At 58.8% G+C, this 67,505-nt stretch overlaps 6 protein-coding genes across 9 annotated transcripts; 4 read left to right on the top strand and 2 right to left on the bottom strand.

Annotated features, from left to right (window-relative positions):
* Window positions 1–9,476: 9,476 nt before the first annotated feature.
* SYNGR2 (synaptogyrin 2) lies at window positions 9,477–12,233 on the top strand (the record flags this gene model as incomplete). The annotated part of the gene is made up of 3 exons (XM_032799173.2): window positions 9,477–9,750; window positions 10,380–10,519; window positions 10,740–12,233. Coding segments are annotated over 3 exons (612 nt in total), but the record flags the coding sequence as incomplete, so codon positions are not given.
* Window positions 12,234–12,691: 458 nt separating this feature from the next.
* TK1 (thymidine kinase 1) lies at window positions 12,692–17,159 on the bottom strand. Of its 4 annotated transcripts, XM_032799162.2 has the most exons (7): window positions 17,078–17,157; window positions 16,969–17,000; window positions 16,253–16,366; window positions 15,741–15,834; window positions 15,231–15,320; window positions 15,030–15,149; window positions 12,692–14,900 (listed from the first exon to the last, which is right to left on the bottom strand). In XM_032799162.2, exons 1-7 carry the CDS (start codon window positions 17,141–17,143, stop codon window positions 14,715–14,717), a joined length of 702 nt encoding a protein of 233 aa, XP_032655053.1. In that variant the 5' UTR covers window positions 17,144–17,157; the 3' UTR covers window positions 12,692–14,714. The 4 variants fall into 4 exon arrangements, with proteins under 4 accessions (XP_032655053.1, XP_032655054.1, XP_032655056.1 ...); XM_032799163.2 differs by lacking the exon at window positions 16,969–17,000 and having other exon boundaries at window positions 17,078–17,159; XM_032799165.2 differs by lacking the exon at window positions 16,969–17,000 and having other exon boundaries at window positions 14,639–14,900; window positions 16,253–16,361; window positions 17,078–17,131.
* Window positions 17,160–19,108: 1,949 nt separating this feature from the next.
* Window positions 19,109–24,882, top strand: AFMID (arylformamidase). Its single transcript, XM_075072088.1, has 10 exons — window positions 19,109–19,115; window positions 19,993–20,133; window positions 20,235–20,283; window positions 20,549–20,634; window positions 20,712–20,784; window positions 21,158–21,255; window positions 21,922–22,000; window positions 22,517–22,652; window positions 23,940–24,044; window positions 24,413–24,882. The coding sequence occupies exons 1-10, from the start codon at window positions 19,109–19,111 to the stop codon at window positions 24,440–24,442; spliced, it is 804 nt and encodes a 267-aa protein (XP_074928189.1). The 3' UTR covers window positions 24,443–24,882.
* Window positions 24,883–27,418: 2,536 nt separating this feature from the next.
* On the top strand, window positions 27,419–35,185 carry TMEM235 (transmembrane protein 235). Its single transcript, XM_032799175.2, is given in 5 exon segments — window positions 27,419–27,515; window positions 27,518–27,604; window positions 30,039–30,119; window positions 30,452–30,589; window positions 34,539–35,185. Coding segments are annotated over 5 exon segments (636 nt in total). The 3' UTR covers window positions 34,772–35,185.
* Window positions 35,186–35,873: 688 nt separating this feature from the next.
* On the bottom strand, window positions 35,874–42,065 carry LOC116835891 (uncharacterized). Its single transcript, XM_075071929.1, is given in 8 exon segments — window positions 35,874–37,394; window positions 37,871–38,063; window positions 38,274–38,411; window positions 38,824–39,005; window positions 39,975–40,044; window positions 40,046–40,068; window positions 41,093–41,185; window positions 41,885–42,065. Coding segments are annotated over 8 exon segments (1,074 nt in total). The 5' UTR covers window positions 41,952–42,065; the 3' UTR covers window positions 35,874–37,086.
* Window positions 42,066–52,982: 10,917 nt separating this feature from the next.
* Window positions 52,983–57,990, top strand: LOC142047712 (uncharacterized). Its single transcript, XM_075072087.1, has 4 exons — window positions 52,983–53,072; window positions 54,009–54,398; window positions 54,453–57,433; window positions 57,951–57,990. Exons 1-4 carry the CDS (start codon window positions 52,983–52,985, stop codon window positions 57,988–57,990), a joined length of 3,501 nt encoding a protein of 1,166 aa, XP_074928188.1.
* Window positions 57,991–67,505: the final 9,515 nt, after the last annotated feature.

The following is a 67,505-nucleotide window of genomic DNA, read 5'->3' as shown; positions in this document are numbered from 1 at the left end:
ATCACTAACGTGATAAGGGGAAGTTTCTAAAAACAAGGCCTCTGACCAATAGGGGTGACTGCAGATGGTTAAAAATATGACAAAAAGAATCCATCTTAAAATGAGCCAACACGGCCCTTCCCCAGTGTTAACGCCTGAGTGAGCCCAGGTGCAATGGAAAAACTGCTGGGCACCAAGGAGGGGAGGCAAGGCCTCAGGGAGAAAGGGGAGTGTAAATCTCATCTGGACTGAGACTGTGACCTGTCTCCAGTGGGTTCTGGCTGACTCAGTAATTGGCAGTGACATCAGTGGTGGGTGACCTGGCCACGCTGGAGCCGACCAGCCTGAGTCTGAGTGCCCCAGGCTTAGCCCCTTTGTGGGTGTCTTGATCAAATGCTCAGGAATGTTTTGTTCTGTAGGGGATGTAGGAAATTGCTTACTGAGCTAGGCTTTTCAGGCATGTTCAGAGCAATTGTATAAATACCAAGTATCAGAGGGATGACAGTGTTAGTCTGGATCTGTAAAAGCAGCAAAGAGTCTTGTGCCACCTTATAGACTAACAGACATATTGGAGCATGAGCTTTCGTGGGTGAATACCCACTTCGTCGGATGCATGACCCACAAAAGCTCATGCTCCTATATGTCTGTTAGTCCATAAGGTGCCACAGGACTCTTTGCTATAAATACCAAGAGGCCTTTGGATTTAACAAAGGAATTTATGGTTCAGTTTGTGTTTCATGGTTTCGCATATTGATAATTCCAGCACCCAGCCAGTGGTGGATTAGCCACTGGGCCAATGGGACTATGCCCAGGGGCCCTGACCAATTGGGTGGCCCCCCAAAAATGGGCCCCCCGTGCCCCACTCCACCCAGCGTTCTTGCCAGAGAGTGGGGTCAAGGCATGTGGGCTCGTCCCACTCCCCGGAAGGAGTGCCGGGTGGGCAGAGCAGGGTAAGCCTCTGCACCCTGACTCCACTGCCCTGCAGCAGTGCCAGGCATGGGGGCAGGGCAAGCCCTGTGCCCCAACCCTATTTCCCCAGCAGGAGCACAGGGGGAGCAAGGGGACTGCAGGCGGAAGGGGTTGGGGAGGGGCCCTAACTTTCTCTGTCCCAGGCCCCCACAAAGCCCTAATCCACCCCTGCAACCAGCACACTTAGAACTGTCATCTCCACGACGTGCCAGGCCACCTCCCCTGCCCTACGCAGAGATGATTCAACCAGCACACAAGAATTGTGCAAGAAGCAGCTCAGCATAGTTCTGCATTGCACAAGGAAGTTCTCCCTGGACACTTTTACAGGCTGGAGCCCAGGGCTGGGCAGCACAGGCCTTGGGAAATGCCACATGCTCCACCCTCCGCAGGACCCACTGGATTGGCCTTAAAGCTGCTCTCAGTGGAGCAGGGCTGGTCCTCTGCATGCTTCTGCCTCCTCAGCCCCCTCTCTCCCCCACCACTTGCTTCCCACACCCAACACTGGAGACTTGAGAGTCTTCGGGCACTAAGGAGTTAACTGGAGCGGAATCAGCCCCTTCCTTCCAGTCCTGGAGGAGCAGCAGTCTCACTTCACTCAGCCCTTCACATTCAAACCACTCCCTGCAGGAAGTCCAAGCAGGCAGTGGCTTGGCTCCATTTCCCCTATCAGAGACAGACACTCCCTCTTAGGAAAGCGCTGGGAGCCCAGGTAACCACTGGCCCTGGTGCCTGCCTGGAACAGACCTGGTGGGGCACCAGGGAGCTGGACACCCAGGCAGATGGGTCCTGCAGTGGCTTGCTCGCAGAGCAGAAGACATGATGGTCCCAGTAGACACAGGCTGGACCTACCTGCGCTCCCTGCTCCATGAGCCACCACTGCCAGTGCAGGAGGCTGGGCAGAAAACTCACCGTGGCTCTCCCTGCCCTGTACACCCTGCGCAGAGGGCGATTTCTGGAGCACCCGGCTCCCGTGGGTAGCTCCCGTAGGGCCCTCCCTGCCTTTGGCTTCGCAGCCAGACCAGACCCCTCCCCGAAGAGCAGCGCCTGCAGGGTCAGGGAAACTCAGGAACCTCCTGGATTTGTCGCTCTGGTCTGGTGGTCCCAGTCAGCGCTGGCTGGAGACTCTGGCCCCTGGAGCTCTCCGTGCAGGTGCCTCCTTCCCACCAGCTGGTCTGACTGACCAGAGTCCCTGGGTGTGTCCCGTTGGCTCCCTTCCCTGCCCATATTTCCCTTCTCACAAGGTTGGTGCTTGCCTGCTGCCTGGGAGGCAGGCACACTCTGGGCTGGGGGCAGCTGAGCCTGCCAGGGTCTGTGTGCACCGGGAGGAGGGCAGCCCCTACTCCACTCTCAGGGCTCTACCCAGCTCTCTTTGCTGTTCCAAAGTCCATGCACACCTCCCGCCCCATCCCATAGCTTCTTCCTAAGTGAGCCCTGTCTGCCGGGCTGCTCGTTGCACCCAGCCCCGCGCGCTTGGGGTGGAGCTGGGGCACGCTGGCAGTGGGTGCTACCGCCCCGGGCTGGAGGCATTTCAAGGAGCCTGGCCTCAGACCAGCTCTTTCTGCAGAGCCCATGTCAGTTGCAAATCCCCCTTCTCAGCTTCACTCACCTGCCCGCTGCAGCATCCCTGGGTGGGGAGCCCGCTGCTCTGCAAGGGGCAAAGCACAGTGAGAACCGTCAGGCTGGACAGGAGCCAGCCCACATTCCTCCCCTTACCTGGAACGCAGAGGATGCTGGGAGTCGTAGTCTTTTGCCTGTGGTGTCCACCTGGAGGACATAGTATGATTTTAGTCTTAGCTCCGCATGCAGCAAAGGACTTGGCAGTTCCCTGGTGTGTTCCAGGCCTGCCTCGTCCAGCCTTAGCAGGGGCCAGAGAGCAGCGGTCCCAGGGATTTCTCAGATTTGGGCAGGCAAGCTGCAGTGTAGCCATCAAAATGGGGGTCAGGATGAAGGCTCAAAATGGAGGCTGGCCATGGGCCCTGGCTGTCTGGGGGCAGGACTCTCCCCTTGGAGCCTCTGGTGCCCCTTGTGTGGTTCCCCTCGAGGGACACTCACTGAAAGTCGGCTCAGCTGGGAGAGCCCCGTCCTAGGATCCCTCTCCCCAAAGACACAGCATGGGCCCTGGGAGCAAGCGCTGCTTCCCCCGGCAGGCTACCACACTCTGGAGCATTCCCACCCCGCCCCTGCGCTGCATCCATGATCAGCTGCGCCTGGCCACTGCAGGCGGGGAGATGTGTGGCCAGCACATCTCTCCTCTGCCTTCCCTCCATTCTGGCAGGGCAGTGCCTGTCCATGGTGTGCCACAGGTATGGGCGAGCTCAGCACCTCTTCCCCCCAGTGGCCACGGGCAAGGGTGAGCTCAGAGCCTATTCTCCCATTCTCCTGCCTGAGCTCAGAGCCCAGCCCCAGTGCACTGTGCATGCTTCCTGCTCAGAGCACAGCATTTCCCAGGCATCATGAGAACCCGTTTCCTGCACGTCACTCATGTTAGCACACTGGGAGCATTCCCAGAAGGTCTCATCTGTTGGGGACTCCGGAGCCAGCTGTTTTCCAGGACCACATGCACGAGTTGGTGGGGACAGGCTGTGTCCTGCATGTCACACGCAGGAGCTCAGGGATAGAGTCCTCCTGCCCGCTCCAGCTGATGCCATTTGTCCCTCCCCCTTAGCAGACTGCACAAGCCCCTACGGCAGCCTGGGCTTTGCCCTCAGCACCACAAGGCCTTGGCTGCAGTTTGTTTTAATGCATCACCCTGGTATCTTGCCTTGCAGGCAGCAAAGGAAACTGTGGGGGCCACAGTTCCTGTCACATGGCCCTGAGACACTATCAGTAACTCATCAGCCCAGCTGGGGGCTGTTATCAAAGCACAAGTAAGTGCAGGACCCATGCCAGGGGCCAAGGCTGGGGCTTGTGGTTCAGGCACCTCCCTTGTCTCTGGAGGAGCCCCAGAGCCAGAGCTGGCTGAGAGGGATCAGTGCCAGGGCGTGAGCAGGGCGAGCAGTGAGTCACTTTCTCTTTCGGAAGGAGAGCAGAGGGCGACCGTCCTAGCGGTCACAGTGATGTGTCTGGACGGGCTGAGACTTGAGCTCGCAGCTCCTACTCAGCCACGGCCGAAAACTGAGGAGAGAAGCCCAAGAGGCAGGTGCGGCAATAGCCCGGCTAGTTCTGGCTGATTCAGGGGTGGGAAGGGCCCTGACGGGGCCAGGACAGACCGGGCTGTATACAGGAGAAGCGCCTTCTGAGATCAAGGCCTGACTGCAACAGCATCATATGGGCTGGGAAGCGGGGTTTAGCCTCCTGCTGGTCAAATGGGGCTAAAGCTGCGCATCTCATCGTCCTGTCCAACCCTGGGCAAGGGGAGCCCTAGGATATGAGAGCCCCCCACCTCCGACCATGGCTGGACAAGGGCCTCACCAGGCTGGGACACAGAGGGCATGGGGCTGTGGCAGTGACAGAGCAGGGATGGCTGTGGATAGAAATGCCTTGTGGGGAGATCTCCCATCAGCACCCGTGAAACCCCAGTGGATTTTGCTACAGGAACTGAATTCCACCTACTTCCAGCGGCAACTGAGAGCATCCCAGGCGGGAGACCTGCCCTGCTGGGGTCCTGGACGTGAGGCCAGCACAAGCCCCAGCAGTGGTTCTGGGAGGGAGCACAGAACCTGGCAGGGACCTTCTAGCTCTGGAAGTCTGTGGATGAGGTTGAGGATAGGGTGGCCTTCTCCAGCGCCCAGCCCATGCCTCTGGGGCTGTGCAGGTGGCAGTTCTAGCATGTACCCCACGGGGCTCCACCCCCATCTCCCTTGCGATCAGAGAGTGCTTGCGGCTGTGTGTGTCTCAGACTGTGGGGTGAGCAGGGGAGCTACTCCTGCAGTGTAACCCCAAAATCGCACCCAGCTCTTGGAGGGGTCACAAACCCAAGACAGACCCCATCTCTGCTGAGCCTTCCCATCTGCCCTGCTGCTCCTGAGTCCTAGCCAGCTCCAGCTCCAGCTCCAGGAAGGAAACCAAAGTACGGCCGAGCCTGTGGCCATTAGCATCCTAGAGGTCAGGGGCTGGAAGTCAGGGTTGTAGGGAGCAAGTCTCCTCTGGGATGGCTGCAGAAATCCCTTCCTGGACAAGGCAGAAATCTGGATTTGTCAAGTTGCTGCCCCAGGTCCCAGACCTTATCTCGTGCATGGTGTGTGACACCACAGTGGCTGCTGGGTAGATTGATTGCAAGGACATATGGCCCGTGGAAGGGGGCTGCGAGCACAGAGGTGAAATTTTGCCTTGGTTGTCCACGGAGCCCTCGGCAGCTGCCAGGTGTGCCCAGGGAGCGGGGCCCGATTCGAAAGAGCTACCACCGAAATGCCGCCGAAGACAGCGGCAGTGATTGAGCTGCCGCTGAAGATAGTGGCAGCAATTCAGCGTCAGCTCAATTGGTTGCCGCTGTTTCTGGCGGCACTTCGGTGGAGGGTGCGGTGCCCCTCTTCTGGACGCTGAGGGGCCCGATTCCCAGGAATTGGTGGACTCACCCTAAGACCAGCCCTGCCATGGAGGTGGTGCTGGGCCCAGCGTGGCTGGCGGGGCTGTATTCTGTTCTACAGCGCCGGGAGCTCTTTGGTGAGAGGCTAGGGGGCAGGGGGATTGGGAGCCCCATAGGAACAAGCTGTGCTGTTCTTTAAGGAGGCGAAGCAGGTGGGTTTGGCACAGTCCCCCTGCACTCCCTAGCCCCTCTGCACTGGCTGCTCTTCCTCTCGCATCCTCAGCACCCAGACAGATTTGGCATCTGGATCCAGCCCTATTTCACCTTCCTGCTGTTCCTGGCCCTGCTACTGACTGTGGGCACCAGGCTGCTGCCAGTCGCTGTCCTCAGGGAAACGGCAGCATCGCCTGGGGGCTGGGATGCAGGTGGGTTGATGCCACAGGATCTCACTGCCTCTCTGCTTCCCCCAGAGCTGCTGTCTGGACTGGAAGATGCTGCCAGGTCTGGCTTGAGGTGTAACACTGGGTGTCAGCTCCTTGCTTCAGCTCGGTGTGGTATCCTCAGCACAGGGGTCCCAGTGGGGTCAGGGACGGCCCTGAGAGAGTCTCCTTTCAGGATGCTGGGATGTGGGGGTCCCTCACCTCGTTGCTTCTAGATTCCTCTGCCACTGACATCCAAATTCCCCAATGCCAGCGGCCGCACTGCATCCTGGGAGAAGATGGCTCCCAGCTAAAGACGAGGGTAGAGTCACTCGCATGGCACAGAGCAGAGGCCTCAGGCTGCCCAGGTGCCTTGACCTAAGCTGCAGCCGGCCTGCTGCAGCCAAGCTGGCTTCTCAGGGATGCTTGCTGACAGGGCCATTCTTAGGATTTATGGTGCCCTAGGCGAGATTATTAAACTGGTGCCCCTGTGCCTGTCTTGCTCTTAGCAACACAAACATAAGCTTACAGTACTGGAAAACTTGCCACAGGCCCAGTTTGGGGCTACAGGGTCGGGTTGAGGTCAGGGCCTGGGTTGGAGGTGACATGGAACAAGTTAAGTCTAGAGGGTCAAGGGCAGGAATAGCATCCGCAGCAGGGTCTTGCTGTAGGATCAGGTCGCAGTCAAGGTCGATGAGCCACACCAGTTTGGAGCCCAGGAGCCTGCTGAAGTAGGGTTCATGGAACAGAAGCAGGGCGTTGGGAGCAGAGCCGGGAGCAAGGCCACGTGTCGGGAGTGTGCAGCAGGGTCTGTTAGCAGCAGCAAGCGGCAATCTAGTTGCACAGACAGCCTCCAGGTGTTTCCTCCAGGTCTCAAATTGCAGGTCTGGGCCAGTCAAGGCACACGCTAGGCTCCGTCAGCCATGGCCTCTGTGGGCAGGACATCTAGTGGTGCTCAGCCCCATGACAGTGACAGCCCACGCTCACTGCTCGCTGGGGCTGGGGTGGATGCTGTAGTCGCTCAGGGACCAGCAGACCAGGCTCTAGCCCTGTCTGGGCTGGTGGGTGGGGACCCCTCTGGGGACATATAGGCTCCTGTTGTCCCTCAGCTCTGGAAGCTGGTGTGCTTTCAGTCATCCAGAAAGGACATCCCTGCCCCAACCCTGATCCCCATCCTGCCTTCTGAACCCCTCATTCCCAGTGCAGAGCACCCTCCTACACCCCAAACGCCTCATCCCCAGCCCCACCCCAGAGGCTGCACCCCTAGATGGAGCATTCATGGCCTGCTATACAATTTCTATTCTCAGATGTGGCCCTCATACCAAAAAGTTTGCCCACCCCTGACCTAGCCCCCAGAAATTTAACTTGTTATTTTTTGAACCCAGTTACACTTTTGGCCTTCACATCATCCTCTGACAACAATTTCTCCAGGTTGACTGCTTTGTATGGAGTACTTCATAAAACCTGCTGCCTATTAATTGGGTGATGCCTGGGTCTTGTGTTATGTGAAGCGATAAATAACAGGTCCTGACTCACTTTCTCCTTCCCACTCATGATTGTTCAGACTCTATTGTATCCCCCTTGGTCATCTTTTCAAGACTGGGACTGTACAGTTTAGTTACTCTTGCCTCACATGGAAGCTGTTCCACACCCCTCATCACACCTTTTCCAATTCCAGTGTATCTGTTTTGAGATGGCGTGATCAGAACTATATGCAGTATTCAAGAGGTGAGCATACCAGGGATTTATATAGTGGGATTATGATGTTTTCAGGTATATTCGCTATCCCTTTTCTACTGAGTCCCAACATTGTTACCCTTTTTTCACTGCCGCTGCACATTGAGTGGACGTTTGCAAGAGAATACCCACAATGACTCCAAGATCTTTCTTGAGTGGTAACAGCTAATATTGACCCCATCATTTTGTATGCATAGTTGGAATTACGTTTTCCAATGCTCATTACTTTACATTTATTAACATTGAATTTCGTCTGCCAAGTTGTTATCCAGTCACCCACTTACGTGAGATCCCTTGGCAACTCTTCAGTCTGCTTTGGACTTAACTAGCTTGTGTAATTTTGTATCATCGCCAGACTTTGACACCTCACTGTTTACCCATTTTCTAGATTATTTATGAATAAATTAACAGCGGTTCCAATGCGGATCCTTGGGAAATTCCGCTATTCACCTCTCTCCTCTGTGAAAATTGCCCATTTATTCCTATCCTTTGTTTCCTAGCTTTTACCCAGTTACTGAGCCCTGAGAGGCCCTTCCCTCTTATCCCATGGCAGCTCACTTTGTTTAAGCGCCTTCACTGAGGGACCTTGCCAAAGGCTCCTGAAGTCCAAGGACCCCATATCCACTGGATCATCCTTGTTCCCATTTGCTGACCCCCTCAAAGAATTCAGACAGACTGGGGAGGCCGATTTCCCTTTACAAGAGCCGTGTTGACTCTTCCCCATCTTGGCCTGGTCACCTATGTGCCGGGTGAGGCTGTGTGCGCAGGGCTACGGGGAAGGCGCAGGGCTGGGCTGGCCACGGAAACATCAACTCCCTCCCTCCTGCTCTGGAAAAAGAAAACCAGTGACGCTCCTGACAGAGCATCCTGCCCCCAGCGCGGCTCCTGCTCCGGACTGGGGCTGGGGCTGACCCCACGCCCGGGCCGGGCCCGGCCCGTCCGGTCCGCGCTGCCTGCACCGGCCGCACCAAGCGCCGCGGGCTCCTGAGGAGCGTGTGAGCGGCACGAGGGCGGCCGCAGAGCAAGGGAAAGGCGCCAGGCCGCTCCCTGCCGGGCCGTGCGGGGCACCTCCTTTCCCTCGGGGAGGGGCCGGCGGACGGAGGCTCAAGCCGGGCGGCAGCATGGAGAGCGGCGGCCCTACGGAGGGCCAGGCCCGGCGCACCTAGACTGCTGCGCTTCTGCACGGCCGTAGGTCCTGGGCGGCTGCTGAAGCGCGGTGAGCGGGGCCGGGGTCGGCGCAGGGGAGGGAGCCGGGCCCACCCCGCCCGCGTGCCCCGGGCCCCTGTCGGGCGAGGCCGGGCGCGGGGCCCTGCGGCCGCAACCCCATGGCCTTGGAGGCTTCACTGGTGCTGCGCCGTCCGGCGGGGCCGGGGCCGGGGGCCGGGCCGGCTCGGGGCGAAGACCTGGGCGCCGGACCTGCTGGCGCCCAGGCCCTCGGGGCCTCCCGGAGCGCGGCCAAGGCTGCGCAGGAGGCGCGCGGTGCCCGGCTGGCCCGGGCCTGGCTCCGCAGGCGCCGGTCATGAGGCATCAGCGGAGCGGGCTGGCTGCCCGGGGGGATGCACGTGAACGCGCGAGGCGGGTTTGCTGGGTGCTCTGCCCCCCGCCCTGTGCCCGGGTCCCCCGAGACGCCCGGGGGGAGCGCGCCCCCGTGGTGAGGCGGATCCTGCGCACGATTTGTTCCGGCTGCAGTGGGGCGCAGGGCCCAGGTATCCCCCTGCTACCGTCTCTCCCACGTAAACCGTGAGGTGAGGCCTGGAACCGCCCGGCCGCATTCCAGCAGGCTGCTCGTGTCTGCTGCCTGTGCATCCCCTGCCCAAGAGGAGGGTGGGTGGATATGGGCCCCTCTCTGCATTGAATGAACTCCCTCCTGCTTTGGACGGGTCCCGGGTCTGCCCTGTGGTTCCTGAACACTGCTCCAGCTGACGCCAGTGCTGCCTCCCCAGGTGTTCTCCCTCATCGTGTTCTCCTGCATCATCGGTGAGGGGTACACCAACCCCCATGACACCGATCAGCTCCACTGCGTCTTCCACCGGAATGAGGATGCCTGCCGCTACGGCATCGGCATCGGCGTCCTCGGCTTCCTGGCCTGTGTCGCCTTCTTCACGATCGATATCTACTTCCCCCAGATCAGCAATGCCACTGACCGTAAATACTTGACCATGGCAGACTTGGGCTTTTCAGGTAACAGCGGCCATGGGGGCGGGTCTGGCTCTGGTTGGCTAATTCTGACCCCCCCGAAGGGACTGTTACGATCCCCTAGTCTGACCTCAGGTATAACACAGGCCAGAGAACTGCCCCAGACTAATGCCTAGAGCAAAGCAGAGCAGTTACAAACACATCCAGCAATGATCAGACAATGGCTGCCCTTGTCCAGCTCCTTGGATGATCATTTCTTTTCAGTGGCCTGTGCTGTGCCTGACCAGAAGGGGATGCTCTGATCTCCTGGCACTGTGCCCACCATGCACTGCTGAATGTTGGCACTGCTCCTGGCTGGGAGAAAGTGCCTCACAGACATGCACCCAGCTGTGTGATTCTTTTCTGCCAGCTTGCCAAAGCATAGGGATTATGGGACTTTACACGAAGCCCCCCAGGGGCATCATGCAGTAGTGCTGGGAGACAGTGGAGTCAGTCAGTGACCCTGGCACTAAGAGAGGAGGCCCTTAGCCAACAAGTCTGCTGAACAGGCTTTGTTTGGGCCAGCCCTCCCTGCCAGCAGTTGGGTGACATGAAGTCATCAGTGTGGGGCAGGGGATGGGATTACACCCCAGTAAGGCAGCAGGACCCACTGATTGCTCTCTCTCCTCCCACAGCACTCTGGACTTTCCTGTGGTTCATTGGCTTTTGCTTCTTGACCAACCAGTGGGCTATGACGCTGCCGAGCGACGTGCATGTGGGGGCTGACTCAGCCCGAGCTGCCATTGCCTTCAGTTTCTTCTCCATCTTTTCCTGGGTGAGTGGGGTGTCCCCAGCCAGCAGATCTCTTCAGGGCTTACCTCTCTTGGGGTGGGGGCTTTGAATCGGGCCTGAGCCACATCAGCCTGGAATGGGCAGCATCACTGTGGCCTGCTGCTGCCACTGCATCCCAGTGTCTGGATCTGCCCAGGAGCAAAAGATGCTGTTGGCCTCTTGAGTGGACTGGCTTTGCTGACTGCTGCTCTGTCTCTTTCTAGGGGTTCCTGATCACCTTTGCTCTCCAGAGGTACAGAATGGGAGTTGAGGACTTTACTAACAGCTACACTGACCCCACCCCTGACCCTTCGACCCCCTACTCAATTTACCCCAACGTCACTCACGACAACTACCAGCAGCCGCCCTTCACTCAGACTGGGGAGACCTCGGAGGGCTACCAGCCCCCACCAGCATACTGAGCCCTGTGCCAGAGGCCAGCAGGGATAACTGCACAAGTGCAATTCTTCTATGGGGTAGGGGCTGTATCTTGACTAGAGGTGGGGGATTGGAGGCTGCTTAGTGTGTGAGGGGCACTGGGGATTTGAAGTTAGCATGCTAAGGGAGAGGGAGGCAGCTCCCTGGTTCCTGGCAGAGCCCAGGGACTGAATGCAGGGAGGAGGCTGTATGCCCCCAGAGCTGCTTGCTGGCTCTGTCTTCCTGAAAATCAAGTACTTGCTGACTGGGGGGTTCACCCTGGCCCCTCCCCAGCTGTGACAATGGAGTGTGGGCAGTTAGTCATTCCTTGCTGTTGTGAAGGAAAGAATCTATTTCCCCTCTCGTGGCTGAGACAGCATGGTGAGTTTTAAACACCCCCAAACCCTGCCCATGGCTACATCAGTGTAACTTCAGCTCTGCCCCTGGTGCCTTTACTAACCCTGCTGGCTCAGATTCCCTGAAGTGCCACCTCACTTTTGTATCAGGTATCTTAATCTCCAGCTGCCACCTTGCTCAGTAGGGTTCAGTTCCTGGGCCAGCAGTTGCTTGTGACTGCACCTGCAGTTCTGCTTCTGTGCTGGGTAATGGGGTTCCTGTGATGCCTTCCATTTCTGCTGCTGGGTGAGCCTGGTGCCAAAGTGCAGGACTAAACTTCTTGTAAACTGACTTGTATATGAAGCTTGAGAGTTCTCCTGCTAAGTTAGGGGCTGTGCCTTACCCCTCCCCCAGCAAGCTAAAGGGGATTCTGTTAGGAGTGCAGGAGGGTCTGATCTTTGGGTACCATCTGCAATGAGGAGATGGCCCAGATCAGGAGGTTGGTCAGCTCTTCAACTGCTGCTGAAACAGCTTCCTAGAATGACTTTGCTCTGGGGCCTGAGCAAAGAGGGGGAAGCTGAGCAGCCCTACTCTATTTCCCCAGCACAACACCTGGTCTGGCAGAAGGTACTCTGGTCAGAGCACAGCCTGGTGGTGTCTGCTCAAAACCACCTGGCAGCTAGCTTTCCAAGGAAGGGCCAGGCTTCAGCCTGCTTCTGCCACTGAAGCAGCAGTGCAGGGATTGGAGGGGATGGAGCTGTTTTCTTTGTGTACACACCAGCAAAGCAAGACTGGGGATGTAAACAGTCTCAGGTTGTTGCTTCCCCAGTGCACCTGTTCTGGGAAGTGGTATCTGATAGCCACACTGGGTAGGTGAGTTGCAGCCCCAGTTTCTAACCTGCAACTGAATGTTTTAAATGCCCATTTATCATTGTGGGAAGATGGAATAAAGTGTTTTTCACTGATGGCAGCTGACTTTCTGGGGCTGGGGAGTGCTAAGTGTGTGTGTGTGTGGGGGGGCTTTCCTGCTGCTGGGGAGAGGCCTCACCTCACCCTTTGCCCATCCAGGATGTTTCAGCCTAAGAAGGGGGTGGGTTTCCTCTCCCCAGGGAGAGATAGGAAATGCAGCTCTTCCCCCCCACCATGCTCTGCCTAGAGCAAGTCGCTATCCTGAAGAGCCAAGAAATGCATAATCATTGCACAGGCCTATTTTTAGCACAGCTCAAGTGCCCCCCCGCTCCTGCAGGGGTTAGGGAATTTGAGAGTGGCTACACAAGCAGGGAGTTCCCCTAAAGAAGCCACATGACAGAGCTTCTAACACAGCCCCTGTCAGCAGAGCGTGAGTACAGCTGCCCCCAGAAGCCTGAGAAGAGGCCTCAGCCAGAGCATTGTGAATGTGGCATTAAATACACATTACACTGAGTTTCATTAAATTATTTAATTTAAAACTCACTCCTACACTTACAGACCCACTGAACCATTACGCAGCTGCCCACACCAAGGGATGAGCCCCCCTCCAAGGCTAATGGTGCAGCCTTAAGAACATTAAACTCCCACTGTTTAGTAAGCAGCTCTAGAACCAAGCAGGAATTCTTCAGTCACAGCTTGTAGAGTCTCCCCCCAAGGCAGTAATGGAGGTATTTAAAATTAGTAGCAGTCCTATTACACCTGGCAGGCAAGCTTCATAAAGATGGTCAGACTTGCTGCTTCCAAGCCCTGTTTGGGTTAGGATAAATGCAGCTGCTGTAAGGGGTGGGGGAAATGGGCTGAAGAGAACTTCCTGGTGCCAGGCCAGTGGTTAACAGAGGCCTTGTGTCACAAAGCAGCAAGCCTGGGCTGCAGGAAAGGAGGTAAGAGCAGCTAGCACATTCTCCAGGAAAGGGAAGGGCTAGCCTGGCCTAGCAATCATCAAAATGCTACATCTGCCTTAGGGAAAGGGCTTTGGCCCACAAGCTGTTATGGCAGCAAGGAAGCAGCAGGGAATGATCCCAAGCTTTAGAGAGAAAGGGGAAGAGAAGATTTGCTAAGGACACAAGAGGAAATTTAAGTCAAAGTGGAGATCAGCTGCCTGTTACCTTCAAGAGACCCTCATTTAAACATCTGGTTTTACAGACAGCAGAGACACATCCCTCTGGGAGATTAAAAATAGTGCTCAGCAGAGGCAACTTTCAGATTTACTACAAAATAAGGGGTGGGGCACTCACCAGCAATGCTACTCAAAGCCCCTGCCTGCACTAATCTTTACTCCCTCTAGTAGAGGCACAGAGGGCATCCTTTCCATCAGGCCACAGGGCTTTTAGACCCACTGTCTGCAAACTCTTAGGCAAGTAAGCAGCTGTGCACAGTGGTATTAGCAGAACTAGGCTCCACTGAAGCAGATGTCACCCTTTAACATCAGCCCGAGCTCCACCTCACCTCAGGAGAGCATTGTTTTCAGTTAGTCTGTGTTAAGAGCTTGGATACCATGGCTGGAGGGGTGACTATCCTCCACCCTCATTAGGGGGGATGCAGGGAGGAGCAGGGCCTCACTCCTTGAGTTAGTACACCTGAAACTAAAAACAGAACACCCACCTAACCCTAAAAATAAACACATCAATGCCACCTCCACTGCTGGTAACAGTAAAAACCCCTTGGAATGGAACAGCCCTGACTGAGAGCAACTCAGTCACTTAGCAAGTATAATCAGAGAAATCATCTTAAATTGGACAGACACTGAAGTGCAACGGGGGAGGGAGAATTACAGCTGCTTGCCAGAGAGGGGGTGGAGGCAGCTGCATATAAGCATTGTTAGAGGGCAAACTGATGTTTGGGAGGGAAGATAATGGCTGGGGTGTAGTGATAGCAGGAGAAGACACTAATAGGGATGGGAGGACTGAGGCCATTTACCTAAGAATGGAGTAAGAGGCAATATAATGAAGGGGCTAAAGCAATGAGGTCCTCCTGCCCCAGTGGCACCTAGGGACAGGGCATCCCCAGGCAGCAAGTCAAATGCATAAGCTAGTTAGGAACAGGCAAGGTCCTTAAGAACACAAGCAAAACCCAGCAACAGTGTCAGGGAGGGAGGTCAAAAGTGCTTTAGAGGGGTAACCAGAAGTTGGGAGGAATTTGTTACTCAGAAGCCTGGACAGATGGGTGTACTGGGAAGTCCCACACTCAGGGACTAGGGTCTGTTGCAGTGTGGATGCCTCCGTAAGTGCCTCCCATTTCTTGCCCAGATCCCATGGCAGAGGACTTTCCCCTTGGTTGCTTGCCTGACTCCTGTTTGTCATTGTTCTCCCCTTTTGTCCCTTCTACATGGAGGCTTGCGTGGTTCTTTGTAGCTCAGCACACACAAGCAGCAGTTAGGTTTGGCAGGTAGCATGGGGAGGCCACAAGACAGCTCTAGGCTGAACAGAGGAGAAAGCCAGCTTTAAAGCCCTAAAGTTGTAGTCTCTAGCCTCCCCTGCTCAGTTTGCTGGGCTCCACTGCATCTGTCGCGAAGCCAAGACCTTTCGAGAGGCTATGGCATCCACCTGTTTGGCTCCCACAGGCAGGTTCTCTTTGTTTTCTGGCCCAGCCTGCTGAGGTCGCTTCCTGAAGTAGCAGACACGGCAGACAGAGTGATACTTGTCTGACCCTCCAATAACTTCAACCTGGCAGGAGAGAGTATGTTAGAAGGGAATGCTCCTTCCTCCTGTATGAGCACACCATGGGCAGCTCATGTCACCTCACGTGTGCCTTCAAGGCCCTGTTAGAGTGGTCTTTGTTCCCTAGAATCTTACCTCCCGCTCAGCACCCAGCCTCTTAGTGTATGAAGCCTCCCGGTAACACTCCATGCATACAGCATTCAGCTTCACTACACTCTCTGCCAAGGGGACCAGGTTCAGGATGCTCCCAAATGCCTGCAGCAAAGAGACAGGCTATTTGTTACAGAGATAAGAACTCAGAAGGATCCAGTTACCCATTGCTGAAAGAGAAATTACCTTCCTTTGGAAGGTCCCATCGAGGGCAGCAACAATTACCGTCTTCCCTGCATTGGCCATCGCCTCGCAGAACTCCACAATGTCTGGGAACTAGACAGGGCATAAAGAGGACAGCTTCAGCGAGGACAGTGCAGAGAAAGGAGTATGGGCAGGTTCAAGAGCTGCAGATAGCCTTGAATTTAGAAATGTCTCCACAACAGCAGAACTGGGCATCAGCTAGGAAGCTACAGCAACATTACCTGGGCGAAGGGGGCAAGAATAGTCTTCACAGTTCAGACTAAACATGGTAGGTTTAGCTGCCCACAGGACCCGTACCAAGGCTACAGGGAGGGATGGCACTAGACCACACGTGTGGCTGGACAAGAACTCTGCACAAGACCATTTTACCAATTAACACAGCAGGTCTAAGATTCTTCTCTGCACTTCCCATCTTACATGACATGGGCCCCTTCTAGGCAAATTGCTTGTTATTGGACAGGAGACAGCAGCAGACAAGCACTGAGAACTTACAAACTGGCCTTCATCAATACCAATCACAGCTGAACCAAGCGCCTCCTGCTGCACATCTTTGAGATAACAGGCTGAAAAAGCCTCCATGGTATTCCTGCAAGGAAGGATCAGCAGACAGACAGAGTGACTGGTCAACCATACAGGAAGGCACTATTAAAAACAAGGACTCAAGCACAGGTAACAGCTGTTTTGAGACAGGTCATCATTCCTGGGCTAAAAGCTGTGCCACTTACACATGGTGCAGCTGCCAACCAGCTAGCTGTAAGAAAAGACATCCTATACTACAGCTAAACAGCAGCAAGCTGAAAGCAGCATTCTATGGAGGGGCACAGGGCTACAGAGTCATGCCTAAACACCCCATTGAAGGCAGGGCCAATGGAACAAAGGAGACAGCTTCAAGCTCGTAAGCCAAGTTCTCTATAGTTTCCCTTATTAGAAGCAAACAGTGAAGCTGCAGCACTCAGATGATTATCCTCCCTGCTAATTGGGCGATATCCATGGCAGCAGCTTACCTGTCATGCGTGGAGACCCCATTGGTGCAGTAACGAGTGTCCTTGGCGTACTTTATCACCAGGCATTTGTACTGTGCAATCTGGAATCTGCGGACCCTGCGCATGAGTTCTGTGCTAGAAAAGAGCCTCACGATGAACCACATCACGCACAGGGGCTAGCACATGGGGGAATGGACATTACCCCAGGGACCTTCCCACAGTCCATTCGTGGCAGCACAGGAGACAGCGAGCTCTAGCACCCCGAGCACATACTGGGAGCCAAGGAGAGAGCAGTGGCCTCACCAGGAGGAGCCTTCGGCCCATGATGCTGTCAGCCTATCTCGGGGGTAACAACAGCAGTGTCTCTCCCTCCCCAGTGAGGGGACTGGGCTCCTGCTCACCAACACCCCACAAACCAGGAGCAGCAGCTCGAGCCCCAGCCACGCCCTTGTGCCCGGAGGGGAGCCCCTGGCTGAGCCCCGGCGGAGGCTGTGTGGGCAGCTCAGCGCCAGAGGTTTCAAGGCTCGGCTGGCCGGGCTGCAGAGCGCCCCAGGGACCGCCCCACGGCCAGACAGGCGGGCTGGCTCGGTAGCTGCGCCCCGCCAGCCACGGAGCGGGGCAGGGGCAGCAGCCAGGGCCCAAGCGCTGTAGGCCCCGCTCCCCGCCCGACGGGGGCCGCTCCGGCCGCAGGCGGGGCCCTGGTGCGAGGGGACCCCCGCCCCCCCAAACCCAGGTACCTTTTCCCGGAGAACATGGGCCCGAAAATCACCTGCGGAGACAGGAAACACGAGGTGAGCCCTGGGCAGGCACCCGCAGAGCGCCGCCGCCCGGCGCCCGAGCACCCACCTGGATCTGGCCGCGCGCCTTGGCGGGCGAGCCGGGCTGCACCCCGGGCACGTTCAGGCAGCTCATTCCGCCGCTCCCGAGTGAACGGGCCCGCGCGCGCTCGGCTCCCTTAAACCCTGCCGGCACCGACCAATCAGGAGAGGCCACGCCCCTCCCGCTCCCCTCGGCGACCAATCAGGACCAGGGCGGGAAATTTCACCCAAGCACCCAGAAGCGGCCTGTCCCGGTGCATGATGGGAAAGGGATTGGTTTCCCCCAGTACCCTCCCTCCCGGAGTAGTTCTCAGCGTCCCCCGACGGCGCGTGGTGCCCCGGTGCCCCCAGGATCCCGGCCTCGGATCCCCCTCCCCGGTGCCCCCAGGATCCCGGCCTCGGACCCCGCCCCCCGGTGCCCCCAGGATCCCGGCCTCGGATCCCCCCTCCCCGGTGCCCCCAGGTTCGGGAGGCTTTGTTCCCAGCGGAGCCTCGCAAGCCAGATTCGCGGTACCTGTAACCGGGGGTGGACGGGAAGGAGCCGGGAAGAGTCCGTGTGTGTGACCTGCACCGACTCACCGCAAGGCGCAGGAGCGGATGGGTGCAGGGATCGGGGGGTTGATACAAACCAAGTAGAAGGAACAAGGTCTTTGTTATCTGGATGCTTAGCCGCTCTGGGGGCAGGGGTCCCGCCAGCTGTCTACACTGGGGAGCTGCCCAAAGGGGTCAGGGCTGAGTCAGTCCCCCTTGTCCGAGAGCAGGCGCAGGACGGGGTCCAGGGAACACGGGGGAATAAGCTGCCCACGGGGAATTCTCCTGCTCCGCTGTCTCTGAGCTAGGGACCGGGGAGGAAGGGGGCAGGGCCGGAGCCTGCAGAACTCGTGTTTCGGTGAGTCCCGCAGCACCTTCCTGAGCTTGGCACCGGCTTGGGGGGGTCCCACAATCCTTCTGCCCTCCGGACCAGGCCAGCCCTGGCACGGATTGGTTTGCGCTGGTCACATGGAGAGAGACAGCACCAGGTGCGGGTCGCAGCTGAGCCTGGGCATGGGGAGGTGGCAAGACATGACACAGGAGGTGAGGGGAGGGGGCACTACACGGGGGTGAGGGTGAGGGTGGGGGTGGGGGGGGGAGGCTGCAGACTAGAGGTATCGCGAGAGGAGGACGTAATTCGGAGGGCTTTTTGTCTTTGGGACTTCCTGTCCAATGTACTCTCAGGGACATGGGGAATCAAAGGGTCCAGGGAGCCTCATTTGGAACAGCCTCTGTTATTATCTTGGGACTTGACAAACCACTGGTGGCTGTGTGACCTCTCCTCCCGGCTTGTGCCAGTGCCCCCAGTCCCAGCCCTGCAACTCCCTTGGTCCTGTTATTCCAGCCCTGGGCCCCTCTCTCCCTCCCCTCTTCCATGTCTCTCAATTCAACCACTGGTCGGGCTGCTATTTTCCAGCCCCTGATTGTTAATGCTGGAGCCAGGTACACATCTGTTGCCTTTTCGCTGGGTGATCCTGCTCCCGTCCCTCTCTCCAGTCCCAAAAACACCAGCTTTGTAGACCAGGAAAAACTCATCTGCAGGGCAAAGATAAAAATCTAGCTGTGCTGGCCCTGTTCGTTGTGTCCAGTTTGTGCTGTGTTTACTTGCAGGAGCTAGAGAAGCAGTATTTGCCCCCAGTCCGGTGGTCTTCACGTCATGGGCACAAGGAGGCTGTTTGATAGCAGGCCCCATGTCCAGGGAAGGTGACCTGAAGGTAAGGGGGCCAGCAGGTTTTGCCAGGGGATAAGCTCCCCACAGAGCAAAGGTGGAGAAAGGAGCAGATGTGACACATGCTGTGCAGAGAGGGCATCTCAGCTGCAGAGTAAGCGTTTATAGCACTGCTGAGAGCTGGGGGGCACTGGCAAGGTTACTAGGAGTGGCTTCCCGACCCAGACTTGTCCCTGTGCTCTGTCTGCTCTGGTTCTATTTGTTTTGCAATGATGTTTCTTGCTGGAATTCTGTGAGACACAAAGTCCAGAAGGAGAGCCCCAACCCCAAAGAGCTGGTAGAAGAAGAGAAAAGACCCCCATGGCGGGTACCCACTAGTCACCCAAACAGGTGACTTTGGGGCCTTTGTTGTGTGGATGAACTGGTCCCTCTGATACGTGGGGGGGGGGGGGGGCTCAGTCCTCTGGCTGACCCTCTGTCGCCTGGCAACTGATGGCTGGGGCCCTTCCCCCCCTGCAAGGGGATGCTAAAGGTGGGGGAGAACAAAGAGGTCAAGTGACCTCCTGGCCCGGGGAAAGGAACTGAGCAGAGGAGGAGGGACTGGAGGGGGTTGTTAGTCTGAAGCTGTCTGGGGACGAGGAGTGAAGTGCAGATGTGGGGGGTCTGGCTCACTGCCCCCCAGAATGGATCTGGCTGAAGGGTCCCATTCGCTGTACCTACAAGCTCTGTTTTAGACCCTGTTCCTGTCATTTGATAAACCTCTGTTTTACTGGCTGGCTGAGAGTCACGTCTGACTGCAAAGTGGGGGTGCAGGACCCTATGGCTTCCCCAGGACTCTGCCTGGGTGGACTCGCTGTGGGAAGCGCACGGAGGGGCAGAGGATGCTGAATGCTCCAAGGAGAGACCCAGGAGGTGAAGACGTGTGAGCTTCTTGCCCTGAAAACAGTCTGCTCCAAGGGAGAGGAGGCTCCCCAAAGTCCTGCCTGGCTTTGTGGGGAGCAGTTCCAGAGCATCGCCCGGGGACTCCTTGACAGTTTGTAAATTACCAACTCCCTTGTGGGCCCACAGAAGCAGGTGGGGATTTAAGAGGTTTGGACAGCAGAGCGGTGGCTTAGCAAAGGGGGATGCAGTTCCGGAGAGCTGACCAGAAACAGACAGGCTCCCAGGTCAGAGCTGAGATAGACATAGAGTCTGGGAGCCAGGGAGGGGTGAGGGGGCTGCTAGCCTGCTGCACCATGGAGCAGTCCGTGTATGTGGTTTGTCCTCCGTTTCTCTTTCAGGCACCAGGAGGGCCCAGGCCACTACGCAGACCCTGCTGCATGTCCCTTATGGGGGCAGCAATGGGGAGAAACTAGACATTTACTTACCCACAGATCCCTCTGGAGGTAAATGAGGAGAGGCGGGGGCGTGGGATGAAAGCAAAAGGAGCTGGGAAGTGGAGGGAACATGCCTTGCCTGCCAGGTTACCCTTTGTTGTTCCTTGCAGCCTTCCCACTTGTCCTGTACATCCACGGTGGATACTGGCAGTTTCTAAGGTGAGGCAAGTCCTTTTCAGGGAGTTATTTGTGGGTGGGGGAACCTGTGTGAGGAGCTCAGCACCAGCCCAGCACTTCCCCCTCAGAAGTAAAGAGTGGAAGCTAGGCCTGTCCTGGGTGCTGCAGGGCCAACGGGCAGATAATGGCTGCCCTTGGGGCGTCTCTGTGGCTGGCCCTGTCTCCGGAGGTGCTTTGGCGCAGGGGAGCTGCTCTGCTACATCTTAAGCTGTTGAGCATATGACTTACCAGTGTTTCTCTTCCCCAGCAAGGAGGTGTCGGGCTTTATAGCGCCCCCTCTGGTGACACAGGGCATTGCGGTGGCAGCAGTTGGCTATGATGTGGCTCCGAAAGGTAAGGGGGTTCCGGAAGTGGGACCAGCATCTCCTCTCCTCGGCCCTGTGGCCCCTCACTTTGTGCTCTCTGCCTAGGCCACTTGGATGCGATGGTGGCGCAGATCCGGCGCAGCGTGGCCTTCATTGTGCAGCAGTATTCAAAGACCAGGTAGGGCCCTGAATAACTCCGGACACTGATTCTGTGTCCCTGCTAAGCCGGCAGGAGGAGGCTACGCCAAGGCATTTCACGCAGCATTAGGGACCTGTGGTCGTGAGTACGTGTGGATGGCCCCTGAGGAGTGGAAGTCTGGAGACATGCGCTACTATACCCTCCTCTCGGTGGGGTGGGGGACTGGAGCAGATGAGAACTAATCTGGCTCTTCTGACCCCACTGCTAGGAATGTTGCCACGTTCATACTCTGACTCTGTCAGGCTGTGCAGACTCTTCCATTCCAAAGGGGAGCCCCACAGCTGGGTGCGCAGACACTGGTCCCCGTACCTCCCTGCTCACAGCTCCTTCTGTCTACCCTCGCCCTGTCTAGCGGCGTTTACCTGTGCGGACACTCAGCAGGGGCTCACCTGGCAGCCATGGTGCTCTCAACTGACTGGGAGGAGTACGGAGTGACACCAGACATAAAAGGTAGCGCCTGGTTTCCCCAGAGACCCTCACCGCTCCTCCGCTATGCTCCATGTCCCATAAAGCAGGGTTTGCTCATTTGATTGGCTCACTGAGTCATGATGCATTACACCCCTTTCCACTCCAGCCACGTGGCTCTGTTCTGCTGAGACGTGAGGAAAGCAGAGTGTTTCCGTGTTCCAAAGCAGCATATAATGCAATGGACTCTGCCTCGCAGCCTCCTTTGCCCAGGTCTGTAGTGTGGTAGTAACGAGTGGCCAGGGCCCCATAGTACCAGGCACTGTATGAATATGTAATTGATCGTCTCTACCCCAAGAATCTTTCTGTTGATGTGTTGACTGGAGACCCCATGGGGATATAACAAACAGACAGTGGGAGCACGAGGGAACCACAGTGTGTCTCTGTCTCCAAGCTCCCAGGTGCCATCTCTCCCTCCAGGCCTGAGCATGCAGTGTCCTCCAGAGCATGCTTACTGGCGTGGCCCTGCCGTGGCCTTCAGGGGTAGGTATCTCACCCTGCCCTGAGCAGTGACCTGGGAAAACTGCGGTGAGGTACAGGCTGGAGAGGAAATTTCCCCTATGCTGGGGAATGGGGCAGGCTGCTGCGAGCCGTAGGGTCCCACAAGCCAGGCGAGGCCCTCACACAGATTAGGGTGTTTTTATTTTCCAGGAGCTTTTCTGGTGAGTGGAGTCTATGACCTCGAACCCATCACGCACACCTCTGTGAACAACCTGCTCCATGTGAGCCGGTGAGCGCCCTGGGGTCCAGAGCCAGCATGCCCTCCAGTGAGACAGCCATGGAACTCATGATCAGAAACACCCAGGCAGCTTGCCCCTGCCTGCATGCCCCCTTGTCCCTGTACCCCCTGCCCATAGGCATGCACCATATCATGCATTCCCCTGCTCCAGCCCACACACACACACACACTCTGTCAATACAGCCTGCACCTGCCCCCTTCTAACACCTGGGCAGTACACTGCAGTCCGTGGACACAAACCTGGGTATGTGTGCACCCCTTGTATGCACAGGCTGTGCACACCCTGCTCCTGCCTACACATCCTGGGTGTGCATACTCAGCCCCTCCCTGGGCACACATAGGCAGTACAGGTATGTGGTGTGCAGTGTGAACATGAGGACTGGCTTCCCCTGTGCCCAGAGGACAGTTCCTCCCCACCATAGCGGGGTGACAGGCTGTGCTTGCTGCCCCAGCCCTGCTCCTCCCGTGCAGGTCTGACTGCTCTGCAGTGACACTGTCTCTACCCAGGGAGGTCGCCTGGAGGAACAGCCCCGTCCTGTGCATGACAGCAGCGACGCCTGCCAGGAAGGCCTGTGAGGTGCTGATCGCTGTGGCCCAACACGACTCGCCAGAATTCCACAGACAATCCCAAGAGTATTTCCAGGTGCTGCTCCCAGCAGCCCCATCGTCTTAACTGTTTCATGGCCGCGTGTGTGTGAGGGAAAGTCAGCGGCAGGACCCCAGCCCAACTCACTAGACTCTTTCCACCCTTGCTTGCAGGTGTCCCAGGACATTAGAGACACAGGGAGTGAGAGAATCTCTCTTATGGGACCAGCTTCTGTTGGTGCCGTAGACCAAACCTGAAGAAGAGCTCTTTGCAGCTCAGATGCTTGTCTCTCCCCAGCAGGAGGTGGTCCCATAAATGATTTTACCTCACCCACCTTGTTTGTCTTCACACCCTTGCTACATGGAACCCAGCTGGAAACCTCTCGGGGGTCTCCCATCCCTAATCAGCTGGGGCTTTGTGCCCTGGCTGGTCACTTTCTGCACCCCTCGATTTTCCCTAAAGGTCTGGGCGATGGGGTGGAGACACGCCGGCTGGCATGGGCAGGATGGATTTAGCAGGCTACTGTGTACACAAGTAGTTGGACTGGCTCTGCCTGAGCTGGAGCCCTTGAGGTAACCCCTAACTGGCGGCAGGTTCAAGCCAGGGGTTTCCAGATACAGGGAGAAGGCCTCTAGCCAGGGCTGGAGGTAGCCTAGGCAGAGCTACCCAGGGGCAGCCAGAGCAGGAGGGGATTTGCTCAGCTCAGAGAGCTATTCTGTGCCCCAGAGGCATTTGCTTTCCACCCCTTCCTTCAGTAGGGGGTGACTGCCTGAAAGAGGTGTACTTTGCAGGCTGCCCCACTTCAGGCGTGGCTTTCCTTCGAGTTTATAAGCTAAGCAGATTCTGGTGGGGCCAGAGCCTGGATGGGAGACTACAAGAGCTGAACCAGACAACAAAGAACAAGGAACTTGATCCCGAAAGGTGGTGGGATGCTCTGTGCTGTCATTTGCCTCTTGGGAGAACTGCCCAGAATGACTCTTACGCAGCAGGGGCCCATTGCTTAGTGCTGCCTGGCCTCCCTCAGCTTCTCATCCAAGTGATAACTTAGTGGAGCTCATAGGGGATGGAGGCATAACAGGAGACTCCCACTGCAGTGAGGCATCCAGCACAGAGGAGATCTCCCCGGGGGGGCGGCTAGTTTCTGTGATGGGCCTGTTTGCTCAGGGAGAGCATGCCCCACTCCCTGCTGGGTGGCACTTGCTCCAGGTGGGAGCTCTTGGGGCGGGGCTGCTGCTTCCATCTCCCTCACCCTGGTGCCTGGCTCCTGCATGGAGGAGCAGCCACCTCCTCTCTGAAGTGCCTGGTCTTTCTCTTGACCTCAGCGCTGCTGTCTCTTCCCTCCAGGCCTTGCGCTCAGCTGGCTGGAGTGTCTCTTTGCTGGACATTGCTGACATGGATCACTTTGACGTCATTGAGAAATTATCCCAGAGAGGCTATATCCTGACTCAGGTAAGGGGGTAGGTGGGCTCCCTGTGGGCACTAGGGCACCAGAGCTCTTGTGGGCTTGGCTCAGGGTTGGAGAGCACCAGCCAAGATCAGCTTGGCCAGGGGGAGCCTGCCTCCTAGAGCTAATGCCACCTGGCGATTCTGATACTGGTCTGTGCCTCAGCTGTGTTGGGACCTGGTGCTGGGGCAGGGCTCTGCTCATTAGCGAAGCTGGCCAGGGTGTGGTCACTACTCGGCAAAGAGCAAGGGATGGATCAGTGTGGGGGGAAGCTGAGCGACTCATTTCTCTGTCCTGCTCACAGACCTCGCGCTGCAGCGAGCAGGGCCCAGCCGCTTGTTGTTTACAGGAGTCTTGTTCCTTAACTTTTCAGGTCATTTTGAACATGATTTCAAGAGCTTGATTTGAAAGTGATGGGAGCAAAATGGAGGCTGCAAACCACAGTCCCACTGACAGTCAGTCATTGCCTGGTCCCCACGTGACCCTTCCTGTTCCTGGGGCAAGACTAGCATCTCCCTTGTGCAGCCCCATCAGACGTGCTCCAGCTGCTTGGGACAGACATTTGCCTTTTCGGCCCCTCCCTGTCTACCTATTTCCTGTTCTGTGCAATCTCTGATGCTGGCTGGAACAGGGAAGGGCCAGCTCTAGCGGGGCCTATTAGAATATTCTCAGTGGTGCCAGAGGTTTTTGTGCCAGGTTTGCTGGGCACATCACCCTTGTCACGCAGGCTGACACCTTGCCTCAGCGTACTGGCCAGACAGTCCAGTGGGGCTCTCCCTGGTTCGCTGGCTCCACTGTGGGTTTGCCCCCTCACAGTTTCCCTGGAACTGGTTCTTGTGAATATTAAATAAAATCCGAACATAAATAACAGCTGCTGCTTTCCTATAAAACTCTCTCCTGGGGAAATAGCCTTGTCATAAATCCACGAGTGCAGGCAAGACACTATTACTGTATAAATCAACTGCTCCATCTCCAAAACCACAGAGCTCTATCAGCTGAGCTAAAAGATTTCCCATCCTGGTAGAGTAGCAGAACCCTTATGCTGTACTCTGCAGGAGGCCTAGCCCTTAGGAAACTGCCCACAGAGCACCAGGTCAAGCCTCTCTGCTGCTGCAGCACAGCAAAGGGGGCTTAAAGTTGCACTAAAGTGGCCACTGGGGATTTCCTTAGCATATGGCAAGGCCTCAATGGTACAAGGTTGGTCTAGCAGACTCTGTCACCTGCTTCTCCCCTCCCCCTCCCCACATAGGCTATGGGAGGGGTGTGGTTGGCATGTGCCATGCTCCAGTGATCCGGCCAGAGGGGATTATTTCACCTGGTATAGGCAACCATGGGGCTGCTCTAACATGCTCCAGGGCCCAAACCAGCTCCTGTTGCTTCCTGGTGGAAAGGTGAATAATGTTACCTTTGCCCCCTCTCTTCTCAGGTGAGCCGAGTGAAGCCTCGACGTAGGACCTAATTCACAGTATGTTAGAGCCTGCTCTGGTCAGCGTGGGGGTACTAGTGCCCCACGGCCCCGGATCAGGCTCTTTTGTTTGGTTTACGCCCCACCAGCATGAGGCTCCAGCTGGGTGCAGTGCTTCTGCTGGCTGGGGAGCCTCGTGCCACCACTTTCCTGACAATCACTGGCAGTTTCACCATGAGGACTGTTTGATTCCCTGATGAGAGGGGGCCATGGCAGTAGTGGGGAGTTTGGTGGCTAGGACCGTGTCCTCTCCATGCTGCTGTCCCCGCAGGGCCTTGTACTATCGCCCATGTCAGCACTGGCTACATCCATGCACAGCCGCTCCCAGCCACCCCAGGAAGTGCCCTGTCCCTCCTGCTGCCATGACGGCACCTGGCCTGACAGCACCGCCTGCTGCTTTGTCTGTCCCCTTAGCTCCTCCCCTCCTGTTCTTGTCATGGGGCAGGAGAGACTGGGCCCACCCCTGTGTGAGATCCTACCTGCTTGTGGGGACCCCCAGCCTCTTACACCACTTACCATCACCTCTATGCTGGAACAGGTGATAACAGGGATCCCCAACCACATGGAGCTGTCCCCAGAGAAGAGTGGGGCAGCATCTCTGGGTGCCCCCAAAGCAGATAAGATAGGGCTGCAGGGGATCGTATCCAGGAGGCTCCTGTACTGTCATCAACTCTTAAGATGTTTGATGTTTTTCCTAAGCCCCAGCTCCTGGAGTCCTGGGATTGGGTGAGGATCTCAGCTTCCATTAAAAAGAAATGTAAATGTCCATTCTGGGGGAGGGATCTAGGGGGATGGGGAAAAGTTTTAAAACGTGACCCACGAGTATCCTGAGAGCCAGGAGATGGAGAAAATGAGCCAAGCTTGTGATCTGGAGGGTGAGGGGTTGACTCCTGATTTTTTAACACTTGGAGTTGCCAACCCTGCCTCTGGCACCCCTCTACTGGGAACCTCTCTGTGCACCCCCCATCCCAAGGAGTCTGGGGGCCCTGGCTGGAGGGATTGGGGAAGAGTTCGGGACTCTGCTCCAGAGGGTCCCAGCTGAGTTTATTTCTGCCCCAGCCAGCATGGGCCAGACCTAGATAATATTTGGTCCTGCCTGGAGTGCAGGCACTAGATGAGCTAGGCTCTGAGGTCCCTTCCAGTGCTACCCTCCTCTGCAGGAAGCCCGGGTTTCCCCAGGGTCACAGCTCCTTTTGTCCCTGCAGTGGGGCTGCCCGTCTGACTGGCTGTAACCCAAAGCAGCAGAACGCTGGCAGCCGATCCAGCCCCAGGCCCTGGCAGGGGAAGCGGCTGGCCAGGCTCTGCTCCACTCCCCGAGCTGCATAGCTTTGGGGAGAGGGGTGCTAAGGCCACTTTCTGCGGCTCCCCCAGGCCCGGCCCGGCCTCTCCCCTGCTTGCGCCCAGCTCCCGGCCTGGGGAGAGCAGCCAGTGACGCCGCGCCCAGGCCCGATGCGCAGCGATGGGCACACGCTGGAGGAGAGCCCACAGTCCGGGCGCTCTATGCCGTATGGCAGGGGGAGCCTGGCTGGCACCCAGGGGTTCCTGCGTCCACAGCACGTGCGCCTTGTGGGGGGTCCTGTGAACCGGGGGCCAAGGGTCGCAGCCTGGAGAGCCGAGGCGAGGGGGTCACAGCCTCCGAGCGGGCATTGGCTTCGGGGATGTGAAGTGCTTGGCTCAGGCTGCCCAGGGTCAGCGCCCCCCGCTCTGCATGGCCCTGCCCTGCCCCACTGCGAGCCCACGCCCGGGGAGGTTGCGCACAGCGCCCCTGCCGGGGGCGCCGCAGTGCCAGGCTCCCAGATGCCGGAGGGGGGCGCACAGACCCCTGCTCCCCAAATCACCCAGGCTGCGCGGCCGGGTGAGGGGCGGCGCGGCTGGTCCGGTGGCGCAGGCGGCAGCAGCGGAGGTCGGGTGGGGATGGGGATGGGGTGAGTCGCGGTGCCCGCGGGCGCCCTGTGGCTGGGCGCTGCGCTCAGCAGCATCCTCCGCTTCGGGCTCCTGGCCGTGGCCATCGGTTGGACTATTGGTACCTGGGGCGGGTGGAACCGGCTCGGGACCCGGAATCGCTCAGCTCCCACTCCAGGCTCTGGCTGGTCTGTGAAGGTAACGGGCGCCGGGACCGCGCTGTCGGGTTGGGCACCCCCGGCTTGCCAGCCTGGGTTCCCCCCCTTTCATCGGTGCTACATCAGCCGCCTCTGGGCGTTGAGGCAGCCGAGGGCCAGCGCTGCCCTGCACTTCCCCGGGAGCAGTGACCCTGAACCCCCGTGCCCCTGCACTCCCGGCACCCCGCGGTGTTCCGGCCCCGGGAGCACAGGGTGTGTGCAGAGAATCTGCCTCGGGCCCTTCGGTGCCAGCTGGGCGGGGGGCCTCGGCTTCTTCCCGCCTGCCTGTGGGATGTGAGCAGCTGCTGAGTAGACACGCGGGGAGCTCCCTGCTGCGCTCCCACCATCCCTGTCTGGGAAGCCCCCTGCCCAGGGCCACAGAATGCGGCTAGCCCCTCGGTTTCCATGCGCACCTGCGATCCGGGGCCCTGCAGGGAGAGGTGAGGAGCTAACCGGTCCGGCGCACCTGGTTCTGGGGGCAGCACGGAGGGGGAGGGTGGCTGAGAGCGAGCGAGCTGGGGGTGCTGCAGCATTCCTAGCCCCAGCGCCTGTGCGGAGGTGGGCAGCGCTCAGCCGGTCTCCAGGTGCCCAGCAGCTCCTGCCCTGAGCCTGGCGGGGGAGGCAGCAGCAGCTGCTTTAATTGCTGATAATTATCTGGGTTAGTCAATGGCAGCCTGGGACTGGAGCCTAGATTCTCTGCTCCCACCACCGCCCTGGGGACCCTGGGCCTGTCACTCTGTCCTGCACCTAGCCCACCACAGCACTGTCCTGCGGCCCTGTGGCGATGGGCAGGCAGCTAAGCACTTGGCTAGAGGTGAGAGGCTGAGCACTGTCCTGAGAGGCTGTCCTCTTGTGGGCCCCAGGAAGGGAAATGACCAGCTGCTGGGGCCTCTCCAGTTGTAATATCCCTGTCTCAGTCGCTCCTGGGGGCATGGAACCTGGCAGGGGATGGGGGGGCGCTGTGCCCAGGGGAAGATATCTCTCCCACTGCTTGCCAGGACTGGAGGGGTGGGCTGGCAGGAGCAGCCCCCACTGGTGAGGGTGGCTTGTTAGAACAGCCCAGCTGAGCCAGCGCTTTGCTGCACTCTGGATCTGCTGGTTCGCAGATCTTGCATTGCAATTACTTGGTGTCTCATTGCTGTCCCCGGAGCAGGCGCTGGCACAGGGGCTGCTGCTAACTGAATCCTTTCCCTGTTCCCCAGGGCTCCTGTCAGTTTGCAGGGCGCTGTGCCCCCAGCCAGGCAGGTCAGAGGGCCCCTTCATGCTGCCTTTCATTCCACTGGGCCACAGGCCAGACCTCCCTGCAGAGCTGAGGGCCTGTGGGAATTGGCCCTGTGCCTGGGGTCTTGTTATTAGCAACTGCTTCTCAGGGGAGGCCTGAGAGGTTCCTTAATGACTGTCCCATGTGATGCTGCGTTTTCCACTCCCAGTCATTGCTGCTCTGTGGGGTCCTGAAGGCTGGAGTTTCTGCTTCTCAATGTGCCACTTCAGCATGCATGGGAGGCTGGAGCCTGACCCTAAATTCTCCACAGACACACTTGCAGGTGCTGGGTTTGCACTGAACTCCCCTGCAGGAGCCATCCGAGACACTCACATGCCTTGCCTGGGAGCTGTGCCCGCCAGCCCAGGGGAGTGTGACAACCAGGGATTGGCTGCATGGGGTCCCCATCTTCCTGTTAGCTCCTCCTGTGGCCGAGCACAGAGGCCTGGTTCAGCCTCAGACAGGGCCTGTGGCTTTGGGACCAGAACTCCAGAACCCAGGCCTGCAGCTGCTCTCAGGGGCCAGGCATGGGGCAGACAGGAAGGGAGGGGCAGGAGGAGGAGGTGAAGGCATGACTGACATGTACAGCACTGCCTTGGGGAGTTCCCAGCCCTGCTGGGCAGAGGTGTCCATGGGGAACTCAGAGAGAATGCCAGGAGAGGGGGTTTCCTGCTGTCACAGGGGCAGGAAGGCTCCATAAAGGCTTCTGAGGGGTGGGTGGGTGCATCGGGCCCTGCATTTCATCCAGAGAGAAGACTGCTGGCCAACACAAAACTAACAGCTGCAGGTCTCCCCCCCACCTCAATCCTAGCCAGGTGCAGGAGGCCCCAGCTCCCACATCTGTACCCCAGCCCTGAGCTCCCTGCTGACAGCGCTCGCTGAGCTGAGCAATGCTACTTTTGTCCCTTTCTACTTTCTACTCACTAGTGAAATTGTCCCCTTAGCCCCAACTCCATCCCTGGCTTGGCCCCCAGCAGATCCCCATGGATGTTGAGGATCCTGCCCTGAGGGCTGTAAATCCTCCATAGAGGCCCCTGCCCCTCACTTCCCATAGATTTGAGGCAGATAAAACCGTTAGGATGGTCTCATTTGGCCACCTGTGTAATGCAGACTGGAGGACCCCACCACTTACATCCTGGCTGGGGGCTGGTTTATTTTCTCCTCTCCTCTCCAGGCAGGAATGTATGTGTCCCACTGATCAACCCATTTGGGAGTGAAACCCAAGAGGTGCCCACGTCTCTGCAGCATCTTATCTGTGAGTTGCCTTGTAGCCCAGGAGGGACGTTGTCCCCGGCTTGCTCACAAAGGGGAGGGGTGCCCAATGTGCTGCGCCATTGGGGGCCTCTGCTCAGGACACCCACACTCAGGTGTCTCTGTGCTGGGTCCCTGCATTGGCTGGGGGGAGGGGAGAGGGACTGGGCTGTGCCGGGAGCCAGTGCCCAGTGTCAGGTCTGGAACAGTTGAGGCTCATCCTTCCTGGTGGGCACAGAGCAGGGCCGGGACCTGTGTTGCTGCTGCTCCCATCTCAGCAGCCTGCAGCCAGGGCATGTACTGCAGCCGGAGGCCATCTTACTGTGTCCTTGGCAGGCATGCACCGGGCCTTGGTGGTCATGCTGCCGCTCAGCCTCATTCTCCTTGTCTTCGGCTGGATCTGTGGCGTCGTCAGCTCCTTGGCACAAAGCTGCCAGCTGCTGCTCTTCACAGGCTGCTACTTCCTGCTGGGAGGTGAGTGGCTGCGGCCAGCGGGTGTGGGCAATTGGGGGGGAATGTCCAGGCCATGCTCTCTCTCAGGAGCTTGGTCCCTGCAGAGAGCAGCCAGGGGCCCAGGGGCTGTGGTAGCCACAGCCATTGGGGACGGGCTGTTGAGCTGCTGAGGCTGCCCTGGGTTTTCAGCCATCTCCCATTGTCACACTCACTGCTCAGGGGGTTCCACACTGGGTTCTTTTCTTGCTGCTGCTAGCGATGTGGGGCTGGGGAGAGACTTGCAGTGCTGGGGGTGGGAGGCTCCCTGAGCAGAGAGCTACAGACCCCTGCCCAAAGCAGGCCACCATGGAGCCACACTGCCCCTGCCACTGCCCCAAGCAAATGGCCACAAAGTGACTCTGAGCTCACTGGGAGCTCTGTTCCCAGCCCCTGGGTAACGGGCAGGACCCCTGCAGTCCTGGGTGGAGGAGGGCTCTGCGAGAGGTGGTGGCATGTTGCTCTTTACCCCGTTGCGGATCTGCAGCGCCCCCTTTGTGCCAGGTGCTGTACAAATAGAACCAGAGTCCTGAGCACTGACTGGCTCCTGCTGGTGGGAAGTGCCCGGTGGGAGTTCAGGTTTTCAGCTTGAGCAGGAGAGAAGCATGTGGCCCCTTGGAGGGGGAGGGGGTGGTTTGTGGGTCTAGCGGGATTGGCTGTGTCTGAATGTTTATGGGCTGTGACCCCTCCTGGCCGCACTCATGCCAATCAGGCCTACGCTACACCAGTGGGGCTGGCGTGGGTCAGGGCCAGCTGCCTGGTTCTCTGGCGGTGGTTGGGGCTGAGTTCTCAGCTGCCCAGGCCTGCCCCCGCCTCCCCCAGGGAGCAGCTGCCCAGGCTCTACATTAAGCACATTTTTTCTTACTGTGATTTGAATTGTCCCTCGGCCCCATCCTCGAATCTGAGTCATGGCGGGCGAAGGGGGGGCACCTGCTGGCTGAGGGGAAGGTGGGGGTTTGGGGCTGGGACCCCCCTTTCCTTGCTGAGGGGAAGGAACAGCCTCCTTGGGGGAACATGTAGAGACAGACCAGTGTGGGTCTGAGGTGCTGTGTGCCCTGGCACTGGGGGGACAGAGACCGAGGGAGCTGGATGCAGGCCGAGAGCCTGGCACTGCCTGTCTCAGCCCCTTGGGGCAGGGCTGGCCTCTTCTCTCTTTGTCCCTGGCCTAGGATGTCTGTGCCTCCCTGCCTATCCTTGGGCTCTCCTCCACCCCACATGCCAGTGCCCAGAGCCCTCTTGCTCCAGGCTGGCTGGGTCTGCTCCTCACTGGCTGCATTTCAGTGCTGCTGGCTGGCAGCAGGGGAGGCAGGATTTTATTCTGCACTGGTCTGGGCCCTCTGTGGCCAAAGGTGTGACGAACTGGGACTGTTCTTAATGTTTGCTCTGAATACTGTGTTGGTGCCTCAGTGTCCCCTAGGCAGTTCTTAAGTATCTGGCAGAGCAAAGGGCCAGCGCACCTAATGCCTGGCACTCTGTATCCTAGCAACTGATGGCCTGGGCCCCTCCTCTGCAAAGGTGCCAACTGCAGGTGTTGGAGACAAAGGGATCAGGTGACCTCCTGGCCCGGGAAAGGAGCTGAGCAGAGAGGAGGGGCTGGAGGGGTTTGTTAGTCTGGAGCTACCTGGGGATAAGGAGTGAAGTGCAGACCTAGGGGTCTGGCTCACTGCCCCCCAGAATGGACCCGGCCGAGGGGTCCGGTTCGCTGTATCTACAAGCTCTGTTTTAGACCCTGTTCCTGTCATCGAATAAACCTCTGTTTTGCTGGCTGAGAGTCACGTCTGACTGCAAAGTGGGGGTGCAGAACCCTGTGGCTTCCCCAGGACCCCGCCTGGGTGGGCTCGCTGTGGGAAGCACACGGAGGGGCAGAGGATGCTGAATGCTCCAAGGAGAGACCCAGGAGGTGAAGACGTGTGAGCTTCTTGCCCTGAACAAGTCTGCTCCGAGGGAGAGGAGGCTCCCAAAGTCCTGCCTGGCTTTGTGGGGAGCAGTTCCAGAGCATCGCCCGCGGACTCCGTGACAAAAGGCAAGTAAATAACGGAGAGGCTTTTTGCTATGAAGGCAGCAACGTGCCATGTCTACAACCCAGGGCTGCGCAGTGAGTGGCATCAAGTGAGAGCACTGGTGTCGCGGCTGAGCGCTAGATTGCACGCTTGGTACCAGAGGCATGGTGCTGAGCCCCTCTGTGGCTGCTCCCTGCCCTGTGACCTGTGTTGGGGCAGCTCTCCCTGGGCCTGGCTGCTCTGTGCTCTCTAGGGACTGGACCCCATCAGGATCCCTGTGCAGGGAGCTCTGTAAAGCTGTCAGTGCCTCTCCTAGGAAATCTCCTTCCCACCCCCTTCTTTCTTCTCCGTTGGTGGTGCTGTGCCTGGAGCAGCCAGGACTGCTGTGTGCTGGCGAGGTGGGTGGGGAGCTGCCCCTCTGGGCCATGCCAGAGCTGGGGGTGATTCTTTACTATAGGTGCAGAGTGCAGGGTCTCACTAGAACCCGTGGAGGCCGGATACCTCCCACTTCTGTTTGCTGAGCTCCCTGTTGCTCACTATTAATATGAAGCACATAGCAATTCCTGCCTGACCCTGAAACTCAGCTGGGACCAGGGGTGACTGGGGATGGCCAGGGATTCGCTTCCATTTGTCACCAACTCAGCTGTGACTGATTTGCTGCCAGCCAGCAGCTGTCAAGTGGCCAGAGAGGAGCAACTTAGGTGCCACTTTGAGCATTATTCGAGATTCGCTCCATGGCCCGATTCTATGCCATGGGGAGCGTTGGCTGCATTCCCTCACTGTGCCCTTTGAATCCCACCTCAGCTCTTCCCCGGTCCCGGGCTCTTCTCTGGAGCTTGTGTTCAGAGGGCCAGGCCCTGTGAGTGTCTCAGGCACCCCCACCCGTCGGGTGTGACTGCACAATGGGCAATAGAGTCACATGCCACTGGGGGCAGAGGCCAAGCAGCCAGGAGTTCTGCAGCATGGTCTGTTGGCCCCCCACCCCCAGCGCTGTCTCCACACATCGACGCACGGCGATGAATCCTCTCATTTACCAGGACGTGTCTGCCCCCAATGCTAGGGCAGCTGAACAGCAGTCTGTTATGGGGGGCTGCTCCCCCCTGCAGCAGGGCAGGGCTCCCCCCCAGTGCAGACAGGAACAGAGGCTCCATCATGCAGTCACCTCAGCAGGACCCCCAGGTTCACTTAGCCTGGCTGGCAGCAGCTGCTCTGCGAAGCCACACACAAGGAGCTGTGGCGTTGCTGGTGCTATGCCACTCGTGGGGTTCCCAGAACATCCAGGGAGGCATCCCAGGGCTCACTATGCTGCAGAAAGCTCAGCTGCTCTGGGGTTCCTCCCAGTGCATTGGGGGAGACCTGTCAGTGCTTCTGGGCACAGGGGGACTCATGTAAAGGGGCTGGAGTGGGGTAGCTGCAGCCTCTCGGCAGGCGGCTGGCTGCAATCCCAGGGGGCTGCAGGGAGTGCTGTGGGCAGCTAAGTCAGCATTTCTCACATGCGGCCACCAGCACTTTTCTGCAGCCACGAGTGTCCTGGGCAGAGATGGGGGCAAAGCAGCAGCCCCCACTGTTGCTCCTGGATACGCCGTCTTCGTGTTTGCTGGCACTGCCAGCAGGGATCAGTGCCCTGAACCACACAGCCTCCCTGGGAGCACTGGGCAGACGTGGGGCTGGTGAGCATGATGCCAAAGGAACCTGGAACTCCGCAGCAGCTGGTGAGTTCCCAACCTATCTTCCTGGGGCTCGGACAAATGGTCAGAGCGGCCATCAGCGAGAGTTGGGGGCTGCACTGTGAGGCCACCAAGACCGTTCCCCTGGGGCCAAGCACCTAGGCACAGCTACACCCGTTGTGCGGCTGCCATGGCCCCAGACTGCTATGGCGGACCTGGCCAGGGCCCCAGGCCAGCACCAAGCCCTGCCGTCTCTGCCTCTTGCAGGCCTGCTGACTCTGACCAGGATCAGCGCCTCCATCAGCTACTCTGAGGTTGCCTTCGCTGAGACCGTCTGCATGTACAGCCAACAGCACTTTGACCACGTCCACATCAGCTTTGGCTGGTCCATGGCACTGGCCTGGCTCTCCTTCCGCTCAGAGGTGCTGGCTGGCTCCCTCCTCCTCCTCGCTGCCCGGCTCCTCAGCCTGCAGCAAGCCACACGCTCTGTGGCCATCTGAGCCACAGGGAGATGGGCAGACACACCCCAGCGCTCCACCACCTCCAGCCTCTTTGGGACTGACCTTTCTGCCACCTCGTGCCCCACGCACCCAGCTGCAGGCCCCCTGCATTGCAGCCCCTGCTGCTGGGAGGGAAGCAGGTAGGGGGCAGAGGCTAAAGCCCCACAGCATCAGGTCCAGACTGATCCTCCACTCCCTGGTGCTGCTGGCTGCTGCTTGGATTCCCTGAGTTCCTGGGGCTGGGCCTGGCGGCCAGCTCCTCTCAATCCAGTGGTCCCTGGCTATGATGGAGGCCAGCCTGTTAGAGAGGGCCTGCACCCTCCCCACACAGAGCCAGCCGGCTGCAGGGAGGAAGATGGGGACAAGGGGGGAGCAAAGGGCAGATGCTACTGCACCATGCTCAGACCTGGAGAGAAGCAGAGCATCCTTTGGAGCAGGGAAGCCCATCAGACCGGTGCTAAGCCTGGGGTGAAGGAAGCAGCACCAAGGGGCAGTCAGCCCCACCCTGAGGCTTTTCTGCCTGCAGCCTGCCACAGCCCCCTGCTGCTACTGCTTCAGCTACCCTCCCATGGCCAGAGCATCTGGCCTCCTGTCTGTCCTGCCTCTACCCAGCGTCTGTCCCAATAAAAGGCTCCTCTGATTCCATAGCCAGCGTCTGTCTGTTGTTGGCACCTCCCACCCCTTCCAGGCTACCATAACCCCTGGGGCTGAAAGAGCTGGAGGCCCAGCCGCTGCCTGGCACAGCCTTGCAACCATCCCTCTGCACCAGGAGCTGCTGCAGTCCTGCCTTCTCTGCCCTCCCTGAGTGTCCCCACGTGCTGGCTCTCCCTGCCTGGGAAGGAGCTGGGCTGAGCATCACCCAGAACCCCTCTCTGCAGCGCAGGCTGGGAGCGAGGCCAGGCACAGGGGTGTCTCCTGTGGAGGAACTGAATTTCTGCAGCCACGCTGCACTGCTGCTCCTGAAGCCCCAAGGCTCTGGTGGCCCCTGCCTCAGGTTGGGTGCTTGTCACCAAGAGCTCCCAGGCCAGGGGCTGGGCTGCTCTGGGGCTGGGATCTCCCCACAGAACAGCTGGGCCCTGCGCCAATATACCCTGAGCCAGGCCAGGAGCTTATTCTTTATTAAGCCGTAGGGAAGCAGAGCAGTCTCTGCAAGGCTCCAGGCAGCCCAGCAGCAGAAACAGGAGCTTTCAGCCAGGAACTGCAGAGACTCCATCATGGGCTGCCCGAGCCCAGCCCCCTTCAGCCTCCCCCGCATGCCCCCAAGGTGGGCCACTCCAAAGCAAGTGCCAGGGGCTCCGTACCTGCCTGGGGAATGCCCTGCCAGCCACCCTCTCACCTAGCACAGCATGGGCAGGGTCAATCCCTCAGGCAAGCCATTTAGGGCTTTGTGGGTCATAACCAACCGCCCGGAGCCCATGGGCAGCCTGCGCCAATCCGGGGGCATGGGGTCACATGCGGCCAGGAGGCACAACGGGATTCAGTGCCTGAAGGAAGCTGCCAGCTCCAGCAATCAACAGGTGCAAACCTGCTGGGCCAGCAACGGCTCGGAGCTCAGCAGGCTGCATCAGCACTTCCAGCCCTGCATCCTCACAACAGGCTCCAGGGTGTAGATCCTCTCACAGTCCCTTGAACCGTAGAGCAGTTGGGTCACGCTGCCCTGTGTGCATGGACCATAGTGCACATCCCTGTGGGCAGGAATCTCACTGCTCCTGGCCTTGCCCCCAGGCCTGCTGCACCCTGAGAAGTTGTCACACTCGATTGTGGGATAACTATAGAGGCACTGTGGGAAGAGGGGCCAAGGCCCTGATTCAGCTGGCAGCAGCACTGCGTCCACACGGGTGTTTGGAGCCGTGAGCAGCTTCTGGCCGGGCTGGTGGAGTGTAGACAGGCGAGCGACAGGCACGGGGCAGTGCAGCCCGGCATGGCTCAGTCATTAGGCTGGACAATGCAACTACACGGGCCATGCCCATGTAACTCCCACTGCCATGGCCCTGGCTGGCTTAATCCTAGAAAGGGGGTGGGAACCCCTGTGCTTCCCCAGGCAGGGCTGGGCCCACCTCTGCTGCACTGTGGCTGGAGATGGCCGGGTTCCTGTGTGGGTCATCCTGCTGGGCCTGGGCCTGGGCCTGGGCCAGGGCCAGGGCCAGCCAGTGGCATCCTGCTGCGCTGGCATGCAGAGGGCTGAGCAGATTGGGCCTCCCGGCTGGCGCTGGTATGGTCACTCCTGGTTTGGCAGCCCTGGGCTCCAAAGGGAAGCCAGCAGCAGAGGCAGGAGCACTCTCCTGTCTGCCTTGGGCGCACCCCTCCTGCCTGCCCTAGGGTGCAGCACCTCGCTCTCGCCAGCACTGCTCGGCCACAAATTTCAGCTTGTTGGCTGCCAGCTGGGTGTCCTGTGCGGAGACGTCACAGTGCCAGACGGCCCGTAGGGAGCGCGCAGCCCATGGGAGCAGCCGTACGTTGACAGCACACCCCGTCTCAGCCACCTCCTCCTCGCTCACCGCCTGCATGCGCTCACACAACTTCTCAGGGGACAGCCAGGGCACAGCCACCGTCCCCAGCACTATGTTGGTCTCCACAGCCGAGGGGTCGACGGAGCAGATAGGCGAGCCAAGCTCCCAGATGCCTAGGGGTGAAGGACACATGCTGTTAGGCTTTGTCTGTACCAGTGCCAAGCTCGCCCCCAACAGCGCAGAGGGAATCTGCAGCCCCTGGGGTAAAACAGCGAAGGACCCATCCCCCCTCTCCTCACAAGAGATGGGGCCAGGGGAGCTGCAGGGAAGGCACCAAGTTCCCCTTTTGACCTTCCTGGGAGCCCCTAGCTGAATCACCCTCCCCGCCCCCAGGGCAGGCAAATGCCACAGCCTTTCTGTGCCCAGTCTGAGCTCTCGCGACCGAGCACCACGTGCCCTGGGGGGCACAGAGGAGAATGGGGCCAGGACGACAGGGTTACCCCTGACTGAACTGGGCCAACCTCAGCTCCCCTGAGCCAAGGACAATGTGTCCTGGGGTCCTGCTGGCAGGGTCCAGCCCATTGCCTCCTGCACTGACACCCCCTCCCACACCTCGGCCTCGCTTCTGGAGCAGGGCACCTGCAGGCACCTTGGGTGAAGCGGCGGGCGTTGCTGTGGTCTCTCTGCAATGTCTCCTCCATGCGCTCCAGCCCTATGCGGGCAGCTGCCGCCAGCACTCCAGCCTGGCGCATCCCTCCACCAAGCAGCTTCCGTACGCGCCAGGCCTCTGCCACGAACTCTCTGCACCCAGCAACCAGCGCCCCGGCTGGGGCACCCAGCCCCTGCACTGCCAAGAGAGGGACTCAGAGACGGCTCCCAAGGGGCCTCCAACCCCTGTGCCCCAAAGGGGCCTCCCACCCCCACTCCTGGGTATCTGCTGCCTGCCTCAGAGTGGGCTCTGCCAGGAGCTGCCTCATGCCCCTCCCAGCTGGCCCTAGGGGAACCTGCCCTCTGGTGCTGTCACCTTCCCTGCACCTCATCTCCAGACACACCTTGGAGAAGCAGAGGGAGATGGAGTCACAGTGCTGGGTGATCTGAGCCGAGATGACGCCTTGGGCCACAGCCGCATTCATCAGCCGCACCCCGTCCATGTGGATGAGCAGCCTGTAGCAGTCAGCAAGCAGGCGCACCTGGAGTGGAGGAACATGGTGAGGCTGGGGCCAGTGGAAGCAGCTGGCTGGGGAGCCCCAGAGAGCCGCCAGTGGCTGGATTCAGGGGGCCCACGGCAAGGCTGTGGGTCTGTGGAACCTGCTGCCTCGCCCTGCCCTCATCGCTCAGCCCAGCCCCTTGGTCTCAGATCGGGCCTTGCCTGTGGGGCTGAGCATGCCTGCGATATGGGGCGCAGAGGGCACCTGGCCCAGCTGCTCGAGGTTAGCAGATGAGGCAGGAGTTGGCTTTTGAACCACTAGGCCAGGACCCCAGACAGCACTCTGCGTCTGAGGCCTGGGGCGGTGGTTCACCCCCCAGGAACCCTCGCACGTCAGCTCCAGGAGGCAGGCAGCTGAGAACAGCACACTCGTGTCACTGGTCTGCGAGACGCACCTCCCTGAGGTAGGCAAGGGGGAGCACCCGGCCCCCTGCAGAGCTGTGGGTGTTCTCCAGGCAGATGAGCACTGAGCGAGGGTGGTACCGGCTGCCATAGCCCACACGGACTGTTGACTCCAGCTCGTTGAGGTCCAAGGTGCCATCTGGCAGATCCTGTAGCACCTGAGAATGGACCCCAGCTACCTGTGCCCAGGACAGCATAGTGAGTGTGGACAGGCCCGAGGGCACCCAAAGCCATGCTCTGCCCCAGCGAGCCATGTTCACCAGCGTGGGAAACATTTGAACATTGCTCACTTCCAAATAGAACACCAAGGTGTCCCTGCCCCACTCGTCATACCCCCACTACGCCTCCCCCCCACACCTCCCCCCATCTGTCCCAGCCCAGGGTGTTCCTGGGACTCCTGGGCTCAGCACTTGGACCCTGCTGCTACCAGCAATGTGGCCTGGCCCCTCCTGCCCAGCTCTGTAGAGTGCGTCACCCCAGCAAGGGGATGAGCCCTGGGTTTGCACAGAACCAGCCCCATGACAGCTCATTTAGTAACAAGCCAAGAAAAGCCGGAGCCTCAGTTAAGGCCTAAAGCACCAGAGGCCGAGGGAGTGGGGCAGGGGACAGCTGAGCACCCCAGGGCGGGGGAACACAGAGTTCCTCGGACAAAGCCTGGCAGGGAGTTCTTTCCCCCATGGTTGCTGCGGCGAGTGGCCACAGGGGGCAGCAGCCGGCCAGGATTCAGAAGCCTGGTGTGACCGGCAGAACTTGGGCCGGTGCTGCCCTCCTGTGGCCCCGTCCCACACTCCCTCCACTAGAGAGACCTGCCCCCCTCCAAGTTAGAGCGATGGGGCAGGGGCAAGGCCTCTGGCTCCACACCAGGCCATCCGTGCACGTGCAGCCGCCACATGGGGATTCATTTCTGAGATCCGGGGCCTGCTCAGTGTGTGCATGGCCCTGCCCAGGGGGTGAGCATGGGAGACACCCACGCCCCTCCGGGGCCACGCAGAGACAGGGGATGCTCCTCATACATCCCTTGGCCCTTCCCTGCATGCCAGGACAGGATCAGAACTGGATCCAAAGCTGCCCTGGGGCACCAGGGTAGTGCCCTGGGGTTTCCTTAGCCAGGGGAGGGTGCCCAAGCGAGGCTGGAATGCACCACATAACTGAGCAACCCCTTCCTGCTCGAAGACATGCAGATGGGCCTCCCTCCCGACGAGCAGCTGAACCCCCCCGGCGCTGGCAGTGGCACATCACTGGGACAAGAGAGGGCGGCAGTGAAGCGGGACCGGAGGGACAGGGGTGGGGGCCTTGGCAGACAGACTGGGGGGAACATGTCAGGAGCAGTTCTGGATGGCAGAGCTGTGTGGGGCACAAAGCAGCAGGGCTCTGGCCCCATAGAAAGAGCAGATTGTGGACCAAGCAGGGGCCGCTTTGGCATTCCCCTTCATCAAGTTGGGCCACATGCCTTCCTGTCTCCTGGGGAGCACCTGCCACACCAGGGACTGGCTACCCCCTCCCTCGGCCACAGGGGCACTGGAAACAGTCCAGGCTGCCCTGAACAACTGGCGCTTGCCTTGCCCCTCATAGCGCCCCCTGCTCGGACAGGCTGGGACAGAAATTGCTGGGCGCTCTTCCCTCCTGCCCCCGTCCCCCGCATCAGTACTCCTGCCCTGCTCCCTTCAGCACCCCCAGATGGGGCAGGCTGGGACAGAAATAGCTGGGAGCTCCGCCCCACCCCAATCAGTGCTCCTGCCCTGCTCCCCTCAGCACTCCATATCTGGGAGCTCCCCCAACCCCACACATCAGTACTCCTGCCCTGCTCCTCTCAGCACCCCCAGATGGGGCAGGCTGGGACAGAAATAGCTGGGAGCTCCGCCCCACCCCAATCAGTGCTCCTGCCCTGCTCCTCTCAGCACCCCCAGATGGGACAGGCTGGGACAGAAATAGCTGGGAGCTCCCCCCGCCCAAGTCAGTGCTCCTGCTCTGCTCCCCTCAGCACCCCATATCTGGGAGCTCCCCCCCCACCCATCAGTGCTCCTGCCAGCTCCCCATAGCACCCCCTGCTGGGCAGGCTGGGACAGGAGTAGTTGGGGGCTCCCCATACAGTCGGTGCTCCCTGTTCCCCACAGCACCCCCTGCTGGGAGAGGCTGGGGCTGCAGCTCTAATTCGGTAGACAAACACACACACTTCCCAGCCTAGTGGCAGTCAATAGCCACTTGCCCAGCCCTGCAGGTGGCTCGTAGCCAGCCAGCGCTGTGCTGGTCTGCCCACCCCACGGCACTCATCAGCAATGAGATCTGCCATGGTCAACGTTGGCACAAACAAAGCCTCCTCCATTCCTAGGAGCTGGGCGGCCAAGCGCTGGAGCTCTGCACGGAAAGTCGCGGGGGTAGGGGGGGGCTTTCATTAGCACTTGGGGTGGCATGGGAACAAGAGCAAGACAGGTACAGTGTGCCCCTCACTGCAGCAAGTGGGGCAGCTCACAGAATCCATGTGCCTTTCGGGGGGGGGGGGGCACCAGAGCACAGAGCAGGGATTCCTGCTACACTGGAGCCCTCCAGCTTGGCCAAGACCCAGGGCATTGACCCCTGCTGCCCATGCAAGTGATTTGTTTGGGGTTCAGTGGGTCCCTGTCCCAACCCTGGCAGGAGAAGGGAGGGGCTGGGCACTTGTTCTGGTCACAACCAGACTTTGAAGTGTACCCGGAAGCCCCTGCAGAGGCAGCATCCGCCCAGCTGATGTGTGGGGGAGGGGGAGCCCGAGTTCACAGCCCCATGGAGATCCGTTCCTGGAAGCTGATGCTCAGCCCCCTTGCCCTCCCCCGGCCCCTCCTCTCCGTGCGGTTCCGCTTTGGGCTCCCCACAGCTGCTGCCGCTTTCTTGCCCTGCTTGTGATCCGCTCAATGGCGACCTACAGAGGGGAGGGGAAGGGCATGTCTGTGGGAGAGGGGGTCTGCTCCACACTCTGGCCGGGGGGAGGGTGGGGCGGTGTCCCAGCCACAGGGCAGAGGGTCCCATCAGAGCCCAGCCAAGGGGCACAGTCACCACAATGCTGCCCCCGGGCCTCACCATTGACCGTTGGGTCCTCCTCATAGTTGTCATCCCCCACCTCGGCCTGGGCCATAGCCTGTCTCATCGCCACGCTGGGCCTGGTCACCGTGTCGCTGCGCAGATCTACCACGTGGGGCTGGGCCCCCCAGCTGCTCGGGGCTGGGGTGGGAGAGCACAACCAGCTTGGACAAGAATGGACAGGCACAGGCTAGGCAATATCTGGGATGGCCTGGCTGGGCCAGCAACCCCTGCACCCCTCTCCCCGGTCTCTGCCTCCCCTGCACCTCTCAGTCTCTTGCCCCACACCCCTCTGCCCCCCCCGCACCCCTCTCCCCCCTGCACCTCTCGGTCTCCGCCTCACACCCCTCTGCCCACCGCACCCCGTCTCTGCCCCACTCGGTCTGTCGCCCCACACCCCTCTGCCCCCCCGCACCCCTCCCCCCTGCACCTCTCGCTCTCCCGGCTCACACCCTCTGCCCCCCCGCACCCCAGTCTCGGCCCCTCTCGGTCTCTCGCCCACCCCCTCTGCCCCCCCCGCACCCTCTCCCCCCTGCCCCTCTCGCGTCTTCGCCCACACCCCCTCGGCCCCCCGCATCCCTTCCCCCTGCACCTCTCGGCTCTCGCCCCCTCTGCCCCCCGATCCCTCTCCCCCTGCACCTCTCGGTCTCTCGCCCCACACCCCTCTGCCCCCCGCTCCCCGGTCTCTCTCCCCCACCCCGCACGGGCCCTCTCCCCGCCCCATCGGCCAGACCGGGCGGGCCTACCCCGGTGCAGGGAGGCCGGTCGCTCGGGCTGGCACTGGGCGGGGCCCCGGGTGCGCAGTGGGCGGGGGGGCATGCACTGCCAGTGCCCCCCACGTCCGGCGGTTCGACCACGCGGGGCAGCCGCAGCATCGCCTCCCCGCACCCAGCTGGACTACATGGCCCAGCATACCTTGCGGCACCGCAAAGCATGCCGGGAACCGCAGCCGCCGGAACGGACCAGCCCCCAGGGCGTGCCGGGGGCGGGGTCTGCCGGGCGGCCGCCCCCCGGAGGGCTCCCAGCCGCTCTGTTCTGTGGGGCGGCCCGGGGAGGGTGGCCGTGGGCGGATCACTGGGTCGCCCCACAGCAGCTCCTGGCTCCCAGCGGCTCTGTTCTGTGGGGCGGCCCGGGAGGGTGGCCGTGGGCGGGAATCAGCCGGGCTGCCCCACAGCAGCTCCCGGGCTCTGTTCTGTGGGCGGCCCGGGGGGGTGGCCGTGGGCGGATCAGCTGGGCTGCCCCACAGCAGCTCCTGGCTCCCAGCGGCTCTGTTCTGTGGGGCGCCCGGGGAGGGTGGCCGTGGGCGGGATCAGTGGGCTGCCCCACAGCAGCTCCTGGCTCCCAGCGGCTCTGTTCTGTGGGCGGCCGGGGAGGTGGCCGTGGGCGGGATCAGCCGGGCTGCCCCACAGCAGTCCCAGCGGTGTTCTGTGGGCGGCCCGGGGGGGGGTGGCCGTGGGGGGTCAGCTGGGCCGCCCCACAGCAGCTCCTGGCTCCAGCGGCTCTGTTCTGTGGGGCAGCCCGGGGAGGGGTGGCCGTGGCGGGATCAGCTGGGCTGCCCCACAGCAGCTCCTGGCTCCCAGCGGCTCTGTTCTGTGGGGCGGCCCGGGAGGGTGGCCGGTGGGCGGGATCAGCTGGGCTGCCCCACAGCAGCTCCTGGCTCCCAGCGGCTCTGTTCTGTGGGGCGGCCCGGGAGGGTGGCCGTGGGCGGGATCAGCCGGCTGCCCACAGCAGCTCCAGGCTCTGTTCTGTGGGGCGGCCCGGGGGGGTGGTGGCCGTGGGCGGGGTCAGCTGGGCCGCCCACAGCAGCTCCTGGCTCCCAGCGGCGGTCTGTTCTGTGGGGCAGCCGGGGAGGGTGGCCGGGGCGGGATCAGCCGGGCTGCCCACAGCAGCTCCTGGCTCCCAGCGGCTCGGTTCTGTGGGCGGGATCAGCTGGGCCGCCCCACAGCAGCTCCTGGCTCCCAGCGGCTCGTTCTGTGGGGCTGCCTTGGGGGCTGGCTCGACCGCCAGGTGTCCTGGCTTGTAGCTCAGGGGGGCACCGGGTAGCAGCCCCGTCGTGGCTCGGGCATAGAACAAGCTAATGTCCATGGTTAGTGCAATAATGTAAATACGAAGTGGCTCATGAAATAACTGGCCTGGACCATCTGGGGCAGCGGCAGGGCCCTTGGCAGCTCTGCCTGTCTCACCTGGGTCACTGTGCCAGGCCTGTTCCTGCTGGCTGGTAAGGGCCAGGTTTTCAAAGGTGCCTGGGATCCAGATGGGGCCAGGTGAGATTTTGACTCGCATTGATTGCAGGCCTGATGCTGCTGCCGAACTTGGAGAAGGCCGGGACGTACAGTTCCCTGCACACCGCTGCTGATGTCTCGGGGCGGTGGTGCAGACGCAGAGGGAGAGCGGTCTGTGCCCAAAGAGCTTGCACTTGGAGGCTGTGTGTGTCGCTAGCCGGATGCCAGGAGGACGATTCCCTTGACGTGTTGGGCTGCCTTTGTTTCTTTTGCTGCAACTTTCTTGAGCAGTGGGGATTCCTGGCTAATCAAGGGCAGGATATGAGCTGTGCTAACTCTGATCCCTGGCAAACCAATGCCCTCCTAGGGCAAAGCGATGGGCGAGGCGAGGGAGCAGGAATGCAGCCCAGTCCAAAGTGCAGCATGGACTGCTCATTTTCTTGGCATCTTTGTCCACGTGAGGTTTGCTGGTGGCAAGGTGGGAGAAGGTGGATGAACCCTGCAAGGGTGGGGCTTATAGATTCATAGACTCTAGGACTGGAAGGGACCGCGAGAGTCATCGAGTCCAGTCCCCTGCCCTCAGTGCAGGACCAAATACTGTCTAGACCATCCTGACAGACATTTATCTAACCTACTCTTAAATATCTCTAGAGAGGAGATTCCACAACCCCCCTAGGTAATTTATTCCAATGTTCAACTACACCTGACAGTTAGGAATTTTCCTAATGTCCAACCTAAATCTTCCTTGCTGCAGTTTAAGCCCACTGCTTCTTGTCTATCATTAAAGGCTAAGGTGAACAAGTTTTCTCCCTCCTCCTGATGACACCTTTTAGATACCTGAAAACTGCTATCACATCCCTCTCAGTCTTCTCTTTTCCAAACAAACAAACCCAATTCTTTCAGCCTTCCTTCATAGGTTGTGTTCTCAAGACCTTTAATCATTCTTGTTGCTCTTCTCTGGACCCTCTCCATTTCTCATATCTTTCTTGAAATGCGGTGCCAGAACTGGACACAATACTCCAGTTGAGGCCTAACCAGCACAGAGTAGTGCGGAAGAATGACTTCTCGTGTCTGTTTACAACGCACCTGTTAATGCATCCCAGAATCACGTTTGCTTTTTCTCAACAGTATCACACTGTTGACTCATATTAGCTTTTGGTCCACTATGACCCCTAGATCTCTTTCTGCCATACTCCTCTAGAACCTCCTCCCTTTTTCCCTTGTCTATCCTTCCTGAGCAAACTATACCCATCCACACCAACATTCCAATCTTGTGTATTATCCACCAAGTTTCAGTGATGCCAACAATGTCATAGTTGTATTTATTTATTAGCACTTCCAGTTCTTCCTGCTTATTACCTATACTTATGTGTGGGTTACTGTCCCCAGGGGACACGTTCTGATGTTACTTACTACTTGATGCCATTTGCTGACACCCAAAGACAATTGCTTTACAGGCGTCTCTGGCCAGGTGTGACAGACAGAGGCAGGGTCTGACTCGTGTGCTTGGTACTATCACCCTGATCCATGCCCAACAGGGAGGGGAACTCCTTCTCTGGCCCCCTTGGCTGCAGACCATCAGTATGGCCCCCATTCAACATGTGTGTTTGGTGCTGGGAGGGGAGGGAGTGCTGCCCTATGCATGTGGCTAAAGAAATAGGGTAAGGGCCCTCATTCCCAGGTGCCCTCCCTGTTATCCTGTCCTGACCCCAGTGAACCCACCCCTGTATCTGGGAAGCTCCCTCTGCCCCTACTGGCTGAAGTCCCGCTTGTGCTCTCGCTGCCTCCTGTTCCTGGCCCCACTATGGCGATGGCAGGGCTGCCACAGGAAGGGAATGTCCAAGGGGACACTCAGACTGAACATGGCTGGTTTGTGCTGCTCTCCTCCCTGGCACTCTCACAGCTACCTTGGTGCTCTGAAGCTGCAGCTCCTTCAGGCTCCATTGCCCCAGCCCCTGGTGCATTTCTGGGGGTGACTCCTCCACTGGGTGTTTGCCAGCTCTCGAAGAGATCCCCAGGTCAGAGCAGGCAGGTTCCTCACATACTGTGGGTCGGCACTGGTCTCCAGGGAGATGGGCAGTTTGAATCCAACCTTTGTGCCTTTTCCATGCACACACAGAAGCATATTTATTTAATTGTAATTATTCCTGTCATGCTGCTACAGCCGCTAACAGGAAACAAAAGCAGTGAATCCTAGCCCAGCCTGGGAGTTACAGCCCTCTGCACTGAGTCTAATCCTCAGTACAACTGGCGCACAGGCGGGTAAACACGTTTTATGGAGATCGCTATAAAATCTCCTCCCGCTTTGTTCGGAGGCTCTATAGGACTCTTGGCCCCTTGACAAAACCAACATACTGCACACACACACAAGTCACTATGTGCCCTGCACCACCAGGAGACTTTTCCGCCCTGTTCCCATCCACTCCCAGCTCTGCCAGGTGAATGGCTCTGTGGGGCCTGTGTGCTGACGGTGGCCTAGGCACACGCTCCCACGCCTTGCTTTACATGTCCACCCTGGCAGGTTCCAAGGCCCCAGTGAAATCTCCCATCTGACTCTGCTTGCTTGGGCTATGGCAGGGAGATAATGGCCATGCCATCCCCAGGGTGCCCAGGGCAACAGAGGGGGAGTGTAGGTTTGCCTGTAGTGAGTGAAGACTTTGCCTGGCTGGGGCAGGCTGTGTTGGTGAGGAACGCTGGGACTTCAGCTGTGCAGTGCATGGGCCTGCCTCCTTGGCCCCTGGAGCGAAGGGGGCGGCAGTGCCCAGTTGGGAGCTGGACATTGACAGCTTGTGTGATGGGCAAGAGAAGCTGGGCACCGCCAAGGAGCTCTGTGATTGTGTCCTAGAGCAGTGGATGGCTGTAAGAACCTGCACAGAGCAGAATGGGCCTGGGGGAGGGTCCCTGGGGAGCTCTGTGAACTGGCTGAGTGCATCAGCACAGCTGAGAGCCAAGCACTCCCCGCAGGTGTCTCCTGCATCACAGGCATGGGGTCTGTAGCAGCCCGCCAGGAGGGGGCAGGTTCAGCGCCAAAACCTGCCTGGCATGTGGAGAGATGTCCCTGATATGGCTCTGAGCACCAGGATGCAATAAACCCCAGCGTGTCTGCCCCAGGAGCCCAGAGCCTGGCTCCTGCTGGGCCCTCTTGGGGTCAGTGGTTACAGGGAGGAGGGCAGGATGAATGCTATCACAGCACACAGGGCCATTCCCCAGGTCAGGGCAGCCCTTGCAGCCAGGCCTGTGCCAGCACTGTCCTCAGAGACTCACTCCCAGCCCTGGTACTGGTCAGTCTCCAGCCAGGGAGCAAGCCCAAGAGGGGGTCCACCTCCTTCTCTGTGCTATCTGGGCCATTCCTGTGAGCAGTATGTGGGGGTGGGGAGCATGGTGCATGGCCCCCAGTGCACCCCCCCTTCCTCCTGTCAATGGGCTCTCTGCACAAGCACCCCCCCCCCCGCATATAGGTGCTGGCACTAGGGGTGCTACTGCACCTCCTGACTTGAAGAGGTTTCCATCACACACAGGGTTTACAGTTTGGTTCGATGGTTCTCAGCTCCCCCACTATACAAATTGTTCTAGCCCCCCAGCGTACAGCTGTATTCACACACCAGCACAGCCTCCTCTGCAGAGCCGTACCCCACTCTACACAGCCATACACCCCATCTTGCACAAGTGCATACTGCTGCTGCTCTCCAAACCCATAGCAGACCCACCTGCAGACTGCACAAACATCTGGACCTTGGTGTAGATACACACACACCTGTCTGTGTCACTCACACCCATCCTTCCCTTTTACTCTTCACCCAGCTGCAGTGTGTGCCATGCAGCCCCATCACATGAGTGACTGAGCCATAAACAGCCCTTCACAGAGACGTTTTTCACACGCAGAGGCCATATGTTAACAGTTTCTCTTTATTTACTGCCTCTATTTCCTCTTTGTTCCAGTAACTTGTCCTCCAACTTCGAGCTGCCTGTGATTAGGCAGAAAGGCCTCTAATCTCTGCGATCTGATTTACCGTCACTGAGAGCAGCCGCTTCCCGTTACTGGTCCTGGACTTGGGAACATGGTCAGCTCTGCCTGCTGGCTTCCCTCTCCTCTCCAAAGCTTCCTTCGTCACACACTCTGCCTTCCCAGCAGCTTCCTCTTCCAGTAAGCGCTGGGCTGTGGGTCAGTTACGCAGCAGGTGAGGAGCTAGGGCCAGGAAATGCAGAGTGTAGTGACGGGGAAGTGGGGTGACTAGGCCTGGGGGTAGGGTGAGGAGCAGTCCAGAGCAAAGAGGCAGAACGGCGCACGCCTCACCTGCTTTCCAACGGTGGCTGCTCGCTCCTGGGGAACAGCCTGTTGGACTTTGGACATGACTCACTTGCCTTGCCATGGTGCAGTTCACCTGGTTCCAGTTAAGCATGGACCTGGCTGGATCAAGGGGCCATTTTCAGCCTAAGTCACCGCAAAGCCAGCGTCAAGCAGCCCCCACTCTCCTGCGGAACTCCCTGGGGTAGGGCCCTCCTCGTCAGACGCAGGAACCATGGCCTGGAGTGGGCGAGGTGGCTCGACGCCCTACTGTTCTCCATTGTCACAGCACCTTTAAGGGCTGCTGGAGCACAAAACAGGGCAGCACTCAAGGCCGAATCAGCCCCAGCAGCCCTAGGGAGAGAAGGCATCGCCCCTCCCTTGCTTGCTGCAGCAGGCTCAGCACCGCGCCAGGGATGAATTCAGGCAACCATGGCTACAAGAAGCAGGAGCCTGCTGCCTCAGCCCTCTAACTGTGCCGTGAACCTGCCCCAGGCACTGCAGACCCTAGTGTTGGCACGGACAGGACACCACTGAGGGAACATGCAGATCAGGAGTGCCAGCTGAGGCCAGCGGGGAGCAGGGGGACTGGGGGAGCTGGCATTGTGCTGCCACTCAGCGCCGCTGCGAATGCTCCACACTCCCTGCCCAGATCAGCTGTGGTCTTGGCAGCCATGCAGGAAACGACTTTACAGGGAAGGCAGCTCAGGGAGGAGGGCTCAGCCTTGGAGTCTCTGCCCACAGCAGCCACCTTAGCCATGAGGTAACAGCTGAGGGTGCCAAAGCTCTGAGATCATGCTGGCGGCCAGTGCCCTCTGCTCCCAGGTGCTGGCTTTGCTGGACGATTTGTGTGGCCAGGTCTGCTCCGCCAGCTGCACTGATCACCTTCATTGTGGTCAGCACCCACCGCGCTCCCTCCTTCCCTCCCTCCGTGCTAGCTCTGGCTGGCCCCAGGAGATCTTTGCTGTCCCTCTTGAAGAGCTCACCTCAGAGACTGTGCTGCAGCCACCTCTGATGCACTTCTCAGAGGCGGCTGCAGGGAAAGTCTCTCCCAGCAGGGGCTGCAGGGAGGCTTGCTAAGGGCTGTGTCTTGCAGCCACCACCTGCAAGCTTTGGCCTCTGCCTGCTTTGCCTCCTGGGGAATGTTGGAGGCGAGGTCCTTCTGTGTGGCTGGCCTCCGAGGGGCTAAAATCAGCTGCTTGGCTTTTTCCTTATCCTGGCTGGACAGACTTGTGGGTCTCTCCCTTCTCACTGGAGCAGACAACCTCACCAGGTGATTCCCAGAGCCCACAGAGATGCTTCTCCTGTCTCAGCTGCAGCCTTATGCCTCTTCCACAGGGGCAAAGACCCTTCCCAGGAGGGGCTGGACCTGTGGGTGTGAATATGGCACATCATGGATGAGAGGCCCTTCTCCACTCCACACATGTCCCTGGGGTTCCTCCCGGGGGAGGGCGCGGGAGGCTTCCCTGGCACACACTGCCTCTTGGCCTAGTCGGTACCAAGAGAACCTCTGCATGGGCACAGGAAAGGGCCAAACAGCCCATTGGCTCCACGGATTTGCTGGGGGTGGCAGAGTAACATGAGCAAATCTTAACAGGGAAACCCCTGGCCAGGTGCTTTGAGCCCAACTTTGGTGGCAGCCTTCAGCCTTCCCAGGGCCATACGTGGGCACAGGAGATATGGGCTGAGAGCTCCTGCAAGAGGGGCCTAAATCCCCTTAATAAGTCTGAAAGAGTTGGCAGCCCCGAATGTCACCAACCTACTGGTAGGGGCAGGAGGAGTTAATGAAAAGGCAGGAGGAGTGGGGGATGGATGACAGGGGTGATGAAGCGGGGCCTGCAGCAAGGGCTGGCAGAGTGGGGCTGGCAGGAGGGGGTGGCTGAGGAGGCGGGTGGCTTCTGCAAGGGTCCTACGAGGACTTCTTATTGTTAAGAACATAAGAATGGTCGTGCCAAGTCAGAGCAAAGGTCCATCTAGCCCAGTATCTGTCTACCGACAGTGGCCAATGCCAGGTGCCCCAGAGGGAGTGAACCTAACAGGTAATGATCAAGTGATCTCTCTCCTGCCATCCATCTCCATCCTCTGATGAACAGAGGCTAGGGACACCATTCTTTACCCTTCCTGGCTAATAGCCATTTATGGACTTAGCCACCATGAATTTATCCAGTTCCCTTTTAAACATTGTTATAGTCCCACCCTTCACAACCTCCTCAGGTAAGGAGTTTTAGCTCTTCCCGCATGCTCCACGTCCGTCTTGCAGTGATGTGGGGCAGCTATCAGAGCTCTTGGCTGGATGGATGCCTGCCGCTTGTGGAACCTGGCTGACTGCAGGAGTGGAACCTGGTGCACAGGAAGGATGGCCAATTGCTCACTGTGACCCAGACATCAATGTGTTGGGCCCCACTGACCCCCTCCAGCATGAGATCCCCCCACTTTGCTGCTGGGCTGGCTTCTGGCCTGAACACAGAGTCCTGGGGATGGTCCTTGCTGCCTGACTGAGGGGCTGGCAGTTCCCCCTTCCCCTGGCAAGGTGCCACATTCCCTGTTCAAATGCGACGTCCCGACGCATCCCAGACGTGGATCACAGAGCCTAACAAGCCAATGCTGGCTTTCCCAGCAGAGATGGGAAGAGGAGATTGTGTCATTATCTCCCCACTTACAAAGATCTCTGTGCAGGGCCGCCCAGAGGAGGGGGCAAGTGGGGCAATTTGCCCCAGACCCCGGGCCTTGCAGAGGCCTCCATGAGAGTTTTTTGGGGCCGTGGGGTCCTTCACTCACTCCAGGGGCCCCAGAAAACTCTTGCGGGGCCCGGGCCCCCAGAGCTTCTTCCACTCTGGGTCTTCAGCAGCAATTTGGTGGCGGGGGGTCCTTCTGCTCCGGGACCCACCGCCGAAGTGCCCCGAAGACCTGCAGCAGGGGGTCCTTCCGCTCCGGGACCCGCCGCCGAAGTGCTGGGTCTTCAGCAGCAGTTCGGTGGCGAGGGACGCCCAGCGCCGAAAAACCCTGGCCCCCTGAATCCTCCGGGCAGCCCTGTCTTTATGGAGGAGAAGCCCCATGGCAGAAAGAGCAGTGGGAGGGCTGGGCTGGGGCAGACACAGGCTGTGGGGAAGCAACCCCACAACAAATTCCCAAGCCCTTGCAGGATGAGAATCAGGGAGGACTCCTGGAATGTTTTCTGCTCCCTGCCCATCAAAGTCTTGGCAAGCAGACAGGGCTCTCTCTAGCCTAATCCGGCACTGTGACAAAGTGGGAATGTTCTTAAATGTTTTCTTTGAATACTGGGTGGGTGCCTGTGACACAGCAGGGAGTAGGGCGTATTGACCGGGGAAGGTTGCAGGGGAGTTTTGCTGGGAATGACTGCATTGGGGATGGGAGACTTTCCTTGAGGAAGATATGTGAGCATGTAACATGAGAACCCAGGAGTGGGGTTGGAGCCAGTTGACACCTTTGCCAGGGAAACTGGACAAAGGCTGGAGGAGGAGCTGGTGGGAGGCTGAGTGAAATGGCTGGAGGGAGTTTCAGTTTGGAGCTGGCTGAGAAAATGGGGGGGCTCTGGTCTTCCTGCCTCCCCAAGATGGACCTGACTTAGGGGTCCTGTTTCCTATACCTACAAGCTCTGTTTTAGACCATGCTCCTGTTGTCTAATAAACCTTCTGTTTTACTGGCTGGCTGAGAGTCACGTCTGACTGCGGAGTTGGGGTGCAGGACCCTCTGGCTTCCCCAGGACCCCGCCCGGGCGGACTCGCTGTGGGAAGCACAAGGAGGGGCAGGGGATGCTGAATGCTCCAAGATCAGACCCAGGAAGGTCAAAGCTGCGTAAGCCTCTTGTCTGAAGACAGTCTGAAGAAGTGAGCTGTAGCTCACAAAAGCTCATGCTGAAATAAATGTGTTAGTCTCTAAGGTGCCACAAGTGCTCCTGTTCTTTTTGTGGATACAGACTAACGTGGCTGCTACTCTGAAACCTGCTCACAGAGAGGAGGCTCCCCCAAAGTCCTGCCTGGCTTCATATGGAGCAGTTCCAGAGCATTGCCCAGTGGCTCTGTGACAGGCATGTCAGAGGCAGCCAGCATAAAATTCACTGAGCAGGAGCAAGGCGACCAGCGCTGCTGGCAGGCTGAGGTCAGGTGGCAGAGGAGCCCTGCTGGCACTGCGGTACCCTGGCCTGGTGCTGCTGTAGCAGCGCAGCCTCCAGAAATGACACAGCTGGAAGGACAGGCTGGTGCTGTGTCCAGCGGGCATGAGGCTGCCAAGGATAGGGCATGGCTGGGAATTCAGGGAGAGATCCTCTTCTGGGCCCCCATCCCAGCGTGAGACTGCTCAGCCCCAGGAAGGCAGGATAAGGCAGCCAGCCAGCAGTGCGTCAGAGCAGAGGCTGAGCCAGCCAGGGCTGTGGGCTGGGAGCTGTTTGTGAGCCTCACGCAGGAGGGCTGGCACCTCTGCCTGTGGAAGGGAGGCTGCCCCCTGCCCTGCCTAGGTGAGGCATTAGCAATGCCCACCCACAGGGCCCCAGAGTGGCACTGCTGGCTGTACACAGCTGGAGAGGGAGGGGCAGGGCTTGGGCAACAGATGGTGGCCTTCAGCAAACCCAAACATGCTGGCCATCCTTCTCAAGAACGGCCTCAACGACAAACCCAGTGGGGGAGAATCCCAGCCCCCAACGCTCCTGCATTCACCAGACCCAGTGAGAACAGCCCCAGCCCCTGGCCTGAAAGAATGGACCAACCTCATTGCAGAGACTGCTCTGGAGAAATGGCTGCAGCCTCTTGGCCCCAGCCTAGGCGCTCTGGCGTGCCCACCTGGCACTTCTGTTAAGAGGATGCTTGCAGTCCCGGTTCCCAGCCGTCTCCCTGGTCTGCGAGCCAGCTGCTTCAGCTCACAAAAAGCAGTTAAAACCCTGGTGGTCTCTGGGCCAGGAACCAGCCAGGATATGGCAAAGGGCCACTGACAACAGCTGCCAGTGACTACAGAAATCCACAGGATTAATTGGTCTGAGGCTGGAAAGAGCCAACCCGACCTGCAACAGAGCGATGTGATGGAGAGTCCTTGAAACTGGAAGTGAGATAGTTCCATGGTGAATAGCTGTGCAACCCCCCACACTATGCCACTCCGTGAATGCATGGCTGGAAGGGCAAAGGACTGGACAGGCTGGATGGCCTGCAGTATGCAGACCCTTGTAAGAAGTGACTTGGCCTGGGCACCCCTGTCATCAGCTCCCAGGACTGGGGCAGGGAGAAGGGCAATCGCCTCCAAGTTATCCACATAGGGAGCAGCAGGTGGCTCACCCCTCCACCCCCTGTTCCTGTCTGGGAAATCTTGAAGCATCAGCAGTGCCATGGCAAAGCCCACGTCCTGAACTAGCCTCAGGTGACTCGTGGAAATCAAAGCACAATGGCCATTTAATCCACATGGCTAATATCCATGGTTGCATCTGCAATGACGATAAAAAATGTAGCTTCTTTGCTGCTATTAAGTATATGCCTCTTGGCTTCTGATGCTAAGCAACTTATAAGTTCACCAGTAATGTCTTGCTCAAGTATTTGATTTTGGTGTCACTGATACATCCAGGGGTAGTAAATTATATTTTTGTCAAGGTCCAAATTTCTTGGTCCAGGTCTAGTCAAGGGGGCTGCGCACAGGGAGGCTGACCAAGGACCAGCTGATTGCCCAGCTGGAGGAGGGAGACCGGAACCCTGTCTCTGAGGGAAGCAGCCAGGCAGATGCAGCGCAGTCACCAGTGCCTGTCCCCCCGGGGAGTGGTCAGACGGCGGATGAGGGCTTCCCGAGACCCCCCCTTCCTAGCCCTAGAGGAAGGGCGGGGAGGAGCCCAGCGAATGCCGAAGGCACCGTGACCCCCCCGGCCAGCAGGGGATCCGGGCAGCGAAGCTCACCCCCCAGCAGGGGATCCTCCCGGCGACGCTCGACAGCTGTGGAGCAGCTGTGGCTGGAAGAGGAAAGGAAGTTGAGACGGGAGGAGCTCGAGTTAAAGAGGCAAGAGCTGGAGGAGAAGGTGAACCAGCGTAAACATGAGGAGAACCAGCGTAAACATGAGCTGGAGGAGAAGGAGAAACAGCGTAAACATGAGCTGGAGCTGGCCCAGCTGAGGAGCCGTGAGGCCCCGGCTGCGGTGAGTGAGGGGGGACCCAAGCCTACACCGAACTTTGATAAGCGCTTGCTGCCCCGGCGTAAGGAGGGGGAGGACATAGATACCTTCCTGACGGCCTTTGAGAATGCCTGCGAGCTGCGCGGGGTTGGCCCTGCAGACAGGATCGCAGTTCTCACCCCCTTACTGGACTCCACGGCCGTGGAGGTGTACAGCCGACTGAAAGGGGCGGAGGCGGGGGACTACGAACTGTTCAAACAGGCCCTGCTCCGCGAGTTTGGGCTGACTCCTGAGATGTACCGGAAAAGGTTCCGGAGTCAGCGTAAAACCCGTGAGATCACATATCTACAACTGGTCAACCGGGCGCAGGGGTATGCCCGCAAGTGGACAGCTGGGGCCCAAACTAAAGAGGACTTGCTGGACCTATTCATACTGGAGCACCTGTATGAGCAGTGCCCGTCTGACCTGAGGCTGTGGTTGAGGGACCAGAAGCCGGAGAACCCGCAGCACGCAGGCCAACTTGCCGACCAATTTGTGGACAGTCGGGCAGGGGATGGCAGGGAGGAGTCTCGAAGGAGCAGGCCTGCCTCAGCGCAGAGAGAGAGTCATCATGGGACCTCCCAGCGGGGGCCTATGGAGAACCCCCCCAAAGGGGGAACATCCAGTGTCAGGTCCCTCCGACCCACTCCAGGGGACCCACGAGACATGGGCTGCTATCAATGTGGCCAACGAGGCCACATACGGGCCCAGTGCCCCAAGCTCAGGGACAGACCAAGCAGACCCAACCCGCAGAGGGTGGACTGGGTAAAAACCCAATCGGAAGATGGGCTACCCTCCCGGGAAAGGGGGGCTGGCAACATACCACCTATGAAGGAGGGAGGAGGTCCCCAGGTCAGCTCCTCTGGGGGGCTGGAAGCGCCAGCCTCCGGGTTCTTAGTTTACCGGGTGGGCGCGGGGCTGCCCCTCCGGAAAGAGTGCATTGTTTCCCTGGAGGTAGATGGGAGGGAGGTCACTGGGTACTGGGACACGGGCGCAGAGGTGACGCTTGCCCGACCCGAGGTGGTGGGCTCAGATCGGATGGTGCCCGACACCTACCTGACCCTGATGGGCGTGGGCGGGACCCCATTCAAGGTGCCCGTGGCAAGAGTACATCTGAAGTGGGAGGCCAAGGAGGGCCCCAAGGACGTGGGGGTACACCCATATTTGCCCACAGACGTGTTAATGGGAGGGGACCTTGAGGACTGGCCTAGTAGCACTCAGAGTGCCCTGGTCGTGACTCGTAGTCAGAGTCGGCAAAGGGCACTGCACCCCGACAACGGGGAAGGTACTCGGCCCGAGGTGCAGGACCCTAACCTGGGGGGCGGGGAGCGCCCAAGGGCACGGCTCAGAGAGGCTGCAGCCTCAGACCCAGCCAGCAAGAGAGAGCTGGTCCCCATCCCTGTCCCAGCTGCTGAGTTCCAGGCGGAGTTGCAGAAAGATCCCTCCTTGCGGAAGCCCCGGGACCAGGCTGACCTTAGTGCGGAACAGACCCTGAGGAGAGGTTGCAAGGAGAGGTTCCTGTGGGAGAAGGGGTTCCTGTACCGAGAATGGGCTCCCCCAGGGGAGGTAGAGTCATGGGGGATCAGGAGGCAGCTGGTGGTTCCCCAGAAGTTTCGCCACAAGCTGCTGTACCTGGCCCATGACATCCCTCTCGCAGGACACCAGGGAATCCGGCGCACCAGGCAGAGGCTGCTACAGAACTTTTACTGGCCTGGGGTCTTTACCCATGTCCGACAGTACTGCCAATCCTGTGACCCCTGCCAGAGGGTGGGGAAGGCCCGGGACAAGGGGAAAGCAGCCTTGAGGCCTTTACCCATCATAGAAGAACCTTTCCAGAAGGTGGCCATGGACATAGTGGGACCTCTCAGCAAGATGACCCGGTCAGGGAAAAAATACATCCTGGTGGTGGTGGATTTTGCCACTCGCTACCCCGAGGCGGTGGCCTTGTCCTCTATTGAAGCAGACACAGTGGCAGATTCGCTGCTGACAATTTTCAGCCGGGTGGGGTTCCCCAAGGAGGTCTTAACGGATCAGGCGTCCAACTTCATGTCGACCCTGCTCCGGTCCTTATGGCAGAAATGTGGGGTGCAGCACAACTGGGCCTCAGCGTATCACCCCCAGTCCAACGGGCTGGTGGAAAGGTTCAACGGGACGCTGAAGATGATGCTAAAAACATTTATGAACCAGCACCCGCAGGATTGGGACAAATACTTACCTCACCTGCTGTTCGCGTACAGGGAGGTACCCCAGGAGTCTACCGGGTTTTCGCCTTTCGAACTGTTGTATGGAAGGCGAGTAAGGGGGCCCCTGGACCTGATGAGAGATGAATGGGAGGGGAAGGCCACTCCCGAGGGAGAGTCAGTGGTGGAGTATGTCCTGACCTTCCGGGAAAGACTGGCCGAGCTCATGGGCCTGGCCAGGGAGAATCTGGCCCGAGCCCAGAGGAAGCAGAAGGTCTGGTATGACCGCACGGCCCGGGCCCGAGCCTTTGCCACCGGGGATCAGGTGATGGTTCTCATCCCTGTGAGGAAAAACAAACTCCAGGCCGCCTGGGAAGGGCCCTTCAAGGTTATCAAGCAACTGAATGAGGTAAACTATGTGGTGGAGCTGTCAAACCGGGCACATCACCGGCGGGTGTACCATGTGAACATGATGAAACCATACTATGACCGGGGGAATGTGGTGTTGGCCGTGTGTGGACACTGGGAGGGGCAGGGAGATGACCCTTTGGTGGATCTATTCCCTGGGACAAAAGCTGGTTCCCCCCTGGAGGCAATTCCCCTCTCTGATCAGCTGACCAGGGCCCAGCACGCTGAGATCAGAGGGGTGCTGCATCTGTACCGACAGCTGTTTTCCAACCAGCCTGGACGCACTAATTTGACTGTCCACAGGGTGGAGACTGGGCCACATTCCCCTATAAGATGCTCCCCTTTTCGGGGCACTCGTAAAACCGCCCAGGATCTGGAAAGGGAGGTCAGGGACATGCTGGCTTTGGGGGTGATCCAGCAGTCTTCCAGCCCTTGGGCCTCGCCAGTGGTGCTGGTCCCCAAGAAGGATGGGTCAATTCGGTTCTGTGTGGACTATCGAAAGCTCAATGCCATCACCGTATCTGATGCCTACCCCATGCCCAGGCCTGACGAGCTCCTAGACAAGCTGGGAGGTGCTCGGTACCTCACCACCATGGATCTTACCAAGGGCTACTGGCAAGTGCCGCTGGACGCAGATGCCAGGCTGAAATCGGCCTTTATCACCCCTCTGGGGCTCTACGAGTTTCTGACCCTGCCCTTTGGCCTCAAGGGAGCGCCGGCCACCTTCCAGCGCCTGGTGGATCAGCTACTGAGGGGGATGGAGAGTTTTGCCGTGGCCTATATTGACGACATCTGCGTCTTCAGCCAGACCTGGGAGGACCATGTGTCCCAGGTTACCCAAGTCCTGGACCGAATTCGGGAGGCTGGGTTAACCGTAAAGGCTGAGAAGTGCAAGGTGGGGATGGCGGAAGTATCTTACCTGGGCCATCGGGTGGGGAGCGGCTGCCTGAAGCCAGAACCCGCCAAGGTGGAGGTGATCAGAGACTGGCCTGCTCCCCAAACCAAGAAGCAGGTCCAGGCCTTTATTGGGATGGCGGGGTACTATCGAAGGTTCGTGCCCCACTTTAGCGCCATAGCCGGCCCCATCACTGAACTGTGCAAAAAGGGGAAGCCAGACAAGGTAATCTGGACCGAGCAGTGCCAGGAGGCTTTCCGGGCGCTGAAGGAGGCTCTGGTCAGTGGCCCAGTTCTGGCGAACCCAGATTTTGACAAACCCTTTATGGTGTTCACCGACGCCTCAGACACGGGACTGGGGGCGGTGTTAATGCAGGAGGATGAAAAGGGGGAGAGACACCCCATCGTGTACCTGAGCAAGAAGCTGCTACCCCGGGAGCAAAACTACGCGGCCATCGAGAAGGAATGCCTGGCCATGGTGTGGGCCCTTAAGAAGCTAGAGCCATATCTCTTTGGGCGACACTTCACCGTGTACACCGACCACTCTCCCCTGACCTGGCTGCACCAGATGAAAGGAGCCAACGCCAAGCTCCTGAGGTGGAGCCTGCTCCTGCAGGACTATGACATGGACGTGGTCCATGTGAAGGGAAGTGCCAACCTGATAGCGGACGCGTTGTCCCGGAGAGGGGGCCCTGAACTTCCCCAGGTCACTGGGCAGAGTGACCTCGCTCAGTTCAGTTCCGAAGGGGGGAGCTGTGTGATGGAGTAGGGACTGTCTGTGTGGGGAACGGGAAAGCAGGGGATGTCTGTAGGTGAGGGACAGGTGCTCAGCCTGTAACCCGAGCCCGGCAGGGGGGAGGGGGGAGCTCCTGGGCGGAGGAGAAGGGAACAAAGGATTCGGCCGGCGGGAGAAAAGGCAGGACAGTTTGGGTTTGGGGCTGTGGGGCGGAATTCAGGGGATCCTAGCTGGGATCCAAGCACCCTGAACCCCCAGAAGGACTCAGTGGAGGGGTCCTGACTGTGCCTGCAAGCTCTGCTGTAACCTGTGTTCCTGTTGTCCAATAAACCTTCTGTTTTACTGGCTGGATAAAAGTCACTGTGGGTCCCAGGAAGAGGGGTGCAGGGCTGGAACCCCCAGACTCCGTGACAGGTGTCACTGATACATCCAGGGGTAGTAAATTATATTTTTGTCAAGGTCCAAATTTCTTGGTCCAGGTCTAGTCAAGGTCCAGACTCCAGATAAAATAATAACAATCAATACCCCCAGTAATGATAATAATAGTAAATAAAAAGATTTCAGGGTCCATTTAAAAGCATCTGGCGGGCTACCCCAGCTTGACTGGGCAAAAGTTGGATTATGTCCAGCAAACAGCTTAAAGATGCTGAAGTAAATGCCCCAATTGTTGCTCTCCGGCACTTTATGGGGTAGCCATGGAAGGGGAGACCTAAACTAGCTACAGTTTTGACAGGGTCAAGCAATGTTTGTAGCAGTATGAGACAGCTCATGGTGTCTGACACCATCAGGTGGTCCAAAGACATTTATATGGAACACATCACAGGACACCATCAATACCACATTGAGTAATTGAGATTGCCGACCAGGGAAATAATCCACTTCCTTCCCTGACGAACCAAGGGACGCACCCCACCCATGTACTCATTCGCTACACTGATACTGACTTGGACTCTTAATACATTCCATGGGTGGTGTTCCTGAGCCCACTTATCCACTGACACTCTAAAAATTCTTGCACCCTTATCTGGATCTATGCTGGTTCTGTGATATGTATGTATCTCTTCATCCTTGTAACTGCTACCTGTGATCCCTCATAACTCAAGCCTGACCCCAGATGTACAGTATCTTCCCTCTTAACTTGTGTCTATTTAATTTTAAACATTAACTTTAATAAAATTTCTTGCCATTTCCTAATCTTGTCAGGTGTTTGTTTATCCAAACATGCACCGATACAGTGACCCTTTGTGAACGGCAGAGCTGCCTCTTGTGAATGCTTCTCCCATGAACAGACATTGACTTGTGCATATTCTTCCAGTCATTGAAACCTGGTACCCAGGTTGATTTTTCGAGTTTCTGTATCCCCGAACAATCAACAAATGTTACAGGATGCATAATCTGAGGATCTAGCCACTTAACATGCAAATCATCATGCAGCGCATTTTTCAGTCTGTAAAACGCAAATTCAAAATGGCAGTTTGTAGGAAGAAAAGGAAACTGTCCTTTCAACACATCACTCTCAGTGGGCTGGCAAGGGCCAGCTGTACAAGCATACACAATTGCTCAGGTGATAAAGCTGAATCTTATCAGATGAGAACTTCAGACCCATTTCAGCAGGAAGACTGCTTTGACCTGCTTCATTGTTGACCTGCTCATCTACAGTGTGTTTGGTTTTGCTCCTTTCAAGTTAATCTACAGGGTCTTTGGGGGTTTTTGTGTTTTTTTCAGATCATCTATAGGATCTTTGGCTTTGTTGATCTGTAGCTCATCTGACAGGGTCTTCAGCTGAGCTGGTTTCAAGCAAAGTTTCTCTGGAAATATTAGCTACTCCTTCAGTGGTACCACACAACTTATTTTCCTGAATTAAACCTTGACACAAGAACAGATTCAGCCCAGAATTGACATGCAATTATTGTGTTTCTACTTCAGTCTGCAGGGGTTGATCAGGAAGTTTACAAATGATCGTTTCTGCTGCTTAGGATTTTTGGAATCAGTTTATAATAGCAACATCTCTTTTTCTTTTTGTTTTCTAAAACCAGATCTGTATTAGTATTTATGGTTTTCATTGTCAGATGTCTTCTAATATGAGAATAACTAAGTTGGAAGTAAAGACCTAAATAAAGTGTATTTATGAATTGTGCTGCCTAATTCATCCTTCAGCTGTGGGGATAATCCTAAAAAGTGCTGATTTTCTGTGAAGAATCTCACAGAGATAGGCAGAGCTACAGTGGGGCTGTCCGGAGAGAGCGCAGTGGGGCTGGGAGGGGCCGGGGCTGGCCGGAGAGAGCGCTGTGGGGCTGGGAGAGCCCGGGGCTGGCCAGAGAGAGCACTGTGGGGCTGGGAGGGGCCGGGGCTGGCCAGAGAGAGCGCTGTGGGGCTGGGAGAGCCCGGGGCTGGCCGGAGAGAGCGCTGTGGGGCTGGGAGGCCTGGGGGCTGGCCGGAGAGAGCGCTGTGGGCTGGGAGGGCCGGGGACTGCCGGAGAGAGCGCTGTGGGGCTGGGAGAGCCGGGGCTGGCCCGGAGAAGCACTGTGGGGGCAGAGAGGGGCTGGGGCTGGCCGGAGAGAGCGCTGTGGGGCTGGGAGAGCCCGGGGCTGGCCGGAGAGAGCGCTGTTGGGTCGAGACCCTGGGGCTGCCGGAGAGAGCGCTGTGGGGCGTGGAGGCGTGGAGAGGCGCTGGGCTGGGAGGGGCGGCCGAGAGAAGCGCTGTGGGCTGGGAGACCCGGGGCTGGCCGGATGAGAGCGCTTGGGGCTGGGAGGCCGGGGCTGGACCGGAGAGAGCGCTGTGGGGCTGAAGCGGGCGGGGCTGGCCGGAGAGAGCGCGTGGTGGAGCGGGCTGCCTAAGAAGGGAAAAGGAGGCTTGGGGCTAGAGGGCGGGCTGGCACGGAGAAGCGCTTGTGGGTGGGAGAGCCCGGTGGCCGCGGAGAGCAAGCGCGTTGGGGCTGGGAGCCCGGGGCTGGCCGGAGAGAGCGCTGTGGGGCTTGGAAGACCGGGGCTGGCCGGATGAGAGCGTTGGGGTTGGAGAGCCCGGGCTGCGGGAAGAGAGCGTGTCGGGGCTGGAGAGCCTGGGGCTGGCCCGAGAGGAGCGCTGTGGGGCTGGGAGGGGCCGGGGCTGGCCGGAAGAGAGCAGAGTGAGAGGCGGAGACACACGGGGCTGGACCGGCAGAGAAGCGCTGTGGGTGCTGAGATGGGGCTGGGGCTGGCTCGGAGAGAGGCTGTGGGCTGGGAAGCCGGGGCTGGCGCGAGAGAGCGCTGTTGGGGCTGGGAGAGCCCCGGGGCTGGCCGGAGATATGCTGTGGGGCTGGGAGGGGCCAGAGCAGGCACACTAATCTGCTCAGTGGCCTACAGCAAGAAGAGGCTATGGAAACAAACTACATTTCCCAACAGCAGCCCCTGTGCAGTGGAGCATGCCCAGTGGCTGCAATCTCTACAAGGTCGGGTCGACCACTGGGTCAGACCAAAGGTCCATCCAGCCCAGTGTCCTGTCTGCCGACAGTGGCCAGTGCCAGGTGCCCCAGAGGGAATGAACAGAACAGGGAATCACCAAGTGATCCATCCCCTGTTGCCCATTCCCAGCTTCTGGCAAACAGATTCTCGGGACACCATCCCTGCCCATCCTGGCTAATAGCCACTGATGAACCTATCCTCCATGCACTTCTCTAGCACTTTTTTGAACCCTGTTATAGTCTTGACCTTCAGAACATCCACAGGTTGACTGTGCATTGTGTGAAGAAATACTTCCTTCAGTTTGTTTTCATTTGGTGACCCCTAGTTCTTGTGTTATGAGAAGAAGTAAATAACACTTCCTTATTTACTTTCTCCACACCAGTCATGATTTTATAGACTCTGTCATATCCCCATTAGTCGTCTCTTTTCCAAGCTGAAAAGTCCCAGTCTTAATCTCTCCTCATATGGAAGCTGTTCCATACCCATAATAATTTCTGTAACCTTTTCTGAACCTTGTCCAATTCCAATACATCTTTTTTGAGATGGGGCTACCACATCCGCAGGCAGTATTCAAGATGTAGGCGTACCATGGGTTATATAGAGGCAACATGATATTTTCTGTCTTATTATCTGTTCCTTTCTTAATGCTTCCCAACATTCTGTTCACGTTTTTGACGGCCACTCCCACTGCACATTGAGTGGATGTTTTCAGAGAACTATCCACAATGACTCCAAGATCTCTTTCTTGAGTGGTAAGAGCAGCAAAGAGTCCTGTGGCACCTTATAGACTAACAGACATTTTGGAGTATGAACTTTCGTGGGTGAATACCCACTTCGTCAGATGCCTGACTTCGTTACATATGAGGGTGGGGCCCCAGAATAGCAGGGGGAGGCACAGATGGCACTGGAAGAGGAATACCTGCTCGGTGGTCATCCTCAGGGATGTTCGGCCACACAACACATGCCTGGGGCAGGCTGCACCATTGTTTGCGGCAGGCTAGAAGCTAGTTTAGAAAAAGCCATGTGCTGGTCCCTGCTGCCTGCCCAGGGAGGGACACTCCAAAATGGTGGCTCTGGCATGGATTCTGATGAGTGGGAGCACCAGTCTGAGGAGAGGCCACCCCTGCTCCCATTGCCCAGGCTAATTCAAATGGGGCAACAGGCACCAGCACGCTGGTCTTCCTGGCGGCTCTGGGGCTAGCTGTGGGGACAGCAGTGGGGCTTGGCAGCTTTGCCGCCCATGACAGCCGGCTGGCTCTGACTGCAGCAGTGGGACTGGCACAGGGCCTGGGCCAGAGGGAACTGATGGCAGGGTGTGGAGCTGGGTGGAGGTGCAAAGGCAGGGATGAGGGTGAGGGAAGTGAGTTTATTTGATTGTGGGATGTGGGATGGCATATGGGGGGCTCCAGGGCCCAGCTATCTGTTCCTCTGCCACTGGCAGATGGGAGAGGGTGAGGGGGGCTGGAGCAGTGGGACACGGGCAGCATTTGCTGACTGTTACATCGGCCACTGGTGTCACCCAGGCTAGGTGTGAGGGCTGCTGCTGCAGCAAGACCCGTTTTGGGGTGTGGGAGGGGCTAGGCCGGCCAGGAGATCCCTGTTAAGGGGGGTTGGGGAGTGCCCCGTGTCCTGTCCTGCTGCCTGTGCACCTGGCTCCCTCGGGCCCCTGAGGAAGAGGCAATGTCTCCGTCCCTACTGCGGGGCCAGAGCTTTGGGAGGGAAGGACACCACCAGCTAACCTGTCACTGCTGCTGGCGTTGCCATGGTGACCCCCCCACCTTCGGCAACAAGTTTTCCAGTAAAACCACTGCAGAAATCCAGGCTTCCCGACAGGCCCATCCCCCAGCTGTCTAGTGCGTGGGGGTGGGGACCCAGCTTGTGTGCTTAACCCCTCGGCGCCAGGCAGAGCCTGCAAGTGAGCCGGGGAGAGCAGCAGCCGGTCTGGCGCTGGGAAGCAGGTTGTTGTTGGTACCTTGCCTTGTGGGAACCTTGCTCATCTTGAGAGATGCAACAGGTCTGTCTCTCTGGCCCTCCCCAAGCCAGCTGCTTGTCCCAGCCCTGGGCGGGGGAGCTGGGGAGGGAGCAGTGTAAATCCGGAGCAGTCACAATCGTCACCCAGAGCTGCAGGGAAGAGGCTAGTGGGACAGGGCTTGCTGACGTCCTTGTGGTGAGTCCGGTCCCAGCTGCTCAGAGCCCCTGGGAAAGCTCAGGGCTCGGACCTGCACTGAGCAGCTGGTGGGATGGGCGGGCCTAGGCCCAGCCAGAACTGAAGGGCAGGTCCCTCAGCCACAGGGAGGAACCACAGAATCCAGGCCAAAATGAACTCTTGGGGCAACAGATGAAAAACCAGAAATGGGAGTGAGGGTCAGAGGTTGAAATCAGGGACCTGGTGGGGACACAGAGCAGAGAAGCCGGGGCTCTGGTGGAGCTGCCACAGTCGTGCCTGCGGGAGGTCCACCGCAGCCGCGCGAGCAGCCGACCGTCCGCAGGCACAACTGCGGCAGCTCCACCAGAGCCGCCTGCCGCCCCCTCTGGCAAAATGCCACCCCCTAATAATGCTGGCGCCCTACGCGATTGCCTAAGCTGCCTAAATGCAAGCGCCGGTCCTGTGTGATGCAGCCACAATCTCAGAGAGAGGTTCTAGAGAAGCTGGAAGAGGGGCTGCAGCCTGCCACACTCTGAGTGCCAGGGTCTCCCTCTCGCCGCAGAAGGGACAGGCCTCAGGAGATTTCGTGAACTGTGCCACATACGTGCCCATGCTCACGGCTCCATGGAGGAGCCGCCAGCTAATATTCCCACTGGGCTGTGGAACCGGAGTGCAGTACAGGCTGTCTCCCCAGGGCTCCCCACCCTCTGCTGATAGCAGCATCTTCTCTCGCCTGGTGTTGGGCAGGGGGGCGAGGAAAGGGAGGGGTGTACAGGTGTGCTTGGGGAGTGGTGCACAGGCAGACTGGTAAAGGATATTGTTCAGCCGACTCAGGTGGCATGTTAGGGGTGGCCAGGGAGGGTCACGAGACAGAGGCTCAGTGACAAGATTCGGGGAGGAGGAGTGGAGAGGGAATGCCCTCCCACACAACCTGCTTGAGATGTGCAAGAGAAGTGGGGTCATGGCTGCCCTCACCTCCTGGAGTACTCAACGGGGGAGACACAGGGTGGGCAGTGCATGCACAGGCTGGGCACCAGGGAGTCCATTGGCCCTCTGACTATAGTCTAGGGGGTCTCCAGTTCTGGAGTACCTACCAGAACCATCCTCTGGTGCAGCAAGGAGGGCAAGAGGCCCCATCTCGAGAACAGGGAGCATTTGGAGGGCCCTGCCAGGGAGGAAGGGAGGAAGGAACAGGGTACGTGGCCTCAGGGAGCAGCGAAGGGAAGTGTAGATGCTCCCTTTGTCAGTCAAGGGGCTAACGCTGAGCTGCCAGGGCTAATCCTGGGAGAAGCTAGCGGGACAAAGAGCTTAAGCCCACGGCTGGCACGGAAGATGCAGTTTGTTTCATACTCTGTGTCTGGGCTTTGAGTTTGACTAGTGGCCTCCGTGGAACCAGTCGCTCTGATTGAAGAGCCTAGCGTCTGTATTATGATGATGGAGCAGACTTTGTGAGTCCGATTGTTTGGAAGCATTGATGTTAACAAAGGAGCCTGGAGTAAGGACATTATTGAATTAATGAGCAAAGACGGAGTTCACAAGGAACCTCATGATGGGGAAACTGAGGCTGTAGGGCCTCCAGAGCTACCTCTAGCCAGGAGGGGGAGCTCCAGGAGGATCCGCCTTTCTCTGGGGGTCGGGGTTTGCTGGGGTGGCAGTGAGGCGGGGGAGTATGTGGAACTGACTTTCCATTCCAAGCCCTGGAAGCTGTGCCTGATGCTGCGAGAAGGAAGGGCTGCAGGGATGACATCACCCTGAAGAGTCAGAGAAGTTCACCTGGGGTTAAACCACACCTGGGCAGGTGCTCAATGTTCTGTTTCTCCAGGTGACAGCTCACCTGTGCAGCCGGGTGATGATGTGAGTGCCCCCGCAGCTTATGGGGAGGGCTGCAGGGGCTGGGCCAGGTGGTGGTCGCACTGCAGCCCGTGGCCGGCTGGTGGAGAGTCTCGGCAGCCTGCGATGAATAATTGAGAGGTCTTTGAGGAGAATTAATTTGCTGTTCATTGGCAGTAAATGCTTTTCAAAGATGATAAAATAAATCCTGAGCCACACGAGGGGGTGGACGGGTGTCGCTGAATGTGAGCATAGGCCCCTCTCCAGTTCTCTGTCTGCTGCGGAGAGATGGGGCACCAGCACTCTGGGCTTGACCCTGCCTGGGCACTCCCTGTAGCATGCAGTCTGGGCCAGGGGACACGGCTGCTGGCCACGCACCGCTTTGCCCTGGCCCGCTGCTGGAGAGATGTTTTTCGTGGGGTCTCAGTGCCAGCACCTGGGGGCTGTTTAATTCTCTGTGTAACCTTGAGTCTGTGTTGGGTGCCCAGCTGGCATGGCAACGGGAGTGTAAAATCCACAGAATAAATAAGCACAGGGCTTGCTTCCCTGCCACCTCTGGGGTGGAACACATCTACCCATTAATAACTGGACCATGCACCAATGGCTGAGGATGGGAAGTGAAGACTCCTGTATCCAGTGAAGACTGCCAGGAGTTTAGTGGGCAGAAAGGGTACTGGAGCAAACACCGATTCTTGTTGAAGTGCCTGGGATCCATAGTGACCAGGCAGTCAGGCTGGGGGGATGTCCCCCAGGAACTGGTACCCTGTGTGGCATGGCAGCCCCTAGTGCCACATCGTGGGCAGCAAGTTAGTTCTGGCTGTGAGGTAAGCATGCCACCTGCTGAATCCTGACCTCCCCTTCCGGCGTGCTCTGTAATAACCCGGCCCAGCCCTGCTTGGCTGCTGAGATCGCAGCCTCAGGCATCATCTGCCAGTCAGTCCTCCCTGTTAACCGTCCCAGTATCCATTTAGCTGCCTTTCTCCTGCTGTCAGGTCAGAGTCCTGGTCCTGTGGGCCCAGCAGATGGCCAGGTCAGTGACTCCGGCAGGGGGCCCTTTCTACATGGGTTGCTGGAAAGTGATTGTGCTGATGATTGCTGTCCAGTGTGGGGCGAGGGGAGCTCTGAGATTGCACTCATCTCCATGACGAGGGGGACAGAGCACCCAGCCCTCACCCCGAGGGCCAGTGGGGTGCAGCTGGCTGGGGGAGTTCAGTGAGTGTAGAGCGGCTGTGCTCTGAGTTCCCTGAGGCAGCAGGGTCCGACCGGCTGCCTTGGGCACCAGGGGCCTGGCAGAACAAAGAGGCCTGGGGTAGTGAGGCTGAAGCTGTCCCGGCGAAGCGA

Source organism: Chelonoidis abingdonii, chromosome 13, assembly GCF_003597395.2.
Source record: "Chelonoidis abingdonii isolate Lonesome George chromosome 13, CheloAbing_2.0, whole genome shotgun sequence".
NCBI lineage: Eukaryota > Metazoa > Chordata > Testudines > Testudinidae > Chelonoidis > Chelonoidis abingdonii.
The sequence above is the reverse complement of the archived record's forward strand: the minus strand, read 5'-3'. Positions and strand labels throughout refer to the sequence as shown.

Coding starts and splice junctions, on each gene's coding strand:
- TK1 (XM_032799162.2), bottom strand. CDS start 17,143: ATGAGCTGCCTGAACGTGCCCGGGGTGCAGCCCGGCTCGCCCGCCAAG. Junction 17,001..17,077: donor AGGCGCGCGGCCAGATCCAG/GTGGGTGCTCGG, acceptor CTGTCTCCGCAG/GTGATTTTCGGGCCCATGTT. Junction 15,321..15,740: donor GTATTGATGAAGGCCAGTTT/GTAAGTTCTCAG, acceptor TGCCCTGTCTAG/TTCCCAGACATTGTGGAGTT.
- AFMID (XM_075072088.1), top strand. Junction 20,134..20,234: donor ACCCACAGATCCCTCTGGAG/GTAAATGAGGAG, acceptor TGTTCCTTGCAG/CCTTCCCACTTGTCCTGTAC. Junction 20,785..21,157: donor CAGCAGTATTCAAAGACCAG/GTAGGGCCCTGA, acceptor CGCCCTGTCTAG/CGGCGTTTACCTGTGCGGAC.
- LOC142047712 (XM_075072087.1), top strand. CDS start 52,983: ATGCTGGCCATCCTTCTCAAGAACGGCCTCAACGACAAACCCAGTGGG. Junction 53,073..54,008: donor TCCTGCATTCACCAGACCCA/GTGAGAACAGCC, acceptor GTCCAGGTCTAG/TCAAGGGGGCTGCGCACAGG. Junction 54,399..54,452: donor GGCAAGAGCTGGAGGAGAAG/GTGAACCAGCGT, acceptor CTGGAGGAGAAG/GAGAAACAGCGTAAACATGA.